This window comes from Epinephelus lanceolatus, chromosome 4 (assembly GCF_041903045.1).
Source record: "Epinephelus lanceolatus isolate andai-2023 chromosome 4, ASM4190304v1, whole genome shotgun sequence".
NCBI lineage: Eukaryota > Metazoa > Chordata > Actinopteri > Perciformes > Serranidae > Epinephelus > Epinephelus lanceolatus.
The window spans coordinates 33238528-33289238 of NC_135737.1; the positions used below are offsets into that span (position 1 = coordinate 33238528).

Here is a 50711-nt window from a genome sequence, read left to right on the forward strand (position 1 = left end):
TTTTGTACAATATACAAAATAAATAGCTACTACTGCTTTCAAATAAATGTTGTGGAGTGAGATATAATAACCTATTTTCTTCCTTAATGTAGTGGAGTAGAAGTGTAAAGTATCTATAAATGGAAATACTCATGAGTGAGTCTACTACATACTCCGATTGGTTCTATCTCAAGTTAAAGTTGCATTCTGTGTGAAATTACAGGGAGGAAATACCTGTCCAGTGTAATATAATACGATAGAATGAGATGTACTTTTTAAATCTCTGCAGGGAAACTCAGAGTTTACACGCCCAACTTCAACTCAACCGTATAATAGGAGGGGAAAAAACAGGAATAAAGGGCTGCAATTAAACAGACACATGTATGCAAGTACAAAATATGTAGAAGTACTAAAAAAAAGAAAAAAAAATCACAGAGGCTGATGTGTCTGTAAAAGCAAATATTTATTGGGTTTTATTCATTTTTACCTTTTACTATACAATTAATGTCACTAATTATACAAAGATAAGAACATAGAGGTATTATGAAGGATACTTTAATCTTAATGATGCTTGATTTGACATAAAACTTTTTACATGAAGTTTACAGTCTACATGTTCTGCAATAATAGCTGTGACTTGTAATAATTTGATGACACAGCAAATAATGTGCAAATAATGACAGCAATAAATGACGTGAGCTTTTCATTTTTAATTATAGTATGTATCACAGACTCTTTGGTTTCTGCTTCCTGTTCTTGACCTTGTGACGAACGACAGCAACAGTGGTGAAGAAGTTTCCCATGAACAGAATGAGGAAGCAGAGACCACACATCAAGACCTGGCATCACATGGAACAAAGGGAACAAACCGTGAGTAAGCATAATAGCTTTTATTCGTCATCATTTCTGGAGGGGATCAGGTTGGGATGCAAAAACTTAATATAATGTATTATACAAAACATGTTTTAGCCATGCAGATAATAAGTGTTAGGTTACTGTAGGACAGATGATGGATAGAGCAAATCGTTAGCTGTTGTAAAAGCAGGAACAGGGTGAAATAATCCAACTTTGGTAACTGTGAGTTCACTGACCTGCCATTCTTTACAGTCTGGGAGCTGAGCCATTCTGAAGAGAGAGAGGCCATTGAAGAGCTGCCAGAACTACAAGACAAAACACGAGGACTTAAGACTTTGTGTTGTAAAAAAAAGTGTTTGAAGCTTTGCAAACGTAGACAAAAGCTTAAGCTGTTATTGAGATCAAACACCTGAACATTGTCTCGAGTCATGCCTACATATGCAGAGTAATGTTAAGTCTAGAATGACATCAGCATTATCAGCATTTTTTCATCAATTTGTCTGTGTCAACCAGTCTTAACCATGACAAAGCGGGATTTATAAGCAGAGGATATTTCTCAAGTTCTGTTGCGAATCAGGTCACTGTCACACATTGTACTCACATGACCAAAAAACAGGAAGGGCAACAGAAACGTCAGCCCTTTCCACATCCACGACTGAAACCCCTCTAAAAACAGAAAGCAGAAAAGTCTTTCAAGCACCTTTTTTTAAACTTCAACATTTGTATAATACAGCAGAGACAATGAGGAGCCTGAGACGTGCCAAACGGAGCATCATTGTGTCTCAAATCTTCACTAAATAGTCAAATATGCCTGGCTGAGTGTGTCTGTGTTCTGTGTCCTTGGCATGCTACAGTGTATCTCACCCACAGTCAGGTCCATGTTGTGTCTCTCTCCAAGGGCTCGCAGCCTGTACAGGCATCCACTTTGATAATAGCACTGCAGACACTGAACAAAACCTGTGCGTTCCAGATAAAAAAGTGAGGCTTTGGTTTGATTCAGAAAAGACTGAATGTGTTTCAAGTACTTCGACCTTACTTTGATACAAAGAGTAGGCAAGGAACTGGTTCCTGAATGTCTTGTACAGGTTCCCATCTGGCCTTGAAAGTGAGTGAAAGGGAGAATATTTTTTATTATATAGAAAAAAAAATTATATTTAATGGATTTTCTTTTTTCCTCGATAGGAACAGAAAGTTCATGTTTAAATGAAGGAAAGTTATTGTCTTTTTGTCATCTCGGTGATTTAACCTTCTGAGACCCTGCATCCTCATATGAGGACATCACATTTTGGGTTTACTTGACCTTATACTTCATTCTGCTTAACTTAAACCTGTTGTCCTCGTTTGTGGACACTTGTTGTGCCATCTAGTGGCAGTAAGAGCACAGTACTCCAATCCATGTAAAAACAAGATGGCAGCCATCTCTGCCAAGTCAGTCTGCAGCCAACTCTGACACAAACGTTGACAAGGTACAAAACCTGAATACATCCAATGGTTAAAACTTGTGATAATAATAATAATAGAGTTTACCTGTTTATTAGTCTAGAGTTTTTATCTCCATCTACTCACCATGTCAGCATCACACCGGACAAAAATGCAGAGACGTAGTGATGAAAAACCCACCAGCCTTTGATTCTATGATACAGGATACATTTTATTAGATATTTAGATGACATGTTTTTACACTTTGTTAAAGCAGCTGTGCGGAACTTTACGTTTTCGTTGATTATATTTCCCCCTTTGGTCGAAGCAGTATGACACCCACAGTCTGGTGTCGTAAAATTCCGACTGCAGCCGGCATTCGGCTTCATTCGTAAAATCTCGACTGCAACCGTCAGTTTCCGCATGCATTTGTTTTGGAGAGCGAGAGGAAAATCATAAATGTTCTGGTGTAGCTCTGAATTTCTTATAAACTGAAGACAACTGCCTGCTGTATATTTGTGTTCATGGTCACAGTCACAGATAATTTTGTGGTGTTTGTTGTAACGTTACTAGACAAAAGCGGTTCACATCAGCTAATGTTACATTTAGCTTGCTTATAACTTCCATGTCGTCATACAGTACAGGCCAAAAGTTTGGACACACCTTCTCATTCAATGCGTTTTCTTTATTTTCATGACTATTTACATTGTAGATTCTCACTGAAGGCATCAAAACTATGAATGAACACATGTGGAGTTATGTACTTAACAAAAAAAGGTGAAATAACTGAAAACATGTTTTATATTCTAGTTTCTTCAAAATAGCCACCCTTTGCTCTGATTACTGCTTTGCACACTCTTGGCATTCTCTCCATGAGCTTCAAGAGGTAGTCACCTGAAATGGTTTCCACTTCACAGGTGTGCCTTATCAGGGTTAATTAGTGGAATTTCTTGCTTTATCAATGGGGTTGGGACCATCAGTTGTGTTGTGCAGAAGTCAGGTTAATACACAGCCGACAGCCCTATTGGACACCTGTTAAAATTCATATTATGGCAAGAACCAATCAGCTAACTAAAGAAAAACGAGTGGCCATCATTACTTTAAGAAATGAAGGTCAGTCAGTCCGGAAAATTGCAAAAACTTTAAATGTGTCCCCAAGTGGAGTCGCAAAAACCATCAAGCGCTACAACGAAACTGGCACACATGAGGACCGACCCAGGAAAGGAAGACCAAGAGTCACCTCTGCTTCTGAGGATAAGTTCATCCGAGTCACCAGCCTCAGAAATGGCAAGTTAACAGCAGCTCAGATCAGAGACCAGATGAATGCCACACAGAGTTCTAGCAGCAGACCCATCTCTAGAACAACTGTTAAGAGGAGACTGCGCGAATCAGGCCTTCATGGTCAAATAGCTGCTAGGAAACCACTGCTAAGGAGAGGCAACAAGCAGAAGAGATTTGTTTGGGCCAAGAAACACAAGGAATGGACATTAGACCAGTGGAAATCTGTGCTTTGGTCTGATGAGTCCAAATTTGAGATCTTTGGTTCCAACCGCCGTGTCTTTGTGAGACGCAGAAAAGGTGAACGGATGGATTCCACATGCCTGGTTCCCACTGTGAAGCATGGAGGAGGAGGTGTGATGGTGTGGGGGTGTTTTGCTGGTGACACTGTTGGGGATTTATTCAAAATTGAAGGCACACTGAACCAGCATGGCTACCACAGCATCCTGCAGCGACATGCCATCCCATCCGGTTTGCGTTTAGTTGGACGATCATTTATTTTTCAACAGGACAATGACCCCAAACACACCTCCAGGCTGTGTAAGGGCTATTTGACCAAGAAGGAGAGTGATGGAGTGCTGCGGCAGATGACCTGGCCTCCACAGTCACCGGACCTTAACCCAATCGAGATGGTTTGGGGTGAGCTGGACCGCAGAGTGAAGGCAAAGGGGCCAACAAGTGCTAAACACCTCTGGGAACTCCTTCAAGACTGCTGGAAAACCATTTCAGGTGACTACCTCTTGAAGCTCATGGAGAGAATGCCAAGAGTGTGCAAAGCAGTAATCAGAGCAAAGGGTGGCTATTTTGAAGAAACTAGAATATAAAACATGTTTTCAGTTATTTCACCTTTTTTTGTTAAGTACATAACTCCACATGTGTTCATTCATAGTTTTGATGCCTTCAGTGAGAATCTACAATGTAAATAGTCATGAAAATAAAGAAAACGCATTGAATGAGAAGGTGTGTCCAAACTTTTGGCCTGTACTGTATATTGAAGTGAAACAACGTCTAACGTCTAAGTTGCGGTACGAAAATTACATACCTGTCGAAAAGGGCCAACTCAGGAACCTTTCAAATCTCTCAGCTCTCTCCACTTGGTGAATGCCCGACCGAGGTTTACACACGTTTGGGCTCGAGCCCTATCACTGTCCCGTTTAGCCTTCCTCTGTTCTTTTTCTTTTAGATGGTGCTCCTTTGTTATCCGCCATGACATTGAAAGTACAACCAAGTCCTTATAGATACATCTGGTAAAACTGTTATGTGTTCTACCTTCCGTTTTCAAAACCACTAGTCTGATCAAAAAATCCAAATCATCAACCTGCCAGTTAGTTCCCCTTCCAACTGCTCTTGTTAAAGCCACCGTTCCCTCTCTGGCCCCTCTCATCACACACATAATCCATTCTTCCCTCACCACTGGAATTGTTCCCTCACCCATAGACCGTGGAACCGGGGGGGCCAGGGGGGCCATGGCCCGGGTAACTTTTGTACTCTGACATAGAGGGCTGCATTGGGATTGGGTCCCACGGGTCCCCATTAAACAGTAGAAGAAGAAGAAAAAGAAGAAGAAGAAGATGTAGCCTAGCGACAGGATGTCAACACAGGAACTTGGTGCACATGCATGAGCGTTTCCACTCCATATTTATTCATGAATGGACGAATATGGCCTGAACCAGCTTTCATACCAATTTGCCGCTTGCTCCACCTGTCTGTCTGTCTGTCTGTCTGTCTGTCTGTCAGCTCCATCTGTCATGAGACAAACATGAAAGAAGACGTGCAGTTTATTGTGTTTCACCGGCAAAAAACAACGAAATAGGAGTGCTATTCCTGACCAGTGCATCAAAAGACATGCAGACCAGGGAAAAGAAACAAACAACCCCATGAATCTCTTTATTAATAGCCTATAAAATGACGTGTTTTCTCCTGCGGGACAGGAGAAGACACAAAATCAATGCATCTCTAGTATTGTGCGGGCATAAATTCTCAGAGTTTTGCGGGAGCGGGCGGGAGTGGACATACACATTGCAGTTGCGGGCTGTAATGGTCAGAAATTCAGCGTTCTGGTTACTTTTCAGTAACTGCGCAGCTGCGCTTGTTTTGTTGTTGTTGTGTGTGTGTGTGTGTGCGTGTGTGTGTGTGTGTGTGTGTGTGTGTGTGTGTGTGCGGCTCTGCACATCAGTCTGATATGAGTGCTGACTTCTGATGATAATGAATATGATGTTGATTTAGATTAAAGGCAGCAAGATGAGTTTTGGTTCTGGTTGTGGACTGGATGTACTTTGTTGTTTGCTATAGTTTCATCTGTGCATTTATGTGTAAATAGGCTTGGCCTGTTGTGTGTGAATGTTAGAGTGGGATCAGAGGGGTTAATCTGAGCAAGCATGTGTTCGTGTTCATGCGTGTACTGTAGATGTGACTGTGTGGCGTCGGAATAAAAAAAGTTCTCCGCAACGTTATTTAATACATCAGTAATATTGTCTGTTTCAATGCATATGCCCCCCCACCCCCTCCGCGTGACTTGAAATTATGGCCTCCCCTTGTTCAGATGCGTTCCGCGGTCTATGCCCTCACCCCTCAAAACAGCTGCTGTCACCCCAATACTCAAGAAACCTGGTGCAGATCCCAATAACCACAATAACCTCCGTCCCATCTCCAATCTTCCATTTCTCTCAAAGATACTTGAAAAAACTGTTGCCTCTCAGCTCCATTCCCACCTTTCCCACAATAATCTTTTTGAACAATTCCAGTATGGTTTCAGCCCTCTCCACTGAAACGGCACTTCTCAAAATCACCAACGATCTCCTCCTGGCAGCCGATTCCGGTCTCCTATCCATCCTCATCCTGCTTGACCTGAGTGCGGCCTTCGATACCATCTCACACACCACCCTCCTGGACAGACTCCTCTCTATTGGCATCACACACACCCCCCTCAACTGGTTCAAATCCTACCTCTCCGGCCGCTCTCAGTTCATCCAACTCAAATCATTCACATCACAACCACTCCCAGTCACCGCAGGTGTGCCCCAGGGCTCTGTCCTGGGGCCCCTGCTATTCATCATTTACTTACTCCCCCTTGGCTACATCTTCCGGAAACATCATATCCACTTCCACTGCTACGCGGATGACACCCAGCTCCATATTTCCACCAAACCCGACTCCACCCTCCCACCTTCCTCCCTCACTGACTGCCTCCTTGAAATAAAATCCTGGTTTTCATCCAACTTCCTCAAATTAAACAGTGACAAAACAGAAATTTTACTCATTGGCACTAAAACCACCCTATCCAAATCCCCCAGTTTCATATTATCTATTGACAACTCTTCCATTTCTCCTTCCCCACAGGTCAAGAGTCTGGGTGTCATCCTCGACAGCACACTTTCTTACACTTCTCATATCAACCACATAACCCGGTCAGCTTACTTCCATCTCCACAACATCAACCACCTCCGTCCCTCTCTCACACCTCACACAGCTGCCATTCTGGTCCACAGTCTCGTCACCTCCCGGCTTGACTACTGCAACTCCCTCCTGTACGGTCTTCCACAAAAAACTCTCCATAAACTACAACTGGTACAGAGCATTCAACCGCTCTGCTCCCCAGCTCTGGAATTCACTCCCCCCTGACCTCCGCAACACCACATCTGTCAATCTGTTCAAATCCAAAGTCAAAACACATCTGTTCAGACTTACTGTCTTCCCCTCTATTTTAATATATTTGTATGATGTTTTGTATGTTGTGTTTCTTGTTTGATGTATGCTTTTTTTATCTTTGCTGTAAGGCGACCTTGAGTGGCATGAAAGGCGCCCTAACAAATAAAATAAAATGCATCATCATCAGCAATGCCCGTTGCGTACCGCTTACTCGAAGAACACTCTCTGTAAACACGGCTCTTCTTCTTCTTCTTCTCTCAATTTATTGGCGGATCGCAAACAACTTCCAGGTGCATACCACCACCTACTGTACAAGAGTGTGCAATGTGTCCGAAATCATTCACTACTCCCTACTACATGTCATTTAGCCTGTTTCTTAAATCCTACTCGTAAACATGGCTCCTTCTTCTTCTGTGGTTTAATGGCTGCGGGCCGCTGCGGGCTCGGGGTGCTACAAACTAGGGACAGTTTTATAAATGGTAAAAAGTTCCGCACAGCTGCTTTAAATCTGAATTGCTTTAAGAATCAGATTTGCTTGAGCAATAATGACTAGTCCCCTTTGATAAAAAGTAAAAGGTCAAAGAGAGACACTGTTGAAGTCAAGGCCACCTAAACTGAGACCAAGACATGACAAAAACCGTGGTGTATTAAGGACGAAGACAAAACCAAGACTTTAAGGGGCTGAGACTGAGTAAAGACCAAAAAGAAACCAGTGCAAACCATGGACACCATGAGAAGTGCACCATGAGAAATGTCTTGGTAAGCTAAGCAAAAGGCATTGCAAAAGTGAATTGTCCTTTGTTTTCTATGAGCATACAAATAAAACACTAAGAAGATTGAATCAACCTTACCATCAGTGTGTTGAACACTGATTTTTGCACAGGGAATTTAGTAATGTCCCCACATCTGTGGTCTTGACCGGTCTTAACCTCTTGCGATCCACCCCCATTTTATAGCGAAAACACCTATGACTGTAGCATCTGAACCGCTCTGACTACATGCATGCATGAGGTCTTGCCAGAAAGAAAACTTCCTGAAGTTTCTTGTGAAAGAAACACTCTAGGAGATTGAAGATTTTGCCTAAAATAAAATAAAAAATGTTTTTCAGGATGAATAACTGTCTGTGGCTTCATCTGAGCAGGTAAATGACACTGTGGGGCTGTAGGCACACTATCAATGAACATTTGTTTCAAATTTGAAGAAGATTGATCAAAGTATGACCATTCTACAGTGTTTTTTCCATGAAAAGATCCAGGTGGAGCTCCAAATGACAAGTCGGTCACTCCGCTTCAAAACAGTACTATCAGTGATCAAACAACACTCAGCCAGCTTCAAACATTGTACCTTATTGAAATCAGGTGTGATTATGATACCACCAAATAAAGCAATATGAAACGTGAAAGTTATGATCCCACTTTCTGGGCAGTATATCTCAGCCAAAAATAGTGGTATGAGTGAGACTCTTACCTTCTATAAAAGATCTAAGTCTCCACTAGCGGCTCCGCATAAGATCACAAGTAATCCTTTAAGTTTTCCCTTCGAAAAACGGCATGACATGACTTGTCACCACTCATCACAATTTTGGACTTTGCTGCTCTGATGCGAAATCCATAAGTAATAAAAGAAAAATTATGTTATTTTTGAAAAGTCGAGAGCTTCCTGACTCTGGCAATACCAAACATCACATGGTTTTAGTTTTAAACTAAAATCCAAAGTTCAAGTTCAAGTGCGTTCAAGTCTAAGACAAGGACCTTCAAAAACTGGTCTTAAAACTAGTCTCAAGACCAATCTCATGTACCACAACACTGGAGAGAGATGCCAGAATGTCTTGTATTTTATATATTTGGTAGAAGGGTTGGAAGAGTGGAGGGGCTGACCTGGAGCCATTGGTGATGAGGATGCTTTCCCTGATAGTTAATGTGCAATAGTAAAACACCAGCAGGAAATTAAGGATCGCATCAAGGAATCTAAAATCAGAGACATAAGATTAAGAAATACAGTACATGCAGTGTTCATGTAATAAACTCATGGTAACTGGCAAGGAAGGAGCAGCTGGGATGTGTGATATGCTGATGCTCACCTGTAGCTCACAAAGAAATAGCACATGAAGGAGAACAGCAGTAGGAGGACTGTGAGGCAAAGCTTGAACGTCTCGTAATCGTCTTTGTAGGCAAATCTGACAAGGATGTGATAAATTCAGGAATCAATATACAGTACAGGCTTTTTCTAACTAATTAAATTAGACATGGAAATATTTGATTCATGAAAATAAGGAATATTTTAAGACTGCATTGGCTTTCATGGTCTTTGCTTACTTTGACTGTTTGCTGAAAAGAGTGACATTCACATTTCCAAGAACCAGACTGAGGTACAACCTGCAATATCAAACAATCATATTACTTTTCTTGTTTAACTTTACACAAGGTAACATCTGTTGTTATGTATTTCAATCAAAGCAATGATGTCAACTTGTATGTTTAAGTAGAAGTCGTCACCCATTTTTTTTGGGAAGGAAAGCTTCCATTTCAGAGAAAGCATTCACTCGAGTCTTCATCTTCTCATTTATTCCATCCAAGGTCTTGGCATCTTCTTCTGATAGTCCTTTGCTGCACCTGATGAATGATATACGTGCATAAGATATGTCTATACCGTTGACACAACATAGCATGTATGTGTGTGGTGTTGCTGAAGTGAGTGGTCCACTTTGTCCATATCAGTAAGCCTTTCCTTGACCCTGTGGATCTGTGTGCACAGTGCCGGACCTAGCAGATCCAGTGACCTAAGGCAAGCCCCGCTGGGCAGCTGCCTATGTTACCAATGGAAAGATTTGCCACTGTATGTACACATCAGTGAGTGGATAAAAAGATGAACAACACATCTACTCTTTGTCCCACTGTACAAAAAAATAAATATCCCAGATGCGAATATGCAAATCCTTGGACGGCAAAGGAATGGCCCACCTTACTCTGTCTGACTCTGCCTCTGATTGGCTGATCCTGACATTCTTACATTAACCCTAACCAATCCCACCCTCTTGCCTAAACCGAACCAATTCGACCAACAAAGGCAATGAGTACTAGCCAGTCATAGGAAGAGTAGGGCGGGTCATTCCATCGCTATCCTTAGATTTGCAAATTTGCATCCTAGATGCAGCCGCTGCACCTTGTGCTGGTGGACCATGGTCTCACTCGGAAGTTGTCGAAATCCGGCTTGGGCAGTGACTTGCAGCGTCGGAAACCAACGAAAAAGGTGTCCTTTAATGTCAGCTTGATACACAGCTGCTGTAATAGTTTAACAGCGCCAGGCGGTGTCAGTGGGAAATGCGGCGGGACAAGGATGAAAGTTAATGTGGCGAAAGTCAGAGTGGGGCTGCGGGATGGGTGGTGGATGGGTACAACAAACACCGACTTTCACCCAAGAGAGTGGTGTTTATGTCCTGTAAGATTCTAAAGCTGAACCCTGTTCTTTTTTCCTGAACCCAACCACTTCATTTTGTTGCCTAAACCTAGCCACATGTGTTTGTTGTTGAAGGAAAAAGAAAATGCCAATTAAACCGCCTGTGAAATGGGAAGTGTATCTTGAAAGAAGAGAACTTGACACGGTGTCCCAGAACGTCAACAACCAACACACCCAGGTTACCTTGCATGTCGTATGTGGGCATGGAAAGTCCATGACCAAAACACCAATATGCAACAAGGTCAGAGTGAGAATTTTGGCTGGTGATGTCATTTGAGGCCAGAGACAGTAGCGATCCTGCCCAAACAGCTGTCCAACCAATCGTGATCATAAGATCATAAGCCCAGCGATTGGCTCATATAGCTGTCACTCATAATGCCCCACCCCCTTTATTACATCTAATTAAACAGTTAATTAAAATCAAACATTAGGAAAAGAAACACATGAACATACATTAGCGTGATAAATGACAGAAACCATCTTTTTTAAAAAATGATATTTACGTGTGTGCCTTGATCTTTAATTTTGACCCATGTCCGATAACATAAAGGGGGTGGGGTTTATGACCTATACTGTAGCCAGCCACCAGGGGGCGATTGAGATGTTTCAGCTTCACTTTTGGGGAGCTGTCATGTCGTCCATCTTTAAAATACAGTCATTGGTGCATTAACTATGAAATATGTGTGTGTGTGACCGGATGTATTGTATCTGTCTGAATATGTTACTATAAGTCTGTCCATGCAAATTTGTGTGTAAACTAACTTTTTCATTAGGTGGGACATGTCCTTCAGTCTTCTGCGCTGCTTAGAGATGGAGGAATTGCAGTTGTTCTGAAGTTTGTAAACTTCATCCATTTTCTGTGAGTACATTCTGTGTGTCTCCTGGACGAGAGGAACATGGGGTTACATCAATAACCAAAGACAAATTGCAAGAAACATTAAAAAAAGAAGTAGTTTTTTGGAATACAGTAGATTACTAAATAATATGAGATATTTGACATGAAACCAAGCACGACTGACAGATGTCAGGTTTACAGGATGGATTTTAAAAGCATTCATGGTTTGAGTAAACAGTATGATAATAAGGTTTATACAACTGCTCTAGGTAAATCATCTAATACTGATGTTTCTTACCTGAAGATGTTGGTACTCTTCTTCCAGACATTTCCACTCCTCCAGAACCACTCTTATTCCTTGAGACATTTTGGCAACACTTAATCTTTACAGATCACTGACAGCAAATCCAGACCCACTGAAAATAAAACTTAGTAAAGCTTTTTAATTGATTAACAACTAAGAAATCACTTGCACATAATGCCGTGTTGAAGTCCTTTTCTTCAGGGTGTGTACCACATCTCTATGGATGGTTTATTGCATAAAGTGAACTTTGACTGGTGCAAATGTGCAACTTGGACATTGTTCTAAGGTAACTATCTGGTTATTATATTGTTCATTTATCACTCACAGGTGAGTTAAAGGTGATAGGTTATTGTTGACTATGTTATATACAAACAATGCAAAGAATAGAGGTCTCTATTTTTTACCATTGTGTGATTCACACAGCTCCCTGTTAGCTAGACTGTGCTCTTGTGTATATTTAATCGTTCAGCATATTTTGTTCACCACTTACACAGCTGCACATTAGCAACATCTGGTGGATGAAAGGACCGGGTCAGGGTACCCTGACCGGACTAACACAGCAATGAACTTACTTTGCCATAGAGACTGGTGTTGAAGGGGGAATGTTTTGGTTTTGGTTGTTGAAACATATATACATATTTAAACTGGTACATTAAAACGGTTTGATATGAAAATTCTATGTTGTCTTCTTAATCAACAGCATTCAGTCAAGGTACTGTGTTGACACCGTACAATTACACTTAAATTAAAACTGTAAACCTAAAACAACAACAACAACAACAACAACAACAACAAAAGGAACTCTACATTCCACACACAGTATATGTAATGACACATTGTCCTCTGTTAGTAAAGCAAGGAGGTTTATTTGAGTTGTAGCCTATAAAATGGGTATTGCATAAGTAAAAGGCAGGCTCATATGCTGTAAGTGGATATGTGTAATAAGCTGTTAAGTAGCATGTGAGCCATTTGATCTTGAAGAAGCTATGTAATTTCCACTCTACATTTGTTTTTATGTCAGTCCAACTATTGAAAATAAAGTGTCATCTGTACAATGCATCTTTGAATTTTAATGTCAGAATACCAAAGGTGGGATCAAGCCATTGTTTTTTGTCAAGTTCCAGGTCTTAAACTTTGAGTTTCGAGTCCTAATCAAGTCATAATCTGCTCTTCACCAAAGATGATACCATTTTAACAACAGAGTAATAGCAAATTAAATTTACAGAAATCAAATGTTTTTAAAATTTTGTACATATTTCTAAAACCATGTTGGAAGTTATTGTGTCTCCATCTGTAATTTTCAACCTGCACGTTTTGCACACCAGTATCATTTTGCCTCACTTTGGTAACATTTTTTTCAGTTGGTGCTCAGTAGCATAATATTCTCGATGGATGTCTCCTGCAACTGTCTCCTAAACTGGATGCTGTTGGACTGGTTCAAACAAAGTAGATCTGGGGGATTAAGCGTCGACTTGCTGAATAACATTAATTTTTGATTCAGGAAATGAAGATAAATGAACTGATTCATGACATACTTTTTGAATAACATAGCCTACTTTTTAAAGGTGAAATGTATAGGATTTAGGGTCATCTACTGGTAAAAATATACAATTCTAATTAAGTTATACTATAATATAATTATACAATACTATTTATATTTATTATATTATAGATAATATAATATGTATTTCTTGACTTGAAAACACAAATTCATGCTGTTCACCCAGATGGACATTTAAAAAATAAATCTTGAAAAATGCATGATTTAAAAATGAGCTTCAAAAAACTGTTTTCATGCCTAACGAGGAATAAAAAAGAAAGAGAAAAACACTTGACTGGGGTAGTATTACTTAACTGATAATAACTAATAATAATTCAGCAAAGTGAATAAAGAGGAATAAATAACACACTGGGAAAAACAAAGTTTAATCTCACTCTAAAAGAAAATTAGAGAGAAACACAGCATTGAATGTTTATGATTTTGTCAAAATTCCGCTTTTATTCTGAAATATCAGGGCGGAAGTGCCTTTGTTGTTGCCTTTGGCAAATATGCGTTTGAGGGTAGGAGGGGATTGCGCATGCGCATAGCAGACAGTAACCGGTGAATTGTCATAGACAGCTGTGAGCTGAGTGGAGCACAAGAGGAGCCACCAGTTCATTAGGTTATCTTCATTCAAAGAGGCTGACTGTACAGATACTTGGACACTAACTGACTCATACCACACTTATACACACAGTTTGATGAAAAAGGTAAGATTTTATTTTGTAAATTCGACCCCATCTCAGCTAACGTTAGCCTCGTGAAGCTAGTACGCTATCGTCAGTAAGATGGTTACCGTTATTGTCATGTTGACAGTTGTTGAAACTGTGTATTGTCAGGGAGACATAGGTCCTTATTGTTGTCTAGTCAACATGTCATATGAATTAAACCATGTCTCTAACGCTGAGTGAGCTCAAACAGTCACACTGGCAATAAATGAGAGTAAACGGTGACAATACAATACATTTAAAATAGTAGCTGATATGTGCTGTCTGTGGCTATCTGTCCCCTTTGATGGCAGGATCATTTGCTCTGTAGGACTAGCCTTTTTCTGATGGAGTATATAACTGTGTATATAAGCTAATTTATTAATGACTGTTGGTGGGGAAATGTCAGCATGAACACCACAGCCTCACTTTGTGCTTGGCATCTACTATAGAGGCACAACTAGTCTTGTATCTCACACAGATTTGATGTGGTTAGTTGACACAAATACTTGACTGCAAGACTTTATTATCTCCATTTATATTAATTTAAATGTAATGCGTTGGGGGTTTAGCTGTTGGTCAGGCTAAGTAAACACCTTTATTTTCTTTTTGTAAATAAAGGGGAAAATAGTTATCAGTGGAAGCTCTACTCCTGCTGAGCCTGAAAGATTTTTTTAGACTCTGCTCGATATTTGTTTGTTGAAATCCTGCCTCCCTGGAGATATTGACTATGAGTGTTTGTGTTGTTTTCCAGCAGACTGATAGGAGATGTGTGCTGCTGTGTACATCCTGTCAACGGTAACGGGCTACGTGCTCACCTCTGCCCTGCTGCTGAAATGCCCAAATCTTTTATACCGTAGGAAGCGAGAGGCTTTCCTCAGCAGGCACATTTCTCATCGAGGTGGTGAGTCTGTGGCACAAATACTGATTACAGCATCTATAATCTTCGATTTTATTTCCTGTCAAATCCCCATGAAGTTAAAGGGTGTGTGACAATTTATCCCCAGTTCGTTACAGAATAAGCAACTTATTTTTCAATAGTTGGCGTACCTGTTAGTCAGGTAGTTATTTTGCATGTGAAGATGACGAGCGTTATTTACATTTTGAGCCTCGTGTTCATTTCTTGGCCCTTTCAACTGTCAGTGACTACAGTTTTCTCAGTCTCTTGTCTGAATACAGTAGCATCATCATCATATTTGGATAGTTGTGACATAGTTGTGATTATAAGACCTTTGACAGCTTTGGGTGCCTTGCTGACACCAAACAGTACAGCACAGACCTACTGAGTTTGGTAGATCAGTCTCTGTTAGAGTGACAAACTATTTGAACTTATTACCAAGTGAGACAAGACAGTGCCACAGGTTTCTTGGTTTTAAATTTAAGATGAAATCATGGCTAAAATCAACCCAGTCATGCACCCATCACACATGAACTCACACGCTTGATCTAACATTATGAAATCTTGCTACATCTTAGTATTGTAGTTAAGATAAGATAAGATAGGATACACCTTTATTGATCCCACAATTGAGAAATTCCAGTGTTACAGCAGTCAAGGAGAAAGAGTCAGATTAAGAATTTAAAAAATTAAAAAGTTAAAAACTAGGCATGCCAAAAAAAAAAACAACCCGAAAATACAAGAAACAGCAATAAAATAACAATAGTTGTTGCTGTTGTTATTGTTGCAATGATTTGATGTTGTGTTGTTTTGCTATTGTTATTGCTGAAGCCATTGTGTCATGAAAATGACTATTGATAGTCATCAATAGTCATTTTCATGACACAATGGCTTCAGCAATTTTTAATTGTGTTTCTGATATAATAGTGTGTTTTAGCAGAGGAATTTCTCTGTTTCCTGCCCAGGGACTACAGATGAAAATTAGCTTATAGCTAACTCTGGTGTGGCCAAGTAGCTGTGTACTGTCCCTGTTAGATAAATAAAATTCTAAAAAAAAAATAGACCTATTGTTTATACTTTGGCATCTTTATCCACCTCTGGTTGGGCTGTTACAATATTGTTTTGCATGATTTTGGTTTTACAGTGTATTTATTGCTGTGCTTCCAATAAACAGGGTTACTTTTATGTTTCAGGAGCAGGTGAAAACCTGGAAAACACCATGGCAGCTTTCAAGCAGTAAGTAGAAACCTTAGTCACAATGATAAAGCTCTTTGACCTTTGCGTGTACGTGTGAAACATAACTGGTGCTTGTACTTGTGATTGTGGGCAGTTTGAGTCATCTAAGCTTTGTTTGTGATCTCTGTCAGTTTTGTGCGTCCGGCTTTGCCTGGTTATCCACACCCCAGCACACAGGCAGTGATGCCTTAGATTCATGTCAGAGCGTCAGATGATAAACTGCTGGGGTTGTTTGACTGATTTATCAATGTATTTGATGTATTTGATTTGAACTGCTTTATGATTTCATTAAATTGAATTTATTGTTAAGTAAACAGAGTCTTCCATGTATAGTGATAAATATAGTATGTGTATTGTGTGTTTGTTTACACAGTGCTGTGGATCTTGGCACAGACATGCTGGAGTTGGACTGCCAGCTGACGAAAGACGAACAGGTAGTTGTGTCACATGACTCGTGTTTGCAGAGGGCCTCAGGCATCAACGCCCGCATCTCTGACATGTGCTACGCTGTGAGTTACTGCTCTGCTATGTCATCCTGTTTCTATACATGATGGAGAAATAACTACCTTTTTAGTAATTTATCATTATTAACATTTAACACTTAATGTGAACACAACCTTTGTTTGTTTAGAAGAAAACCCCCTTTTAACATGTTAAAGGTAACAGAGGCCAAGAGGTCAACATAATAGTGCCTCATAATGATTCTTCACTTTCATTAAAATTGATCTATTGATGAAGCTGCATCTTGTGTTTCTACATAGACTTCTCTAAATGAGGTAACAGCATTGATGGATCATGTGTTTTGGTCAGGTCAGGTCAAGTCCACACCAAGTCATCTGACATGTCACATGATCAACCTTTGCCTGATTAAAACAGATCCTGAAATTTTTAGTTAACGGATTAGTTGTTGCTCACTCAGGATTTCTGCTCCGTTCTGTTCTAAACATCTTTGATGGCTCACACTTGTTATGGAAAATGGAACCAAGATCTTTGTTTTTCTGAGAAACCTTAAATAATTTTACACCGATGTGAAATTTGTGTAACTTTAGACTAGATTCACAGAGAGGAGAGAAGCAGTTCCTTAGATTACTCGTGCTTTGATGTGTCCTTGCCTTTCTGTTTCTTTTATATTAACTGTCATCATAGCCACAGTTGGTTTTCATATTGGCTGAAACTGCCACCACATCCTCACAGAAGTACATGAGACAGATAAGGTGCTTGTCATTAGGCTAACTAAGCTTCCTTGTGTCCTCTCCTCCTGTGACCTGAAAATTGGTACCCCTCTGCCATCATGGAGGATCTTACAATCCCTTAAATGCACCTCAAGGAGACAAGAAATATAAAAGCCGTACCTCCACGTGTGGCACAGCAACTGACATCACTTAAGGCTGATGCTATGGAAACAAGGATTTCCCCTTCGGCAGCTTTGGCTCCTCCTTCCTCGTGTCTCTTCTTCACATCTCTCACCTAACATCCGTACTTGGTGAAGTGAAGACAAGAGAAAGAGACATGAGTGAGAAAAGCGAGAAGACAAGTTATGAATGCATGTAATGAAAAGCACCCACAGTCTGCGAAAGGAAGGAAAACAACCAATCAGAGCCATATCATATCATATCAGTCACTTCTTGTGAACTAAGGTCAAACTGTCAAACGAGGCAGTGCTAATCGAATATGAATCAAGATTATGTTACTACATTGCCTATTTCTCGCCTAAAATGTTTTTAGAAACATATTTTAGTGTACTGTTTATCTGTAAAGTGAAAGTTTGTACCAGCTGGTGGGTGGTATTTTGTTTCAACTCGACTGTTTCTAACATGGTGGCCAGGTCACAAACTTTCTCATTTTACAGCCAAACAGTACATGACAGTATCTTGATTTATATTTGACCACTGCTGCCTAGTTTGGCATTTTGACTGCAATTCACGAGCAGCGATTGACAGCTGCATTAAAAGACTCCTCTGCTCTGATTGGATGTTTTCGTTCAAGTGCAGTAAGGCTATTAAAAGCACTGCAAGGCAAAAGAGCAGGCAGACGAATATGATGCAGTGACAGTTTTAGCATATATGACAAAAAGTTATTTTTCAGTTAAGTCACTAACTACAGATACCCCTTAGTCACACTCATGACACCTCTGGACCCAACCTGACCTCACAGACTGTCTAAAGACTGTATTTCTTGTCTGCTCACCACTGACTGCTGTGTGCTCTTTGCAGGAGCTCCCTCCGTACCTCTGCAAGCTGGGTGTAACTTTTCAGAGGGGTGAGCATCACATATCCATGACTGGTGTAATAACTACAAAGCTAACACCGCCCACATACAGATGCATATCAGCAACTTCAGTAGGCTGTGCTCCTCAGTTTTCAGTGATGTGTGTTTGAGTATGGGAACCAATACACAATTATTGTGCCTATTTAAATTTTTCAGTTAATCTGAACAGTGGATCAATTAATTTGGCAACATGAATGAATGTTTTCGTTGACCTTTGACAGATGACATATTTTTATTTCACAAGCTGTTGGCCACAGTTGAAATGTTGAATACACTAGGGCCAGTGTGCCCCTGTCAGCCCTGCTGAGTATAATCTGAAGCCGTCTGTGTTTCTGACTTGTCCTTGTCTGTGCAGAGTGTTTCTGTGAGGGAGGAGAGGACAAACGCATCCCTCTCCTCAGGGACGTTTTTGAAGCATTTCCCAATACCCCTGTCAACATTGACATCAAGGTCAACAACGACACACTCATCAAAAAGGTGTGTGTGTGTGTGTGTGTGTGTGTGTGTGTGTGTGTGTGTGTGTGTGTGTCCTATTTTTTTCTTTTGGTACTTTAACCTTCACTCTCTTTTTCTGTTTGTTTGCAAATTTCCCATGCTGTGTTTATTTAACAGCAGTGCTAGTCACAGATTTTAAGCTGCAGTTTTTGTCCTTAAAGGAAGACTTTAACCCCAAACTGATAATGTATGAAGCAATGTCAGAAAAACAGAACATTTCTAATGAATTGCAGGTTCACTATTTGTGCATGTGTGAGACAGAAGTGTTATATATGGTAATGTTTTTGCAAAAATGCATATGTTTGGCAAGTACAGAGCATACAACTGATGTGAGTAAATGAGACTTGGATTATACTGCGTGAAGTATTCCTTTAAAGAAGAGGCATTAGTGGTTGTCTCATGGTTTATCAAAAGGTGTACATGAATGGGTTGTCACTGAAACTAACTCTAAGGACTCTGTGCTTCATCCCAGTGTCAGAGTAATGACCTTTTTTTTTATCTCCACAGGTCTCTGAGCTGGTCGTTGAGTACGACAGAGAGCACCTGACGGTCTGGGGCAACGCCAGCAACCAGATTGTAAAGAAGTGTTACAAAGAGGTACATTTATTATTCAGTTTACCTTCAGCACAATCAATCCAGGAACTCTCCCTCAATAAAAGCACTTGCTACCAGCAATAGTATTGTTTTCATCTAGCAGGCCTTCTATTGAAATGAATAAGGCACTGCTGAAAGCAGGATGTGTGTACTTTATAATACAAGTACTAAATCTGTCATATAAAGTAGGTCTTTCCACTGCTGAGTACATTTCAGGCATCACTTATCACCATTAGCAACTGAATTGAAGGAAATTGACCATAAATCCTGGTTGTGTATTTGTTTCTTTGCAGAACCCTCGTATCCCAGTGTTGTTCAGCCTTCCCAGAGTATTGCAGTTATTAGGCCTCTTCTACACAGGCCTTCTGCCGTTTGTTCCCCTCAAAGAGCAGTTTCTGGAGATCCCCATGCCCTCCATTATCACCAAGTAGGTATACATACATACATCAGCCCTGTTCACGCTGCATGTAGCCCCAGGCTGAGTGAGCTGGAGTTAAGAAAGCTTACACACTGGCACAATCCTGGTACATTCCAAAGTGGGATAACACCGATTTTAGCCTAGGGCTTGCTGGTCGTGCTGCAGAGCAGGGTTGGCCTCTAGTTTGATGGGTTATCCCCTGAAAACTGACTGAACACGAGGTTAAAAGTTTTGGGTGAGCTAATGGAATTTCTATCAAATTTTTGTTGTTTAATCACACATCTTCGTCACGTCATGGTAACCACTACTAACTGAAACCAGAGGTACCTAACAAACTAGCTATCTTCAAACTACAATATCATTGGAACAGATGTACTAAAAGTTAAAACATTAGAGGCCTTCTTTCCAGTCTTTCCTTTCTCTGCCGTTTTCTCTCTTTGTGATGTTTCAGGGCCGCTCTCACATAAAGCCCTGCTAATGGTGACAATTTAATGCTGCCACTTGCTGTTTAAGAGTAGCCACGCCTCATCCTAAACATTAGTCACATGTTCCAACAGACATTTAACCCGGGGCTAGTAAAAATGCAGTGTGAATCGTGCAGCCCTGGGCTTTACTTAACCCTGGGTGTGAAAAGGGGCTAAGATAATGCAGTGTGAAAAGCCCCATACACATACAAATAGGATCAAATGAGAGATGTATTGGAAAATACAGTTTCCAAGAGATGTACGGTGAGCGTCGGCAGCATGCGTCAACCTCAAGTGCTGTAAGCAGCTTCAGTCATGAAAAAACTTGAGCACTCATTTTATCACAACTCAGTAGTTTAAAATCATATCTAAAAATGTTAAATTGACATTGGCAACACTTTTTAGCTTTTACTCAATAATTATCTTGAGGAAAAATGTTTTCTTAATGCATCAATTTAACTCCCATTTATAGTTAAAATTCAGATGGTTACACCGTCTTCTTCAGAGTGACCAATTTGTGGAAGTGAGTTCATTGTGGACCAGCTCTTTTACAAAAATTTTAGGATGTGGTCTATTTACTGGGAAATGTCCTGACCTCTCAGTCACATCTTGTGGCCTTCATCAGCAGATAGACACATCGTCACATCAAACACCAGGGAAAACCTTGAGCAGAGCTCGGGGTTACCACATGACCTTGAGGTTTCATACTTAATTAACTGTCTGAGGCAACACTCTGTGCTGATGAAAGCCACAAGATGTGACTGAAAGGTCAGGACATTTGTTTTGAAGTTTAGAGTTCATGAGTTCATAATTTTGGTTTGATTTAATCTTTTGAGTTGCTCACATGTTTTGACTTTGTTGTCTGTAATTAAATGTATTTAATTCTTATTTAGGTTTTTAATTACTGCAGCAAAGAGGTAACCTGACTTCCTTGGCTCAGGTGTACCCACTACACTTTGTTCATTCTTCGCAGTGTGTCCTTTTTGTCTCTGTTATCTGGGCCACAGTACTGTTTGAAAGATGATCTCACTCACTAATAAGGTCATTAAAAGAAACATTCACACCCTAAGAGAGTGTAAGTTAGTGGATCATAAGGATCAAGGTCATAGAGCAGATTATACGTGACAGACATTCGTGAAGGATCAAGTGATTTCCTTTACTGCGCTCCTGTTGAGGCCGCTACAGTATTTATCTTGCACTGTTTACTAATTCCCCCTCAAACACACTTCCAGCTGTTGTGGGCTGTATTTGATGAGAGTAAATTTAGCTTTACGTGATCATTTTGCACCTCTAATAACTTGTAATGCAAAAGTGGAGGAGCATTGATTGTTTAACACAATTTTCTACCCCCTATCACATTTGAGAACACTTCTTTTGTCAAGTCTGTGGCAACTACGTCAGTTTGATGCAACTTTTCTGACTTTTTTTTTCTACTTTTTGTGTGATTTTACAGACTACAGGATCCCAACAGATTAACCAGGAGTCAGCGAATCATGACCTGGCTAGCAGACACGTAAGTCACTAACTTGTCTAAATATCTGAGATCTCTCTGTCCTTTTTATTTTAAGTTCAGAGGAGCTCCATCTGTGGGTGTCAATTTAAGTCTGTACAACTGTATGTGCTTTTTTAATGTCTGTGTTTTGGGTTGTGACTGCTTTTATGTATTTCTTTATTTGTGTTTTTGAGAATTGCTGATGCTTTGTTAAACAGGGACACTGCAAAGAATTCTGATGCCTTATTACCATATAATACACACATACAGTGTGATCATGATTAATGCAAAACTTTTTACAACTGTGCAACTATACTCCTCTCTAGCTTCGCTGTACTTGCAGTTTCTCCCCTGCAGATGAGTCTTTTTCTCTCTCTTGCAGTTTGCTGATGAGGAAAGCTCTGTTTGAGCATCTAACTGCCAGGGGAATACAGGTAATGCTGCTGTTATGTAGCCTCTATAGTAGTCTTCACAAAAGAGAAAAAACCTCTACATTTAGTTAAAGGTGTACTCTGCAAGATTGTCTGTTACTGCTTGTAAACACGCTCGCCGGCAAAACTCATTTGGTGTTTTGCCTTGCTATACTTTCGTTTATTGGCACTGTGTGTCTTGAATGCTTGCTGCTTACAGTCTAGCACCTGCTTGCTACCTTTTTTATAAAGCCCTGACGTCACCTTAGCGCTGTAAAGGTACACGCCAAGAAGATAGAAGACAGGCAGAGGGCAGAGTCTGTGCAGAAAAATACACAGCGGCAGACTTGTAGTGGGTCCTAAGTGATGATTGAGAGGGATTACTTCTGTTTGACCTGATACATTGCTTTTTGGGAAAATCCTGCACAGCATGTCTTTAACAAACAAAGAGAGAACACATCTTTTAATCTTAAAAAGCCAGGCTATTCAACTATTTGGCATCAAATCTTTTGATATGAAATATGCCAGTGATTGATTAAGACCTTTTGCGTTTTTTAAAGTTGGTGTGTTTGCAGCCTGTTCTCACAGAGTCTGTTTTATTGTTAGTAGCCTGGCAGTCTCTTCAGGTGCTGCTTAACACGATATTCACAATTATTTTAATGATGGAATCAACTTATTATGAGTGTTTTATATTGAGATCAGCAATAAAATTGTGATTCGTCCCATCCCCTGTGGCCACTTCCCGTCAAAATCAATTTATCACTCTTCACTTTAACTCTTAATATAACCTGAGAGCTCAGATAAAGTTTTTGTTCACAACAGTGTTGACATGTGCATAGTTAAAAAAAATATCTACATATACAGTGCTATTAGACTACTTTACTTTTTAGAGTTTTTTCAATACTACTTTCAATATTAGAAATACCTCTGATACTGTCAAAAATGCAGGATCGGTTATCACCGAGTACCCAAATCAAAGTGCTGATCTGATACTACACAATTTAATAATAAACTAAAATAGTCTCACACCTGGATAAAACAGGTTTTCCCATGAATAAATTCTTTGTCACTGTTGTGCTGTTCAGCCACTGACAACTATTGTTTCAGAGAGACGGAGAGGAATTAATCTCCAGTAAATAGTGAAGCATGAGCCGTTAGCAAAATGTCAGCAAGTTGTTAATTTCTTTGGAATTTGTTCATGTTTTACAAAGAGTTTAACTTGAGCCATGTCATACAACATGATAGTAATCAAGTCACATCCATACAGGGTTAATAGCAGGGCTGTAAATATAGACGGTGCTCGTGGGGGGCAAATGGTGCCATTTGCTTTAGGCTATATGCCATTAAAAATGAAAACACATCTCCATCATGACTGTCTTTTCTTTTTCTTTTTTGGCAAAACAGTAGTAATCTATAACAAAATCATGTGCTTGTTCAAGATGTTATGATGCAGTGGCTAGTTTAGGTGCAAAATCTGTCAAGACTGACGCAGGTCCAGTCCAGCGAACAGTCATGACTTTAGTAGTAAGAAAGGACAAGAAATACATAAACAGGAGGAAAAAGTAGCAAAGCTCCCTAAATGAGATTTTTAGGCTTTTTTTTATGAACAGTTGCCTGTGGTATGAGAGGGTGATAAGCAAGTTCAGGTTTTGGAATCGGTATTGGGAAGGAAGAAATGGTATCAGAGCATCTCTAGTAACTTCCCCTGTATTGTCTTTACTTCTAAAAATGACTGAAAAACTTTCCATGCTACAAAATGAGCCTGTGTGCATTCTGAGAGCTGCTTGTTGAGCCATGTTGTTTTGTGTTGTAGTGTTAGTTAAGAGATGTTACTAGGAAATGTCCATCATTCATACTCGTTCAAAAATAGGCTTGAGTGGCCACTAACTCTGCTGTCAGAGCACACAAGCATTCCTTCCCCCTGTGTGACTCCCTCGGCTGTTTGATGTGTGTGTTTTTAACCGAGTCCTGCGTCTGCATCTGGTTTCAGGTGTACATTTGGGTGCTGAATGACGAGGAGGACTTTCAGAGGGCGTTTGACTTGGGCGCCACGGGAGTTATGACAGATTTTCCCACCAGGCTTAAAGACTTCATGGACAGGAATGGCATTTCTAAGCCCCGGTGACCTGCCAAAATCTACCTCACCCCCCCGCCACACACCACCAGTGATTATCCTTCAACCTGACTGACCTGCCAAACCAGTCTCCCCCTCAAGTGCACCCACTTTTACTGCATGCATTCCAGCAGGGCTCCTCTATACAGCAATCAGCTGTTGTACTGCTATACAAACCTGTGTATTTTCAATCATGTAAAATACTTTTAAAGGACACACACTGCATCTGCTATCATCCCCTCTGAAGTTATGTTCTCTGTAGGTTTTTTGTTCCCTCACTAGATACCTTCCTATCAGTATCAAACAGCTATTTAAAACCACAGAACCTTTTTAATATGTCTGTAACGTGGGACAAAACCGTTATTGAAATATAGTATTTGCAAGTCTTACAGCTTTGAATTTCAAAATTAACAGCTTTTGACTTGAAAATGTTTTTTTTTAATTTTTACAGATGCAAAGACATTCAGGCTTTTTTAACGCCATCAAGTAATGAGACTTTGCAATATTACTGTGTTCAAGTACTGCACGAGCAGATGCAGTTTGATGTTACTTCACCAGCAACTTTACAGTGTTTCGATGTCTGATTTTGTTTTCCTTTTTACAAGCTGACTGTCACTTAGCACACGCAATAACACACCGATCTTAGCAGTTGTGAGATTGCCACATGCAGTCAGACATTTGCTAGTTTCAAGTCAAGTTTCACATGAGCAGTGTGAGCGCTGAGGCTGGTCGTACCACTGCTGAGTACTTACATTTCAAAGGCACATTCAGTTGTGGACGGCTCTGTAAAAAACCCCACTGTTTTTAATGTTGCGTAGCTGTGCTTTATGATCATATGTAGTTGCTCTGTCTTTACATTTTCCTCTGAATCAAATGAAATACCTGAGGCTGACTGAGTTTGTCCATTAATGAATCTGAGACAGAAATTTTGCACAAAGAGAAACCTTATCTTGTTTGTTTAAGTGATGAATCGTACCTTTTTCACCTGTTAATATAATCGTGAACATTTTTTAACGTATGGGCTTTAAAGTGTATTGGACATACAGTGTAAGCCCCGATACGTGTTGATTTATTGCTTGATTGCGGTCACTTGAAATGTATTAAAGATGGCAGCACTTTAGCAGTTCGTCTCTGTGGGTGTCACAGTTTAAAAGTGTGAGGATCATCGTGATTATCATACCACTGACATACTCTAATCCAAACGTGTGACCACACAGTGAGGGTCAGTACTGAATGTAGTTATGGTCGAATGTACTGTACGTTGTTTGATATTTTACAGTAAAAACAGTATTGCTGTTTTATTTTCTTTAGTTTGTTGTTGAGTGTTTTGTATTAGTGTGTGAGCGTAATCTGACTGATATTTTGTTTTGAGAACACCTGTATATCCAAAGTCATTCATTATTAGAAATCTTACATCAGTGACTCTATTTTGATTTTATTACCTGTGCTGTATTGAGTGTACATTTGTTTTGCATGCCTAAATGAATATTTGTTAAGTGTTTGATTATATTGTGACTGACAGAACCAGTGTGTGGGACCTGGCTGCTGTTTGAAATGTCTTATCCCACGTGGAGTATGCCATGTGTTTTGATTTGAAATTATTAATAGAAGTACATTTTTATCAACATCAATAAACTCAAGAAATATTGTAATACAAGCAGTGTGTATTTACAGTATAATGATAGCTTTATAACGTTTTTTTTTTTTACCACTTTGGACAACAAATATATGTTAATTTATATGAATAAATATTTGGTAACCACCTGCACACTGGCAGGAGGTGGCGCTGTAAACTGCAGGGATTTAACAACTTTTCCCAGTGGCGGAAAAGTTAATAATGCTGAGCATGTTGGGTTACATAAAAATCATCCGTGCAAACATTTTTCTCTACTCACAGTTTTACAATAACCAGTAAAGGCTTTCTACTCTTCACCTGCTTGATTTTCATTCATAAAACTACACTCTCATGGCCAGTGGTGTAAGTTCATGGAGAATACAGTAAAAATATGATTCCTGTGAGATGATTGGTCACTTGTTTCTGTCCTTGACCAATAACCACAGTGTTGCTATGCCGTATCAGTTCGCTGATTGGCTGATACAGCTGTCAATCATTCATCAAGTCAACGGCTAGTGCGACTTCCGCTAAAGATCGTTAACTCGGTCGTCAAGATAGTTCCCGTCTTCGTGTAACGTAGTTTTTTTTATTATTAAATTACCAACTAAGTATATTAAAGAAGTGTCTCAATCGCTGTTTGTATTTATATATTAAAAAACGGTGTAAAGATGGTAAGTAACTGTAAGAAATGGAAGGTTTTCCTTGAAGGCGAAAGAGTTGTTTTAGTAAGTATCTTTGATATCTGACTACTGTGTTGTACTTGTACAAAACGTGTTTCTCAAAAGTAAACACGGCTCTACCGATTAAAAGTGTCCTTATATAATGAGACAACACAATGACAATAGAGTTTGAGCAGGCGTTTCTCGTTTAATGCAAAATTGTTGGCAACAATTGGGAAACGTTGTCATCACCATATCCCTACTGAGCATGCGCGAAACCGTGCTTCAAAGAACAATATTGGCAAGTATGTCCACGTATTATAATAGTATGGATAACAGGCGTTTTAAATCACGCTGCGTAAGTTAACGTGAACATAAAAAATAAGACAATGGACAGAAATCGGATAAAAGAATCCACCTACCTGTATAACGGGTTTTCTGCAAACCCGGAAGTATGTTGGAGTGAACGCTCTCGCTCCGGCTGGCTGCTTCATCACTCTTTCTCTCTGCCTCTTCTAAACTCTGCTGGGCATCATTGCGCGTCAAAACATTGCGTCTCTGCAGGACTTGCCAGGGCCGGAGAGGAGAGGAAATTTGCTTGGGAAGGAATGCGAAAGGGGTTTTAGGATTGGCACTGCCACGAGGAAGACGAGGAGGTGCGACATTTCCTGAGCTACGTGGAGATCCGTTTTTTCTTCCCTTCAAAGGTAAAATGATTTCCTTTGCGTTATTTATCACTGTGGTGCATTTGTTGTTACGCACTGTTTTCATTATCGCGCTGTGAAGCTTTTTTTCCAGGGTTGGTATAAATATATAAAGCTTATCCACCACTTTTTTAACCGAGTCAACTTTTATCAAGCAGGCTCGCGTGCTGTAACCAGCTATAACAATAAAAACACAAGTTTATGACGTGTAGCTCGTGTCCTGCCAACAACATGCGTGACATGATAATCATATGTGTTATTCATATTTGGACTGATGTTGTCTTGGTGGACTGGATGCTGAAGTGCACTCTGCAGTGGAGCTACAGTATCCAGTGGTTATTATTAGGACACATGCTGTTTGTGGTGGCAGTCCTGCACGTATGCGCCATCATCCGCGTGCGCGCGCCTGGTCGTGATGGTGCACGTCAGCGGTGATCAGTGTGGGTTATCATGTAATACGCGCGCGTGTGATCACCAGCTCTGACGACAGTCACCTGGCCCTCATCGATCTGTCAGTCATTGCAGATGTTACAGCTGGTCGGAGTGGGTGGTGTGTGTGTGTGTGTGCACGGGCGCGCATGCGTGTGTGTTTTGAGCATTGTTGAGCTGAGGCATCCCCGCCATCTGTGCTGCGTGTGGTGGCTGAAGTTCTGCCCCAGATTAAGTGCGCCACTGCCTGTGACCTGATTCAATAATCACACACACACACTGTAAACCTCAAGCCTTCATGTATTATTATTTTGTTTGTGTGTGTGTATTTATTGATGTGTTGCCCCACGTGACATCTACCATCCCATACAAGTCAATGACAGTTAGGGCCAGCAGGTGGAAATGTCCCCCCACCCCACCCCACCCCACCCCAACTAAATAAAGTGCATGTGAGGCAGTTTAAGAAGAGACACTTTTATCAAGTCCTGACCTTTGCACTGATCTATTTTCATTGCAAAGCGTGCATGCAGATAGTTATTGATGATGCGAAGATCGATACACAGGGATCGAAGATGAGGGTCAGTGTCGCAGGCTTTGAAAGGTGATCCTTCACAGACAGGACTTGTATACGTAAACAAAAGTTGTGCACAGTGTGTTGTGTTTCGCAGGTCTGAGTCACTTTGTCACATCACCCACTTTGTTTTTTGTCTCACTTTTTATGACACTTTCTCAGCTGATAGCCACACGCAGAGATGCAACAGAAGTTATATATGTGAACGAGGCAGATATTGAGAAATAAAGGAGTGCTTTCTTTAGGCAAATTCTGTAAGGAAATGCACATGTGTCTAAAGCACCTGAAAACAAGCTGCCCTCCTCTCCTCAAAGGACAAACTAAAGACAGACGGAAGAGGATTAGAAGTGAGTACAGATCAGACATTGCAACAGTAACCAGACACACACCTGGGATGCAGGAGCATCGCTTCATCAGTGAGATTTGATATGGCTGGGGGGGGGGGGGCAGAGAGGAGTTTTTCCTCCTCTAGTCAGTGATGTCATGCTGCTGTATGCTGTTGGCCTTGGTGTAAGACTGAATGGAGAGCAGGATGAAAGTACATGAAGTACAGAGATTGCGTTGGTGCAGCTCGTGGGTAGTATAGGACACACTGCTCATCCAACACTGAAGGGACACACACTGCTCCTTCCCTCCTTCTCTCTCTGTTAATTTAACTCCCTCCCTGTCCCCGTCTGACTCTCATCCCCCCTCCCCGTATCTCTTCCTCTCCTCTGTCTTTCTCCTGCTCTCGATCATTGTCAGGAGCAGCATCAGCAGCGGCAGCATCAGTGCGTTACATAACAAAGGTTTTTTTGTTGGGATACAAGGGCCCTTTTGGCTGTTGAGACTCGTGGCACGTAGCCTTTTGTGATGACACCCAGAAATGACCAGAATGGACAGCTCGGTGACCTCAAACGACCCGCGGTGGAACTGATGAATAGACAGAGTGACAGCAGAAAAAATAAATATACAAACAGGCTGAGGGGCATCGAGACAGACGGAGAGAAGACACACGCAGACTGAAAAATAAACTGGTAAAAGATGGACAAACACCAGACATACACACACACTCACTCTGAGGTTATACAAGAGTCAGTTTTTGCTAGAAATTTCCTGCTGTTGGAGCCTTGTCTGAATCGCTGCGACCAGTTCCTCTAGTCATCTGATCATTTATGCAATTTGTTATTCTGTCTCCTGGGTTTTTTTTAGTGCAAAGCAGCTCTGATTGACTCTTTGCGTCAGTGTTTTACAGCACGTCAGCATCCTTGTTCCCACAAACAATGTTGCCTTGCAAAATGAGTTTCAAGCATGTCCACCCACCAAGATGTGTGTTGTCCTGTTCTTGGAAACTGATTGTTATGAAATGTCAAACGGCGTCATGGTGCAGCCTTGATCATCAAGTCCAGGACGTTTTTATCTGTTTAATGTAGGATAAAGCCTGGATCTGCTCGCTTGTACATTATGTTCAGTAGCCTCATTGTCTTTACACTTACTGATCTCCATATTAAAGTGCCCCTCTGGACATGTATTAAAGTATGTAAAAATATTCTGCTGTGATTAATAGTTTGTTTAACATGGTTTTCCCACATAAAAAGTAAATTAACTCTAAAAGGGGGGTAGAAGCAGATCTACCCTCTCTCCCTCATTGAGAAATACTGGATCTGACCTCTGCCCCGCCCACCACCACTGCTCGCACAGGTTGACCAGTGAAGCTGCAGTGTGCATCAAGATGGCTAGCACTGGAGGAAACATAGAGATTCAGACATGCATGTTTGAGCCTCAGTCAGGCTTAGATGAGGACTCTATTGTGCACTAGAGATGCAAATTTAGACTTTTTTTTTTGTGACCGATAGTGGACCTTCCTTAACCAACGATTCACTGTTTACCGTGACAGGGCTAACTGCTTGAATCACATGGCTAACATTGCCTAATGGGTTTAACAACAGAGTCAAGACATTTCAGTGTCAGTGTAGGTTTGTTGGGACCATTCAGTGTCGGATGTTAGCCGCTGTTGCTGTGTGAGCTTGTAGTAACCGCACAGACATTGGACTGACCGTTTTGTGTGATGGCAGCAACAGAAAGTTTGCTGATCCTTACCACCAATGAAGACGGTTAGTATCTGATGGGGGAAGGGGCATTGTTTCTCATATGTGTCCACCTCTGCCTCTAGGTCCTTAGCTTATTGAGGGGTGCTTAGGGTTGCAGCGATATACCGGTTTCCAGGTATACCGTGATGTAAAAGTTAACAGTTATCATACAGTGTACATTTGCGAAGCGAAACTGCAATATTTTCTGGGACAGTTATCGTACCGTGAAAATCTCATACTGTTGCAAACCTAGAGGTGCTGTAGTCATCTCCCAGAAACAACATCATGGCAATATGTCTCCAGCCTGGGCAGCAGACTCTGCTGTCTCATCTCCCCGATAGCGCCAGTATATTATATTAAATAAAATCTTTATATAACTGTTATAACTGATGGTATTAATTGGTCAGAATTATTCTGGGGTGGCACAGTGGGGCAGTAGTAAGCACCGTCACCTCAAAGTAAGAGGGCTGCAAGTCGCATCTGCTGGCTGGCTGGGGCCCTCTGTGCAGAATTTGCATGTTCTCCCTGTGTCAGCGTGGGTTTTCTCCAGGTACTACGGCTTCCTCCCACAGTCCAAAGACATGCAGGTTAATTGGTCACTCTAAATTGGGTGTGAATGTGAGTGTGAATGGTTGTCTGTCTCTATGTGTCAGCCGTGTGATAGTCTGGGGACCTGTACAGGGTGTACCCTGCCTCTCGTTCAGTGTCAGCTGGGATAGGCTCCAGCCCCCCTGCGAACCTGTACCAGAATAAGTACTTATGAATAATGAATGAATGAATTCTTATTCCTAATGGTTAATTAATTAATTATTAACATCTCTATTGTGCATTAATATAGACAACAACAAGCTTGTTAGCTTGTAACTGGCAGGGGCAAACACAGTGTTAGTGGTTGTGAACATACAATAATATCTGCTATGATGTTACAGTGTGTTCACATTGTCATTTTTATTATGTCTTATATACCACAGGTCTAATTAAAGTTTGCAAAAAGATATATTCTCTCTGGCTGAGATTTTCATATCACATACATTTAAGTACGTTTTTTTAAAGCTATAATATGTAGATTTTCCACATAAAAATGTCTAAAAACGACTAAACCAATGTTATATATTTTGTTTAGTTGTGTACTTTGATTATCAGAAATGTTTCCAACAATTTTTCAAACCCAGATAAATATGAAATATTAATAAAAGTTACGGACCGTGTCATTAGGTCGCATGTCAATGGCGACGTAACTCCAGTTACCATAGCCATTAAATGAAGGAGAAGGAGAAGAAGCAGACGGGATGAGACGTCAGAGAATGAACGTTACTGTTGCTAGGCTAAGCTAACTCATCATGGATCATGATTATGCATTGGGGGTTGCTGCACCTTCTGACACCGAAGCTGTCCCGGTAAACAAGCCGGTAAAACGGAAACGTACGGGTCAACCAAGCGATCCCAGAAGAATTTGGGATAAGAAGAGAGCTAAATCAAGGATAAATATTGGTGTGGCCTTTCCGAGATGGAGAGAGCTTCGTGAAAATCTAGGACTACAATTCGACGCCGACCTCGCATGTGTTCTACTAGACAGGTAAGCAAACATCTGGCTGATGTTATCGAAATATTAATCATTTCCACCAGTGTATTGCAAGCACTGCTGCCCGCCGGGGCACCAGCACTCCGGCCAGCAGTTATATGACTACAACTCCCATGATTCCACGCTACTTCGTGACATCATCCAACTCCGTCATCCAACATCGTCTTCTGTTATTGTTTTGGTTTGAGACCCCTAGCGGCAGAAAATTACATATTGCACGTTTAAGTCTGCTCATGGCTGGAGGTTTCAGGTTTTTTTGCTGGTATTTACATATTGGACAGTGATTTGCTTTTGTAGTAGTGACGTACCGTAATTTAGCTTCTAGGGAAGAGCGCAGGCATCGCCCCCCTCAGTGGAATAATTTGAGAACACCTCTCCAGTGACAAACTTTCCAAGGATACAAGTCAGTATAGTTAAGGTCAGACATTTTAGGGGACGCAAACATAAGAAAAATACTTTTTTCTTACTACTACTACTACTACTTTTTTCTTAATATTTTGTTGTTTTTTAAATGAGAAAGTGTGTCACAAATAAACCAAAATAAGCCTTTGACTATGTAATATGTAGGTCTTCATGTTTTTCAGAGATCTTATGGTCAAATCAGTCATTTTTATGATTGCTAAATCAAAGCTGTAACATCAGTAGGGCTGCAACTAATGAACATTTTCATGATTGGTTATTTATTTATTGAATTTATTTCATTTGATAGAGACAATGAAATTTAACATGGTTCCAATACAGAGTATGAGACTGATGTGTTTGTTGTCCGTTAAATGCCAAAATAGAGTGAATCAGTGCTTGTCATGAGTTCAGCTTCACAGAGCCTGAGTCTGTAAATGTTTTTCCAGGCCAACAAATTTAGTTTACAAAGATAAACAAAACAGCAAATCTTCATAACTGAGATGGAGGAAGTAATGGTTGGCAATTTTTGCTTGAAAAAAATGACATAAACAAAAAATTAATTATTAAAATATTTCATCATACGGCGACTACGTGTTGTGTTTTTAATCTTGTGAGTTTGTGGTATCAGCTGTTTTCATTCAAAGCCACTAACATGCTCTGGCTCACAGTTGTTATGGCTTTAATGAAGTGAATCCTCTGAGACCGAATGCAGATGATACGCAGAGAGAGCTCCATATGGATTATGTATGACCCACAAGATGATGTGTAACACGTGCAATACGATAATCCAGCGCTGCTGTTGAAAGTCCGTTGAGAGCACATTAGTATCGTGATGCACTATACGTCGACGTGCAGTTAACAGCGTCCCACAGAGCTCGAGTTAACATCTCGCCTGTCAGACATGATGGACAGGTTCTCGTCTATACATCACATTTACATTTAACACATTTAGCCAGTACTTTTATCCCGAGTGCCTTGTAGCAAGTGCTTCCTGGAAGAAGAAGAAGCTTGAGTTTAATGTCATTAAATTGGAAGCTTAAGTTTGAAGCTTACATTCCTAGATTCCCCACAGTACTAAGACTAATTACTCAGCTGTCATCAGGCAGCTTCATGCGAATGGAAGAGATTTTCTTGATTAATTTAAATTCAAATTGCTTGTCTTGTCTGACCAGCAGTCTAAAACTCAAATATATTCAGGTCATATTCATAAAAGACTTAAAAAATTAGCAAAAATTCACATTTAAAAAGGGTGGACTTGAAAAATTTCACTACTTTTGTTTGAATTAATTATAACAAATTATGAAAATAAACTTTCTGTCAAATTGACTTATAGATTCATCCACTAATTATTTCCGAACTCTTGCAAACATTTCTAATTACATAAGTACATTGTCTTTGTGTCAGTTTGTCATTTCTGTATGGCAGGACCATAGACTGTATAAAAGTAACGGACGTAGCTACAGTGATGTCACCTATTGGTTTGTAGACTCGCGTTTTGAAGTTGTTGAAGTTTGGCATTTAGGCCATCGCCATCTTGGATTTTTTGGGGCAGAAGTGACCATATGTGGATGAGAGGGTGGAGCTTTGGAGAGGCAAGGGTTGGATCTGACTCATAGACTGTGGTGACGCCTTGCAGACAGCCTGTCTGTTGTCATGGCTTTAGTTAAGCATATTTTTAAGCATTAATAGCTTTCAGATTTAGATATGTAAATATTCACCCCCATACAGTTGTCATGAAGTGGTAAAACCAGGCTGTAAACATGTTTTGAGCATTGACAATGGGGGTCTACGGGTAGTCACTCCCTTCCTGAGCCAGCTTCAAGTGGCCATTCGAGGAACTGCGTTTCTTGGCACTTTCACGTTGGCTTCATTTTTTAGCCCCCGAGGTAACAGCTTGAAGAGAGCTCAGAGAACCAGATCCTACATAAACTTCCTCCGGGTCCTCAGTCCTGAAATGACTGAGAGCATGAAACACGCTTTGGGTTAAACATCAGTCTGTGTGTGTGTGCGTCAGGGGTCAGCTCCGACAACTGCACTGAACGTGTCTTTGTGCCCCAATCCCACGCCGCTGGCAGTGAGCCAGAGGAGAGAAAACAAGGGCACGTCTCAGTGCCTTATTTATTTATATCCCCCGGTCCTTTCCATCAGCACTGGAGCCTTTATCAGCCTCTGTCTGACACTAAAAACAATCATATTGCAGGGCAGTAAAGTAAAGAGGCCTCTCTCTGTCTCTCCCTCTGTTGTTTGTCCTGAACTCACAGAGGCCTCCTGCTCCCATTCAGTATTTTATTAGTTTTTCCAGATGGTTCAGTAAAGACAGACAGGAAGGAGAGAAGACAGAAGGTGGTGAAACAGCTCAAGTTATTGCAGTATCTTATAGAGTCATCGTCCTGTAAACCACAGAAATGATCGACTTTATTCAGTTGGAAAGGTCATTGTTTTTTATTTTACTGTGAAACACTTGATTATAGAAACAGGCAGGTGACAATAAAATGTGCACACTGGTTTAGTGAGGCAGCAGCAACGGGGAATAAAACTAGATTACATTCTGTGATTGATGATTGTGTTTAACACCAGAGCTACAGGGCTGGAATCACAATTAAAGTTGAATTAAGCAATAAACCCACAAAGATTATATCTGCAGCACAAGGTAGAGAGCACAGGCCCCGAACCACCTCCTGTACAGTTAGTCAAAACATACTCCTGTCCTTCTGGCCCCGAGCCTTTGGGATGGGTTCCCAGGCCAGCTTACTAATCTTCTCAGTCACCAGGGCACACCAGCAGAAGTATTTTAAGGGCTTGGTCTAGTTGGATATCATGGAGTGAGCAGAGCACGATCCTCACAGTTATGCTACGCTAAGAAGATTATCTCTGCAGCCCCATAGACTTAAACACAGAATGTGAGCGAGCGTTGCTGCCTGTGTGTTGCTGCATTGAACTGGAGTCAGTGCAGAACGGTTTGACCACAGGTTAATGGAGACAGCTGCTACTAATGATTATTTTCAATATCAATTTTCTGCCACACCAATTAATTAGTTGATTGTTTGGTCTATAAAATGCCAGGAAATCATGAAAAATGCTCAGCATATTTGCAGGCTGACATCCAAAAATGTTTGACACACAGACCAAAACCCACAGAGTTTCAATTTACTACTAAGAATAAGAGTCTACAGTCACGCTAGCAGCTCTGTTATGCTCTACTTACAGTGATGCATTTAGCTAAATGCTAATGTCACACATGCACACAACCAAATGCTAATGTCTTAGCAGGTATGCCATCCCAGGTAGCCAAAATGACCTGGCCCAGAATCGGCCTTAACTCGGCATGCCAGATAAAATTAGCCGGGCTGGGTCCGGTTGCTGACGCTTCCATCACTGGGCCGTTATTAGAAATGACCTGGCCCAGCATTGGCCAAACTCTGCACACCGGATGAAATTAGCCGGGCCGCAACTGATTGCCTGACTTGGCTGAGACTCGGATTAAATGATGCCCCAGAATCGGGCCAAATCAGCTGGTCCAATTCAGGCTGCCGACACTGCCGTCACTGGGATGTTCAGCATCTTAGTTTAGCATGTTAGCATGCTAACATTCACTAATTGGCAATGGACACAAAGTGCAGCTGAGTCTGATGGGAATGTCACTGGTCTTGCCGGTATTTGGGAGGGATGTTTATTCTTGCAAGTCTGCACCATAAATACTACACAGTTAAAATTATTTTGTAGATTATTGTTTGAAAAAAGATAGATTAAATGTTTAGATTACTATCATTTGGAAGAAGGTTAATGAATAGAAGCTACTGGAATGTTGTTCTTTGTATCAGGTCTGACAGTCTTTTTTATCTGTTTTTCTTTTTGTATTTAATTAATTTATTTTGCTGTCATTTTTTTTTATGTATTTATTTTTTGCAGGCTAAAATTCTTAGCCTTATGTTTCTGTACATGAAGGTTGAAGTACTGAAAGAAGAACAACTGATTATGAACCATGTAATAGAGTGGGCAGAACCTTGAATATGAAATGGAATCAAAATATATTCGACATCGAAATTACGGTAGCATACTTTAAAATTCAAACCTGTACTGTAGCTGTTGTTGTTATCCATCTCTATTTATCATTATATATCAATAGTTTGTTATACTGTTGTATCACTGAGTGACACGCCTATTCACATAATTTCTCACTTAAAAAAGAAAGAATGAAATGATATCTGTACATGAGTGTTGTAATGAGGAAGATATATGAAATTATATGACAAATTATTTTAAAAAATTACTATCACTTTATGGGATAGGGTTCACCCAGTCAAAATGCCATTTCAATAATCAGACAGGATTACTGAAGATTTTCTCAAAGAATATTGTTTTCAATAAATGTTAATTAACTTTTATTTAGTAAGTTGTTTACATGTTTTGTGGGATTATGTGCAAAATGACTAATGCATGGTGCAAAGTGCCACATATTTCAGTGGCATTAAACACACAATTTGGTTATTGAAAAGATCCTATACACAGTATTATTTGGGACAGTGTTTAACCTTCTAGTTTGAATTGTGCTCAATTTTGTCTTTGTTTTTGACTTTTAGATTACTCATCTAGTCTACCTATACACGGGTATAAACATCAGGGATGTTAATTGTTGGGAACATCCCTAGTATTTGGTTGTGACAAAATAACTTCATGTAAAAATGAAACTTTTGGGCCCAGTCTTGATGGTGTCACAAAGCCTACAGGAAATGCAAGTGGCTGAGTCAGGATTCATCCTCTGGGCACCATGAATGTCTGTACAGAAGTGGAGGGGTGATGATTAGACGGACATTTTCATTGCTAGAGCTACGCTGCTAGCGTGGCTAAAAATGATTTAAACTAAGCAAAAAAATAGATACCCACTGATTTTTTGTCTGTCCCTACTTTAGTAGCCCAAACTTTCCTCTCGACCATCTTGGACTCACTCATGGACTCTTGAGAGAAGTAGTGGTTCCCAGTGTGGTGGAAGCATGTTCTTGTTCCATGTTTGAATCTCATCTCCTAAAGTAGAATGTCTTCATTGTTTTCAGCTTGAATCCAAAATGTGAAATTTGGTGACTCAGCCGGGAACACAGGCTCATTAATAATGCATGATGTCTCATCACATCATGGCTCTTTGAGGTTTCAAGAGTTTCTAAGATGCAAGCAGCTTGGAGAATTCTCTCAGCGCACAGACTGTAATCCCATCAGCAGTCATACACCTGTGGATCACTTTACAACATCTGCTTAAAAAAACATCTGTTACGCAACTGTGTAACCATGAGCTGCTGTGTTATCCTCCCCGTGCTCAGGTGTTTGCCTCCCAACCCACCGCCCACCACGGCCCTCACCTGTGTGTTGCGGTGCTTCCCTTGTGAGCCGACCTGGGCTGGCAGTCCCTTCTTGCACCGCCCGCCAACTCCGCCCATGGTCAGAATGACGCGCTCCAAGACTTTCCAGGCATACTTGCCGAGCTGCCACCGAACCTACAGCTGCATCCACTGCCGAGCTCACCTGGCCAACCATGACGAGCTCATCTCCAAGGTAACCAGCAGGAAAAGCAGCACTCTGCTCCGGTGACTTGACTCATCTTACCAGCGGTGGTTGCCCCTGGAAACCATTAGTGACAGTGGTTACATCCAGGCAGCTAATGATTACAGTCTGACAGTACTTTACTTCATTATTTTACTTCAGAGACAAGGAATTAACTGTTTTGTTTTGGTCTCCTTCATTTTTCTTACTTCTTATTTTTATTTTCCTATAATTTCTCTATGCCTATATACAGTGTAAAAGCAACTGTTGTAAATGTAAAATATAATTTACAAGGATTAACAGCAATTAAAGATTTAAAAAGAGGGAGAACATATGAGGAATAATGAAAACAAACAACAGGCTGAACACCTGTATGTTTGTGTCAGCCTACGCCACACAACCGCCTGTGGATGGATTATGTTATAAGCTGGTTAGTGAATTGGATTATGAATGCACTATCACTTTTTCCACGTGCGATTATGACAACATAGCTCACCTGTGCACAAAGGCCTTCTGCTGGTCGTAACACAGGCGCACGACACAAATCTGTTTAAGCTTTCATAATGTGGAAAATAAAGGCCTGCGAGAAAATAACTGCAAGTGGTGAAGCTCCTTATGCATTAGCTAACGGTGATGCTATCAGGAGCATATGGGCTGTTACTGGGAGACTGCGCCCCATTTTAAAGTAGATATTAAAATAGATTTCGTCTACAGGTTTTAAAATAAGAGCTTCTATTAGTGAAGGCCCGGCACAAATCAACACGTGGGTGATTTATAAGGAAACCAAACCTCTCTGTCTCTTATTTTACTGAAGCATTACGGCTATATAATAGCATGCTTATGTCGTTTTATATTATTACTTCACTGTATGAAAGGGTCGATTCTTGTTTCAGCCTTTTTATCTGTGTCTCATCCTCTCACTGCAGTCGTTCCAGGGCAGCCAAGGCAGAGCCTACCTGTTCAACTCAGTGTGAGTATCTGTCTGTTGTTGCATGTGTATGTGTTGTCTTAGACAGGAGAACAATGAGCTAAGATGGTGGTGTTTTGAAACAGGTTAGTAATGCGTGCTGTACCACACAGTAGATGTGTTGTTTTGAAGCCGCGGTGTAGACAGAGCCAGCCTGTGCCTCAGAGTCATTATCAGCTGAATTGAGTGTGAAAATTAGGCTATTTGAATCTATGCTCCGTGGCCTGGCGCCCTATCAGTATGCGCTGTGTGAGTGGGTGTGAGGCAGTGACTCACTCTGAGCACATCGTACAGTACATGCAACTGAGCAACTTGAGCCACTTGCACAATTTGTAACTTTTGTCTCTTTGTCTCCGCTTCCCTCTTCTTCCTTTCTACTTTCGTCTCCACCCCCCACCTCCCTTCTCTCTGTCTCTCTCAGGGTGAATGTCGGGTGTGGCCCTGCAGAGGAGAGAGTTCTGCTCACAGGCCTGCACGCTGTAGCAGATATCTACTGTGAGAACTGCAAGACTACCCTGGGCTGGAAATACGTAAGTGTCCTCAGCTGATTTGACACACAGGCACCACAGACTGCATCCAAGGTTAGAGGACGATAAACTGAGGAGGTTGTTATTATAGCACACCCTAATTTTATTTGCACCCTAATTATATTTGGACCTCCTCTCCTCTCAGGGTCAATGCGGTGTTACGGCTGTGGACTGAATTAATTATGAGATAGATTTCTCAGAACAGATGGAGACATGAAGGACAAGTCTTTATCTTGTGTGACTTGTGATTAGTTTTTAATGTTTTGTAGGAGTGAACACCATCTGGATCAGCAGAAGGGTTTCATTCATTGCTCAGACCTGAAGATTTACATATGTACAGCGTGTTTTTATGGTTTTAACTGTTCTGCCTTACAAAGGCTAACTGCAGTAATTACACTGACGCTGAAACTGAGAAAAATGGCTTCAAAGTTTTTTGACAGTTCGCAGATATTACAGTTTTAGTGTCTTTGTAAGTTTGAGGATAAGTGTTTTTATTTCTGACTAGATTCAAATTTGTACTCGTTTCATTTGCAGATATCTGTTTTAAAAGAAGTAAACAAGAATTTGAAGCAACCCTTTAAGTGTCTTTTTGTCGCAATATTCACTTCGTCAGGTTTGACCTATATTAGGATTACTTAAAGGGAAAGTTCAGATTTTTTGAAGTGGGGTTGTATGAGGGTCTTATCCATAGTCAATCTGTTACCTGCAGTAGATGTCTGTCGACACGCCCCCAGTTTGGAGAAGCAGGCTGGAGTCCGACACAGAAGCTAGGCAATGTGCTGCTGTGGATGGGGTCAGCAATGAAACACGTTTTAAACACCCCAAAACAAAAGTCTTTCAAAAGTATTTTCACTGTTTTACTTTTCTGTCAGATAGCGGTTTCTGACTGGGAACTGAAGCCATTGTATCACCTTCATCAAAGCCAGACTCCACTGAGAAAAACAGTCATTTAACATCTCTGAACACAGGAGCTGCTGGTCTACCACTGCCTCAAACAGTTATTTTTCTGTATTACTGTGTGACTGGTGAATCTGAACTAACCAAATGAAACGCCACAGTCTTACAATAACACAAACTATCTAACAGATCAAGGCAGTGGTAGACCAGCAGCTCCTGTGTTCAGTGAGCCAAAAATACTGTTTTTGTCAATGGAATAGTCTCTTTGAAGATGTGAAAGAAGAAGATGTGAAACTGAAGCTGTCAACAGCTTTCCTGTTGGAACAGTCTGTCTGACAGAAAGGTACAGATTTTTTTTAGGTGGCTAAAATAAGTTTTATTGCTGACTCCCATCCACTGCAGTACATTGCTTAGCTTCTGTGTCAGACTCCAGCCTGCTTCTCCAAACTGGGGACATGCCATCTGACATCTACTGTAGGTAATACACTGACTATGGGTAATTACCTCATACAACCCAACCCCAACTTCAAAAAATCCCTTTCCTCATCCGTATCATCATCACTACTGGTCTTACTATGGTCACTGCCACGTTATCAATCATTTTGTTGTCCTCATTCTCATGTTCCCCATTCACTGTCTTGCTGTGGTTTTCGTTGGCGTGATAGAATCTCAAATCTCCATGGACGCAAGGCAGGGCGCAGTAACTACATTTACTGCAGTTTGTCTTGGGTTTTTGGTTGGATTGTGTAATTTTCACACCCTATTATCTCATGAACATAGTAAGATTATCTAGGAAATTTTGTCACAAGATAGAACAGCTATCCAAAGGTTTCATTTCAGTCATAACTCTTGGCCAACACTGCATTTAGCCTTTGTCGAACAGAGTAGATGTCAACTTCTACTGTTTATACAGCTGATTTAATCATAGATGTCATTGCCAGGTGTTATTTATTTTGATTGAACATGCACAACCAACATTGATAGCCTTGGTGTGTAGCTTGGTCTAATATCAGAGCCATATATACAAGCTGTGATATAGCATTTCAAAATACACGTGCAGTACGTGTCTAGAACAGGTGGTATTTAGGTCCCACGTCAGGGTGAACTAAACAGCATCCACACTTGCTAGCTGCCTTCATATATCAACAGAGCTGAGCATGTGCAGCTGTCACTGGTGAACCCCGTCCGCATGGAGGTGAGAGTTTACACTATAAGGCACATGACTGTATCTTTAAGGGGTTAACACACACACATACATTCACACAAACAGTATCCTTGTTGTTTGACTTCTTAGAAGGCTCCATTGACCAGCACACTTCGCCTAACCTCTAACCGTAACCTTCCAACCTAAAAATAGGTGTTTTCCTTATGACGCTCGCCGGGTATAAACACCTGGCGGAACCAGCTTCGAAAGTGGAGACTTTTCTGGGTAGTTTCTATTCCTGTCAGGACCCCACAAGGCAGAGAAAACAGAGGTCACATGCATGCGCACAGCACACAGACACTAGATAGGACTTAATGGAGAGTTTCCATTAATATCAGCTGCAGCAGTATTGATTTTCTGCAGTCGTCAAAGTTCTATCGGGAGGGCTGACCTACTGCACTTCTAAACCAAGAAATCTGATAACGCGCCTCTGCAGCTCAGAACCAAAATAGCCAAAGACAACAAGGTACAGACGCTCCACGGTGAAAACATTTGTATGAGCCGACTCTGTGACTCTGCTGTCAAGAGAGGCTCACAGTGAGTGAGTGGCTTTTGAACAACAACACAAGGCTGTTAATGGACTTGGACAGGATGCAAAAGTTGTCAGTGTGTGTCATTTGCTATGGCATTCATCAGCAAACTGCATGAAAATAGAAAACATAGTTGTTTTAAACAGTTTTCAAGAGAGGAGCTGTGTAGAAATGATGACTGTTTAAAAGGATGTTATATCTTCCGTGATTTAACCTCAGCATTTCCAAAGGGACCATTTTAAGCTTGGGGCTTTGGGTTTCCTTCTCCCTGCTTTCATTAGTTACTGGGGCCAGAAATATCCAAATTTGGGGATCTGGGAGGTGGAACTGGAGCAAGTTGAGGTGGGATTAGCAAGCAGCAGCAGCAGCCGCAGCTGAGCATGAACATGTGACCACCATGAGAGACATCTGTTAATCAAAAACAGTCCCACACACCCCTGTAAAAGTCCTTTAGTTGGAACACTTGTAAAAATCACCATAAAGACACATATTAGGAGAAGGAACACTGGCTATTGAGACATAGTCTGCAACCATACTAACAGCTCTGTGAGCCTGTACTTAGGCACAGCCTTTTGAGCTAATGGCAGTGGGCTGAAATGCTCAAAGACAATGCCAACATACTGATGTTAAGCCATGGATATATAAAAAGAACTGGATACAGTGTAGGAGGCGGGGCCCTGTTCATTACTTTGAAAGTTGTTCTGTAGGGCAAAAAGCCAGAAAGCTCTGTTTCTGGGGCATAAAATTGCCCGGATCTTCAGCATTGTGGGGGCTTTCCATTGGCCAAGTGGCTAACTTCCAGTTTAGTGCTCTGCTAACTTGAATGCAGAGAGAAAGATTTAATTGCACAGCTCCTCTAGACTTGAAAAATGTTATCGGACTGAATGGATCAAATCCCGATAGTGAAACAAATCATTTCATAGGGGTTGTGACGCTCAATAGAACATATCCACTGATTTACAGACCTCTCTTTTACTATGTAAGTCTTGGAGAAAAAGTATTTTTTGGCCCATGATGTAACTGGGTTTTGTAGTTCCACGTTTGGCCACTATGTAAAATCAGCTTTAAGACTCCATGCTGTTCCTTGGGGTTTAAGTTAAGCAGGTGTAATGTTATCTATGTTCGATTTATTAGTTTAGCATGTTAGCATACTTACGTTTGCTAATGTTTGCATGTCAGATGTATAAAGAGGACTTGATACAGCGTTGGAGGCATTGCAATGAAAGTTGCTCAGTGGTGCATGAAGCCAAAACAGTGTGATTTCTGGGTGTAAAATTACCCAGATGTTCCACATAGTGAAGAACTAGCCTTTTTCTTTAACCCCGCCTTCCAACTGCTCGGTCTCAGGCTCGCTATAGTCGTATATTAACTCTATATTCGGCTATAAGTGAATTTTACAGCTTTTAGGACAGTGATTTAAATAAAGGCTATGTAAGTGTTTGTACTATAAAGTTGATGTACCAAAAAAATATCCACTGATTTACAGTCGTCTCTTTTTCAATGTAAGTCTTTGAGAAAAAGCACTTTTGGGCCCAGTGGCAAAACAATGATGGACCGGAAAGCTGTAGTTCCACAGACTGACCACTATATCAATTAAAGTAAAAAGAAATGGCTTTAAAGTAGTGATAGGTGGACAGATTCTTTTCACAGTTTCGGTTCCTTTAAATTCATACGTGTATTGAACCTTTCTAGCTGTGATACTTTCTGCAAAAAGGTGTCAAAATAATCTGAAAAATTAGTTCCCAATCACATGTCCTGGCTCACCAGATCTGTCTTTTGCTTGTCATTATCAGTGTGTTGCTTAAGCGCTCTGAGCAATACATTTACAACACATCTTTGTGGCATCCATGTTGTTTTCACGTTACAATTTCAAGCTCATGAGCACACACCAAAGTCGGGAGAGCGACCGTTCAAGGAACGCAAATGCACAGTTGGCCTTAGCTGATAGAGGTCTCAACTCAAGTCTGATTTAGTCGGCCCTCATTAATCCATTCAGTGTAATTGTTGCTCTACATCAAGACATGTTACGGATTCATGAGCACTCGGAAGTTCAGCAGGCTGACCCAGTACATACCAGACACTAAAGAGTCTTAATTGTGACTCGTTCAAAGAAATCCAGTCCAGCGATCAAGTCCAGAGGTACGTTTTATGATGGTTTATTAAACAAACAGCTGAGATAACTGAGGCAAAGTGAGATGAAATGAAATACTGCGTGATGTGATTACGGTCAACAGAAAATATCAAAGCCAAAAACTCAGCCTCTTTGTCTATAAGGCGCCATGCTAGTAAATGTGAAACCACACTAACCTCTGTGCCAATTACCACCGGAACAAATAATAACCAGCAGTTAAAACATTCTGGCTCCTACAGCCATAAACCAAAGTATTAGCTATGAGAGAAACTTGCTCACAAAGGCAGCCTTGGTAGGTGCCACCTAGCGTCATGAGTTTTGATCTTTTAGTTTTCATTACATGCTACTTGATACTCATACTGGGTTTACAGTACGATAAGATAACCATTGATGCATTCATACTTTTTAAATGACTGACATTTTGCAGTCAACATATGTTTATGAGGGGAAAACTAATGTGAACAATGTGAACTGTGAAAAATAATGATTGTGGTATTAGTCTATGTATTTCACTTCATGGAACAACATTAAATGGAGATTTTCAGCATCTGTGTAGCTCAGACTTTCCAACAAATCCCATTCATGTCTTCCAGAGGAATCTTTAATCACACACCTTACAGCAGAAATGCATGTTACAGCCTGCAAAAATAGGGCAGACTCTGCGTCTGTGCTGACTGTTGCGAGGCTCAAACCTGTGGCCTTTCTCAGGGGTGAGAGATTCATTCCTGTCAGTATAGGGTATGACGATCCAGTCCGGTCAGAGTTTTGGTTCTGCAGGCTCCTCTGCAGTGTTCAGTGACTGACTGTTATATAACCAGCTCCCAAAGAGCCAGCAGCAGAGACGGGCCAGGATTGAGTCAAGGATTTTCATAAACAGCTGAAGGGACTGTCATGAGCAGGGTTTTTTTAAAATGCACCCTGTGCACTTCTCTAACTATCTGTCAAAGATATAAACATGTGATTATTCTCTGTCCATCTGTCCTCTGAATTAAACGCTGTGTCTCCTGTCCTCTGCCACGCCCTCCAGGAACATGCCTTTGAGAGCAGTCAGAAGTACAAAGAGGGCAAGTTCATCATCGAGCTGGCCCACATGATCAAGGACAATGGCTGGGACTGAGGGATGAGCAGCCAGGACACGACCGCAGCAGTGGAGAGGGGGAAGGGGGGTGGATGGATGGATGGACAAATGGAGGGAGGGAGGGGGGTCGTGTGTGGTGGGTGAGTGTGTGACTTTGGTTTGGCTGATTTACCATTAACCTCTGTAACTCTCTGCCCATCCCTCCCTACCACGCCTCTCGACGCACACACATACACACACGCGCGCACACACACACACACACACACACCAAGGTCCCAGACATCCCAGCTTGACAGAGAGACAGACTAGGCAGGCTTGTACGCAGCTAGCAGGACTAGGTGACAGTGTCTGGCCGGCAAGATGTCTCATTTTCATGTCTTTTCGTTTGGTAACTGAAACATGATTTGATAGCTCGATAGTATTCCACCTTGTCTCAAACTAATGTTAGAAAAAGTTGTTAGCGGGTCAGTCAGTGGAAATTTAGCCAGAAGGAGGGTGGTTAGGCCGGCCTGGCAGGGTTCATTGGCCTTGGTTGAAGAGCTGATGGGCATTCACTCTGTCCTCAGCTTGAATGAGATGACCTAAGATGATTATAGCAAATCCAGCTGATCGGGGCCATGCCAGCTGGGCCAGTGATGAGGCCTGGCGCTGAGGCTTGGCACGGAGGCCCAAGCACATGGGCGTTGGGTTGCAGCAAGGGGGTGTGGGGGTGGGTGCAGGGATTGCTGCCCAACAGGCCTCTCTCTCAACATGGTGGGGAGGGGAGGCTCCTGATCCAGTTATGCAGTGGCTTTGATGGCTTCTGGCTGGGATTCACTCCATGTTTTGCCAGTGATGCAGCTCAGGACGGGCCGAGAGTGAAAGGGATACAGACAGACAGCCACCAGCTTGTCCTAAAACCTCACAGGAATTTGCCCTCGCAGCAGCAAAGCAGCTCCCCTGGGTTTTATTCATCCTTTAATACAACAAGTCGTGTAAAGTGATCTGGCGATCCTTCCCGTATATGTCTGGTGTCGGTAGACGCATCACTGCGTCCGCCTTTGTTACTTAGCCAGATAGAATTACACAACATAAGCGTGTCTCAGGTGAACAACTTTGGCTGGGATTCCCAAAGGTTTGCAAGCACTGTGAGCATCTTTTTTTTTTTTTTGAGGTCAATGAGCTAAGGTGACGAGGCGCTGCAGGCTTGGGAGAGGCAGGGGGCAGCTAGTGGTCAGTTAGACACAACACCTGCTGTCACGCAAATAACAGTTTGATTTAAGACACAAAACAAATGGCCGATGCATGACTGGTTTCATGGGCCGAGGGAAAATGCAAATAGTAAAAAACATTAACACAGAAAGTAAATTATTACTTTTACTGAAGTTACGAGGTATATACATAACCACAGCGGTGTGTAATATAGATGCATATGTATAAAAAGGTATCACTCTTAGGCTCTCTTTCAGTCTGGGATGACTGCTGTTTAACTGCTGTTACACTGATCTTCACTAACTCACAAAACATAGTAAACCAACTGGGCAACATTATGAAGCAACGCACAAGATAGACCCACCTACTCATTGTTTTGTCCTTAAAGCTGGGGTAGGCAGAAAAAAAACAAATTAAAATAGACCCTCCTCCTGCAGCTCTCCCCACTCTGTCCCAAGAACCTCCTCCAAAATGACCACAGGCATATGCACACACTCCATACAGTAACCCACTGTTTCCCATACATTGATCTCATTGTAGAGTTACACACACTGTGTTCTTTCAGCCCCTCTTTGCCCCGCTCTCTCTGTCTCTTTGTTTATCAGACCAAAAATGAGACAAGATTTAACAGGCTAATGTTAGCCACCTCGACATCCCTTTGCCTCAGTCCCCACTGCAGTGGACTGCCCTCTCAGTAGGAGAGCTGGCAGCAGCTCTGGAGACAGACCTTCGTTCGGCAGCTGTAGCGGCTTGAATTCAGCCACCGCAAATCCCCCAGAGCCAGGTGTCACAGTGGGCTGGTGGCCAGCGGCAGCGTTAGGTCTAACCTGTTGGCTGATCCAGAGGGGAGTGGAGACTGTTCGGTGACTGGGGGTTTGTCTCCAGACCCAGTGAGGTGGCGAGTGAGGTGGACACACTGTGATTCGAAACTCTAGCTAACGTCAGGCACATAAACATGAAATTGAAGCCGCAGCCACAAGTCTTTTTGGCTCAGGTTAGCAGATGGCTAAATTATTAGCATTAGCATATGGACACTTTCTATCTCTGAAATGCTTTGCTGATACTGCTTTATTCTTTTTATTGTCAGACTCTTTTTTAGGGTGCTTTCACATCTGTCTTGTTTGGTTCGGTTCAATTGACTCAAGTTCCTTTGCCCCCTAAGTGCGGTTTGTTTGGGCAAGTGTGAACACAGCAATCCCACTTAGGTGCACACCAATACAACCAGACTGAGACCTGCTTGAAGAGGTGGTCTCAGTCCGGTTACAAACGAACTCTGGTACGGTTCATTTGTGGTGAGAACGTGTTCCGACCTCGATCTGAACCAACTGCAGTCACATGACACATTGTTTGGGTTAAACATGAGCATGTTACAGTCCTGGAGGATTATTAATGTGCACCTCCTCCTGTACTGCCTTAATATGCACATTCAGCACATCCAATGCATCAAAACATTGTTTTCTAGTTGGAGCCGCGCCTCGTTTTCAAACTGTATGGTTTGACTAAAATGAACAATGACAGCAATATAGTCCACGATGAGCAGCGCTAAAATCAACCTGTGTAGTTGTCCCTCCATTGTGACATTAGAAAGTGTCACATTTATCTTGCAAGTGTACTTTTCTTCAACGTTTGCTTTATGTCCTGGATTTTTCCCGCATCAAAATTCTGACCAATCAAGAGCAGCTTTCTCGCACAAGGCATTTGATCTGGTCTGCTTGGAAATGCTGCCTGAGAACACGAACCAACTCTTGGCAATTGTGCCCCTTTGTAACAAAAATAGTCCCTGATTCAGACCAAAGCAAGACAGCTCTAGGTCTGAAAGCACCCTTAGACTCTTTGATAAATCCGTCTTCCTTTTTTGGGTTGCTTTGCAGTGGAGGCAGTTGTTGCCAATGCTGAAATAGCAACTCTCCACCATTTAATTTTACCATCTAAAGAAACATGCATTCACATCTGCATTTGTAAAACCTGTCACAGACTAGGTTTTCTAAAGCCTGAAAACAGAGCCAAGAGAAGGTGCAGAAGTCTAGTGTTCTTTCAGACCACTTAAATTACTCAAAGTTTGTTATGGGACTTTTGCCCAAAATGAAACTGCCTACCCAAGCTTTAATGCACCAACACATTATCTTCCCAGGTTTTAAATCATTTTTCTTCCGCCTCAGTTAACTTAAATATTCCTCATGCATCATCGGCCTTCGAGTTATGACACCTGGTTAAATGTGAGGTATCGTTAATGGGGGAGCATTGCTCAGGTACCTTGATGCTACCTTTTCTTTGCTGAGGCCAGGATCCTACACAGTGTGCTGGATGTGTTGTCATTCTCTGATGGAAATGTGTTATTTTCAAATGAGGGAATCCATCCTGTGGAAATGCAACATTAATGCATGCATGAAGTAAAACAAGTGTTCTGACCAGTTTTGTGCTTGGTCCTCGTCACATCTTTGTGAAAAGAACATTCTGTGTGTATTAGAGTTGCAATGAAACCTTGTGCTGTAACACGACATCTGATCAGTTTCACCTCAGTCCATTTGAGCCGCCAGATTCTTCTTAAGATTAAATGTGATCCTGGTTTAGAAAATTAGTTAACCTTAATTAGTTGACCTGTTTGTCACGCATAGTTTCCTGTTGTTGCGAGCATTGCTTTAGAAGTTGCCCCGTGTACGGCGAGTAAGACTCTCCAGTTACAACCAAACCTAAACCGATAACTTCAGTAACACTCAGCAGCTGACTGCTCAGTTGGAGGCTGCGACAATAAACCCAGCACAACCAAAGAACCCACCCATCAACAATAAATTGACCAAACAAAAGATCATTTTGCTTGGGCAAAGTGTTGCAAAACAAGGGGGTGTGTATAGCTGAAAGCCAAGGTTGTGGATAGCCTTTCTCTGTGATATATATAATGCTTTATGATTTTGTAAACAAAAGATCTTAATATATGAATATATTCTATTTACTGTATTCACCACGAGGATTAACATTCATGTCGACCTCTGTGTTACAGACTGTAAATAGTGTTAATGTATTGTGTTTTATCTATGATCCATACGGTGATGAATGAATATGATTTAGGTCATGTCATGCTTTCTCTCTGGTACCCCACATTGGCTGTACGATACTACTTTTTTACTGAAAATGTTTCAATTTTAATGTCTTTTGTAAAGGAGGATGCTGATGTTGACTATATATCATTGGATCTTCATCTAATAAAATGCACCTTGATATCTGTATGGAATATAATGTTTGTGTCTTATCATGCAACCTTAAATCTCCAAGTGTCATACACTTTAAAAGGGCCACTTTAATGATTCAGCTGAGTCGGGCATCTCACAAGAGATATGAAATGTGTAAAACTGATGCAGCAGAGGCTGAGATAATCTGACTTTTAATCTCTAGTGTGAGTCAAGCTCCAACACTGGATCTGTTTTTTCCATAGTGCAACTAAGCAGCATCTTTCAGTAAACCATCCCTGCTCTGTTAATGACCACGCAGGCTTTCCGTTATGAAATTTGAAATCTTAAAAGGACACTTCACCCCCAGATCCAAAACACATATTTGTTTTTCCTCTGCCAGGCAATCTCTTTATAACCACTGTCTTCATGATAGGACTGTGGATTGTTTAGCTCAGGATATATCTTGACCTCAACAATAAATCTCTCCGCGTCCCTTCTTTGTCACACACGAGACAGCAACAAGTACAGAGTTCTCTTTTTACATCCATAGTAAGGAGAGGAATCGAGCTGCCGTAGGAGCAGAGAAAAGTCGGTATATATATCAGTATATCGGTATATACAAGCAGAGCATGAGTGGGGGAAAAATGGATTTAATTCCAGGGGTGGCAAAGCTGGAAATAGGACAGTGGTGTGAAATGCTGCCTAGGAACGCTGACGCACGTCTAGCCGCCACCACTGTGGGGTTGTACATTGAAAATAATATACGAAACATTTGCCGCTGGTGTGTTCTGGCTTTTACCTGTAGTGCTTTTAAGCAATCCACACTGTGAGCTGCAGAGTGTTGGAGATATCGGCCGTAGAGGTGTCTGCCTCCTCTCCAATATAATGGAACTAGATGGCACTTGGCTTGTGGTGCTCAAAGTGCCAAAAAATACATTTGAAAAACTCAGCAGCAGTGTCTCTTTCATGCATCTAATGCTAGCTCACCTCACCACTCAGCTAGCTAACATTACAGCTTAACAAAGGAGGGCGCCATTTATGTTTACA

General features: G+C 41.2%; 3 protein-coding genes across 4 annotated transcripts; 2 read left to right on the forward strand and 1 right to left on the reverse strand.

Annotated features, from left to right (window-relative positions):
* Positions 1-423: 423 nt before the first annotated feature.
* LOC117259589 (transmembrane protein 120A-A-like) lies at positions 424-11998 on the reverse strand. The gene is made up of 12 exons (XM_033631006.2): positions 11769-11998; positions 11398-11516; positions 9675-9791; positions 9495-9554; positions 9260-9355; positions 9057-9146; positions 2401-2466; positions 1871-1932; positions 1699-1791; positions 1436-1500; positions 1071-1139; positions 424-818 (listed from the first exon to the last, which is right to left on the reverse strand). Exons 1-12 carry the CDS (start codon positions 11835-11837, stop codon positions 705-707), a joined length of 1020 nt encoding a protein of 339 aa, XP_033486897.1. The 5' UTR covers positions 11838-11998; the 3' UTR covers positions 424-704.
* A 1852-nt stretch (positions 11999-13850) lies between these two features.
* On the forward strand, positions 13851-26315 carry gdpd1 (glycerophosphodiester phosphodiesterase domain containing 1). 2 transcript variants are annotated; one of them, XM_033630397.2, is made up of 11 exons: positions 13851-14024; positions 14779-14925; positions 16113-16155; positions 16529-16664; positions 18369-18414; positions 18779-18900; positions 19426-19515; positions 19806-19939; positions 21848-21907; positions 22269-22320; positions 24287-26315. In XM_033630397.2, the coding sequence occupies exons 2-11, from the start codon at positions 14790-14792 to the stop codon at positions 24419-24421; spliced, it is 954 nt and encodes a 317-aa protein (XP_033486288.1). In that variant the 5' UTR covers positions 13851-14024; positions 14779-14789; the 3' UTR covers positions 24422-26315. The 2 variants fall into 2 exon arrangements, with proteins under 2 accessions (XP_033486288.1, XP_033486287.1); XM_033630396.2 differs by having other exon boundaries at positions 13852-14024; positions 14776-14925; positions 24287-26314.
* A 909-nt stretch (positions 26316-27224) lies between these two features.
* ypel2b (yippee-like 2b) lies at positions 27225-46910 on the forward strand. Its single transcript, XM_033632167.2, has 5 exons — positions 27225-27390; positions 37753-37984; positions 38899-38942; positions 39361-39469; positions 45256-46910. The coding sequence occupies exons 2-5, from the start codon at positions 37868-37870 to the stop codon at positions 45343-45345; spliced, it is 360 nt and encodes a 119-aa protein (XP_033488058.1). The 5' UTR covers positions 27225-27390; positions 37753-37867; the 3' UTR covers positions 45346-46910.
* The last annotated feature ends 3801 nt before the right edge of the window (positions 46911-50711 follow it).

Bases quoted from the DNA above. Each gene is read 5' to 3' on its own strand.
- LOC117259589 (XM_033631006.2), bottom strand. From the start codon at position 11,837: ATGTCTCAAGGAATAAGAGTGGTTCTGGAGGAGTGGAAATGTCTGGAA. The intron at 9,555-9,674 runs GTGACGACTTCT...TTGATATTGCAG, and splicing joins TTCCTTCCCAAAAAAAATGG to GTTGTACCTCAGTCTGGTTC. The intron at 1,933-2,400 runs GTGAGTAGATGG...CTCACTTTCAAG, and splicing joins TCCGGTGTGATGCTGACATG to GCCAGATGGGAACCTGTACA.
- gdpd1 (XM_033630397.2), top strand. From the start codon at position 14,790: ATGTGTGCTGCTGTGTACATCCTGTCAACGGTAACGGGCTACGTGCTC. The intron at 16,665-18,368 runs GTGAGTTACTGC...TGCTCTTTGCAG, and splicing joins TCTCTGACATGTGCTACGCT to GAGCTCCCTCCGTACCTCTG. The intron at 18,415-18,778 runs GTGAGCATCACA...TTGTCTGTGCAG, and splicing joins GGGTGTAACTTTTCAGAGGG to AGTGTTTCTGTGAGGGAGGA.
- ypel2b (XM_033632167.2), top strand. From the start codon at position 37,868: ATGGTCAGAATGACGCGCTCCAAGACTTTCCAGGCATACTTGCCGAGC. The intron at 37,985-38,898 runs GTAACCAGCAGG...CTCTCACTGCAG, and splicing joins ATGACGAGCTCATCTCCAAG to TCGTTCCAGGGCAGCCAAGG. The intron at 39,470-45,255 runs GTAAGTGTCCTC...CACGCCCTCCAG, and splicing joins CTACCCTGGGCTGGAAATAC to GAACATGCCTTTGAGAGCAG.